The sequence below is a fragment of the Apostichopus japonicus genome, chromosome 12 (genome assembly GCF_037975245.1).
Source record: "Apostichopus japonicus isolate 1M-3 chromosome 12, ASM3797524v1, whole genome shotgun sequence".
In the NCBI taxonomy this organism is placed as follows: Eukaryota; Metazoa; Echinodermata; class Holothuroidea; order Aspidochirotida; family Stichopodidae; genus Apostichopus; species Apostichopus japonicus.
In genome coordinates this window covers 20,984,533-21,047,546 of record NC_092572.1, presented here as the reverse complement: position 1 = coordinate 21,047,546, position 63,014 = coordinate 20,984,533, and the positions used below count along the sequence as shown (strand labels likewise).

Below are 63,014 nucleotides of genomic sequence, written 5' to 3'. Positions count from 1 at the left end.
CCACAGAAGGTTGACACTCGTCTGCAGCTGGTGTACCTGGCAGAGATAGTCTGTTTGGCCTGGCAGAGATAGTCTGTTGAAAATAATACGAATATATTTTGAGGTTGAAATCAGAAAACAACACACGATTCTGATTCACAATACAACTTATGGTTTTAATTGTTTTATAGTGATATTTTCACTAAATTTTCACTAAATATTGTATGAGGATATATCACTTTCTAGTATAATTCTTACCTTGAAACTTAGGCATGCTTGCTTCAATCGTTTTTTGCGAGGCCCACTCGACATCGCGACGATGGGCTGACTTAATAGAAAAGGCAGTGAATGGAACTTGCTGTGATTATGTTTGATGGACTTGTGGTATCACCCAATTTTCCTAACCGGTACCTTTTTGCACCCCCCCCCCCCCCCCTCGCCTCTCTAAATCGAAATGTCGCATCTGATGGCAAATTGGCAATGTACCCTGATTTGATTAGTCACAGGCGGACTGCGGGCCTTACATGCATTTACAATTAAAATCCTCTGTGGCCGAGTGCACACATGCACGGTCTATGTACAGTAGCCTACCTGTGCCTTACCGGAAGCTTTCCGCAGGCACGGCAATTAATCCTCATTGCTGAGCCCCTACCTTGCCAGAGATTTATTCATCTGCCAAGCAAGCCACATTACTCGCCATAGCATAGGCATTCAAGAAGTCTTTCCCACTAATTCAGGTAGTCTGTTACGATCAACTCGATCAAGGCCAGAATACACCTCCCCTTGGGTTCACAACTCAAATGACTAATTATTTAATTGTGTGTTCAAGGTAATTAAAATCAAACAAAGATCATTTATCAATATCTAAGCAGTTTACACTAAAACAGATTTAATAAGTTATACTTTAATTTACTCACGACCTGGTGTGTGCCGCGACGCGAGCGCAGTGACAAAAAGTCCTGGCGAATATTCCAGCGAAACTGGTAGACTGACGAATGTCCAATATTGAAGAAATCCAGCTCCCAACTTGATGACTTCCACTTCGGAGGTCGACTACTAATGAATGTCCAAGTTGTGCTTGCAGCTTGTTTATCCTTGGATTCCTGTCCTTGGGTAACTCAGAGGCCACAATAAGTAGAGCTGACTGGCACAGAACCGAAGACGGCTACACAACGATGGGCGACTTCGAAGCTGGTAAACTTGTAGCAAATCCACTAATAAAAAGACAGCTATAACTTTACTGTCAAACTAAGTGAGTATTTACTCACACTGGAATTGTAGGATTCACTTGAGCGAGAGGTTATTAAACTCCTGGAGCCAAGATGGTTAAAAACTCTTGATCTCAAATTATCAGGTGCTTATATAGCATTTTCACAAGTCCAGAAAGATCTTGAAATGTCCATCCATTCTAGAAGCATCTTACAGTAGCTCCAGCTCAGTTCAACCAACCCAAAAGGTCATTTCACCTTTCCAGGAAATCCTCACCTAGTGTTCTAAAAATAGCACAGGGGATGTCCCCTTAGCGGCACTCCAATGTTCTAGCTTGTTCCAATGTGTACTGTTGAGATGTTCTACATTGTTCTCAAATGTTCTAACTCTTCTAGAAGCTTCTCAACTTTTCTAGAAGATTCTGCACACACCAGATATGCACACACACCAGGCAGTTCTATACTATGATTCTTAGATTAATATATAATATTCTATGATATTGATTTATAATACAACTAATTGTTGCAAAAATCATACAAATTATTGAGATTACTTAGGGGCCTGTAACACCCTCCCCCTTAAAGAAAGAAAGTTTGATTGAAAAGAAAACATTAAAGCCTATTTAAGGCACTCATAACCTTAAAGGTTTACATACAGAATTTATTTACAATGACACCTTTTCTTTTAAAACTCTTTGCTTGTTAATGATAAACTATCCAACTCTGGACAAGGCATCAGCCATCACATTATCTTTGCCTTTGATATGCCTGATGTCCAGGTTGTATTCCTGCAAGGTCAAACTCCACCTTACTAGTCTCTGATTTTTGTTTTTCATCCTGTGGATGAAGGTCAGGGGGTTATGATCTGTGAAGACAAGCACTGGGTGCACAGTGGTACCCAAATATACATCAAAATGCTCCAATGCCAAAATGAGAGCAAGGCACTCCTTTTCAATAGTGGAGTAATTTCTTTGGTGCTTGTCAAACTTTTTGGAGAAGTATGAAATAGGGTGATCTATTCCATCTTCACCAACTTGCATTAGAACTCCACCACACCCTATGTCACTGGCATCTATGGCCAACTTGAATTGTTTTTGAAAGTCTGGTGCTATCAGAACTGGTTCACTAATCAGTATGGCTTTGATTTTGTTGAAATCATTTTCGGTTTCCTCTGACCAAACATATTTGACATTCTTTGCCAACAAATTTGTCAGTGGACTGGCCACATCAGAAAAATTCTGACAGAACTTCCTGTAATATCCAGCCATACCTAGAAATCGCTGAAGCTCTTTCCTAGTCTTTGGTTTGGGGAATTTCTCAATTGCTTCAACCTTAGCCTTGATTGGCCTGACCTTGCCTTGGCCTACTACATGACCTAAATAAACAACATTTGCTTGACAAAATTCACTTTTAGCCAAATTAACTGTTAGTTTGGCTTATGACAATTTCTTAAACAAGTGACGGAGTTGCCCTATGTGTTGTTCCCAAGTTTGGCTGTAGACAATCAAATCATCTACATAGGCTTCACAGCCTTCAATGTCAGCCACAATACAATTGACCATTCTCTGAAACGTTGCCGGTGCATTTTTCATACCAAACGGCATAACCCGATACTGATAAAGGGCATCTGGGGTGCAAAAGGCCGAAATTTCTTTGGCGCGATCAGTGAGGGGGACTTGCCAATACCCCTTCAAAAGGTCAAACTTGCTAACAAATTTTGCATTGCCAATTTTATCAATGCAATCGTCTATACACGGAATCGGATACGAATCCGTTTTCGAGCACCGATTGACTTTTCTAAAGTCTGTCACAAATCTAAAGGAACCATCTGGTTTTGGAACCAGAATACATGGGGAACTCCATTCACTTTTGCTAGGTTCTATTATGTTATTTTTTAACATATACTCAATTTCTTTATTGAGATGTGCTCTCTTCAGTGGTTTTACTCTGTAGGGGTGTTGTTTGATTGGTTCATGGTCACCCACATCAACGTCATGATCAGCAGCATTAGTCCTACTAGGAACATCGGGAAAAATATCTTCCCTCTCGTGAATTAATTGCTTCAATTCACACTGCACATTTTCTGAAAGATGGCCTAATTTTTCGTTCAACTTTGCAAGCACGTCAGAGTTTTGCAACTTCATAGGGTATTCATGCTGCCTATCATCACTATTGTCACTTTGATCAACTTCCATTTCTGGAGTGTCGTCATGACTACTATCATTACTAGGGCCTACAGAGCACACTGCCATCATCATTTCTATCAACATACTCTTTGAGCATGTTTATATGGCACAATTGCCTACTTTTGCGCCTATCTGGCGTCTTGACAATGTAGTCAACTTCACCCACTTTTGACTCTACTGTATAAGGCCCATGGTATCTGGCCCGGAGCGGGTGTCCAGGTATTGGAAACAAGACCAGTACTTTGTCTCCTGGGCTAAATACTCTACTTTTGGCATCCTTATCATACCACCTTTTCATTTTGCTTTGGGCTTCTTTTAGATTATCCCTAGCAATTTCATTTGCTCTATTAAGCCTATACTTGAATTTGGAAACATAATTGAAAAGGTTTGTATCAATTTCATCACTCAGCCATTTTTCTTTCAGAAGCTTTAAGGGACCTCTAACTGTACGTCCAAATACTAACCCAAAGGGACTGAAGCCTAATGTTTCCTGAATAATAGGTGAACACCGTCATCCCAATCCTTTTCAAAATCGAAACAGTAAGTCTTAATCATATTCTTTAGAGTCTGATGGAATCTCTCTAGAGCTCCTTGGGACTCCGGATGGTATGCACTAGAGGTGTATTGTTCTATTCCTAACTCGTACATGACTTCCTGAAATAAGCCTGACGTGAAATTTGACCCTTGATCTGACTGTATCGACTTTGGAAGTCCTACAAGAGTGAAAAACTTGGTTAGAGCCTTCACAATTGTCTTAGCCTTAAAATTCTCAAGGGTATAGCTTCTGGGAACCTGGTAGAGGCACACATGATAGTCAACAGATACTGATTACCTGACTTAGTCTTAGGGAGAGGTCCTACACAATCAACTATAACCCGACTAAATGGTTCATCAAACGCCGGTATAGGCTTTAACGGAGCCGCAGGGACTTTCTGATTAGGCTTGCCCACTACTTGACAAGTGTGACAATATCTACAATACTCAGAAACATCCTTCCTAAGTGTAGGCCACCAAAAATGATTCAAGATCCTATCATATGTCTTCCTAATTCCTAGATGTCCTGCCATGGGACTATCATGGGCAATGCTGATGACCTCCCTGTGATATCTTTTGGGAACTACAATCTGATGAATGACTTGCCATTCATCAGTTGCTGGAGCATCAGGTGGTCTCCATTTCCTCATCAGAACACCATTCTGTTTGTAAAAACAGACAGGAACTTCTTCACCTTCCTGTAAAGTCAATGCCCTTGACCAAGGTCCTTAAGTTGAGGGTCATTTTCCTGTTCTATGACTAACTTATTGTGACTCAAGGGATCAGTATCACTGTCCCCATTAAGCATGGGCTTGAAGTGTTGGCTATGTTTTAAAGAGCTTTTCTCCCCTGAAGAGAGAAGATGACCTGGTTCATCCAACTCTGTCATGAATGTCCCCTCTAAATCTAGATTAGGGACCAAGTCATCCCCTTTATCCTTACTATTTGCTTCAAGCATTGCTTTCTGGGTCATACTTCTTGTTACTGCACAAGCTGGAAAGACGACACTACTTTCGTCATTACCAGCCTCCGTGCAGGGTTCACGGGTAACAATTGGTTGAGGAAGTACTTTTCCACCAGCCAAATCATTACCTAACAACATAGAAAAACCTTTGACTGGGAGTTCAGGCCTCACTCCAACTATGACTGTACCTGAGACCAAATCAGACTCTAAATTCATCTTGTGAAGAGGGACACTAATAATATCCATACCAATGCCCTGAATCAAGACATTTTCACCTGTTGCACTTACTTCACTAAAGGGCAAAATGACCCTTCCAAAATCATTGACTGTGCACAACAAGTGTCACGCATGATCTTTATAGGCTTTGGATCAACTTTCTCACTCTCAAGTGATACAGAACCCTCCAAAACAAATGGTTCAAAGTCTTCCCTAATTTTCTCAACATCTTTCTGTTTAACAGCCTGAAAACTAACTTGAGATCTCATGGCCACAGCACAACCTGTGGGTGCAGATTGCTGTTGTAGAGCCAACTGCTTTCCCATTAACTTCCAACACTTGGACTTAGTGTGGCCTGGTTCTTTGCAGTAGTCACAAGTCACTGACTTCTTAAAACCATCCCATGACTTGGTTGGTTTTTCACTAGAAGGACCTTTACTTCCCTGATTTGAGGGACCTGACTGTTTATTTCCTTCTTTAGTGCTATTTTGATTTTGGGACGATTTATTTTGGTTAGGCTTATTATAATTATTCTTGTGATACTGACTAAACTTATTATGCCCACCTGTATTATTAGTACTCAACTTATGCGTGAGGGCGTAATCATCTGCCATTGTTGCTGCATCTTCTAAATTATTTATGTCACGCTCATCTAAGTGAGTCCTGATGTCAGCATGGATACAACTCATGAATTTCTCAACCAAAACCAATTGCCTAAGTTGTTTGTATTCATTGTTCACATTTTTAGAGCTAAGCCACCTATCTAACATTGTTCTTGTACTCTTGCAAACTCAACATGAGTTTGGTTGGTTTCTTTCTTTGCACTTCGGAACTTTTGCCGGTAAGCTTCGGGCACCAACTCATAGGCCTTAAGAACTGCTTTCTTAACCACATCATAATTATGACATTGTTCAATTGACAGGGAAGAATAAATTTCTCTAGCTTTCCCGATGAACACTGACTGGAGCAACAATGTCCAAGATTCTTTAGGCCATTTCAAACTCTCGGCAATCTTCTCAAAATGTAAGAAATATTTATCCACTTCAGTTTCTTGAAATTTTGGCACTAACCTAATATTCTTTGTGGCATCAAATTTGTCTGAGAAGCTTGATGAGCCTTGTTTTTCTAATTTATCTTTTTCCATTTGTACTTTGGCTTCTATTTCTTTCAATTTAATTCGTTCCTCCATTTCTAATCTATCCTGTCTTTCTTTTTCTTCCATCTGAAGCCTTGCATCTAACTCTTGCTGTAACAAGTCATACGTACATACTACCTTACCGGTACGTACACAATCAAGTGTGCCTATATGTACAAGACTGATCAGACCTTCATCAAGGGGTCCAACAATTATCATGTTTACAAAGCTGTTACTGACTCAACAATCAATTGGTTCATATGTAGCAAACCCCACATTTCACCCACCTGATTGTATCACCTGCATAGGCTATACTGACTAGGCCTATTAGTGCTGACATCGAATCCCCAACATCAAATTTGTATGACCGCAATTACCCCAGGGAGCATGCGAGAGAGATCACACGGTAATTTCATATAGGACCTAGCGTTACGATCGCCTGTGATAAGTACTGTAGTCTTGTGTGACTTGGTACGTTAGGTTACGTCAGACCGGAAAATGCCACATAACCATCTGTTCTTTAACATTAATTTATGGAATATAAAATGGATGAAATAATTATAAAGTAATGAACTTACCGGAATAAAAATACACCTATATTTTGTGCCGCCGCGTTGTCGAACCAACGGAAAATTTGCGTAGACACGGCACCGACAGCGCTGAGGGAACACTCGATGAAAGTTTTTATTCGCAGTGCAGAATAGTATGTAGGTTGAAATATTCATCATTGAAATCCTCAAAAACAAGTTGCTGTCACAGGGGATTTTCGCCTGAGTAATACATGTATGTTAAAATTGAAAATTTTGATTTGATAATGTTCCTTCGTTGTCGCGACACGAATGTTATTATTGGTACAAACATTCTAATTGGATTGGGAAAAAAAACGTTCATACGAAGCCTTGGGAAGAAGTAAGCTTTCTATAAAAAATATCATGAGGCCACTCCAGGGCAATAGCACTGCTACTGCTAGTGTACCACTGCTATTCCTCTCGATTTTTTTAATTTCCAGTCATATGCAGAGAACCGCATAGTAGTACTCCAAACAGGGTGGTGCGTGTCATCTGCTCCGCTCTGATTGAGTTGCCCCCTGTTCTTGACCTGTCACAGCCGGCCCTCGTTCACAGTTCATTGCGGGATAAGGCCTTGAATGCAACGTCATTCTGCCGAAGTATGGCGTTCGTTGCATTCAAGGCTGAATGGTTGCAGGCCTTTGGGTCCGTGTCCTTTTCGCGTCACGTTAAACGCTGCGTTAGTGAGAGATTGATGGGTTTCAGTTGTTGTTTAACAGACTGAGTTTGTTTTCGGTTTTGTTGACCTTTGGTCCGTGTCCGCTTTTCTAAGCACGTAAAAAGCACGAATGGTTGCAGGCTCCGTGATCTCGCATGGAGAGTTGCACACGGTGCCTTGGTGACCAACCTAAAAAGATATCATTGGCGATTGGGTGATGGACTGTGCCCTAGGACCGGCTGTGACAGCTTAGAGAGTACAGAGCTGGTCAAGAGGGCGATATTGTACCAAAAACTGGAGAAGGGGGGACTAGGGGTGGTTCATCTGGGAAGTAAGTTAACTTGTTTGTTATTTAAGCAATTGTTTGTAGCGGTAACTGACCCAGGGTTGCCTTGTTCATATTTTGTACGTTTTTGGGGCGGGTTGCACTTGCGTCGATGGGTTCCGGCGCTGTTTAGCAACAGAGAACCGCATAGTAGCACACCAAGCAGAGTGGTGCATGTCATTTGCTCCGCTCTTATTGAGTTACCCCCTGTTGACCTGTCACGGCCGGCCCTCGTTCTCAGTTCCTTGCCGGATAGGGCCTTGAATGCAATTTTTGTACAGGGACGTCATCCTGTCGAAGTATGGCGTTCGGTGCATTCAAGACTGAATGGTTGCAGGCTCCGTGATCTTGCATGGAGAATTGCACACGGTGCCTTGGTGACCAATCTGAAAAGGTATCACTGGCGATTGGGTGATGGACTGTGCCCGAGGACCGGCTGTGACAGCTTAGAGAGTACTGCCCATGTTTTTTGGCATTGCCCCATTGTTTTGAACTTGTGGGAGTGGTTTCAGTCCTGGACCGACCGTTTAACGGGAGACCGTTCCTGGTCGGTAGGACAGGGTTTTGTTTTATATGGATTAGATCCTCCAGTTTGTTCCGTTGCTGTGTCGCAGCGTATTATTTATGTTTCTTCTGTTGTAAAAAAAACTTATTTGGAGGAATAGATGTGATGTTGTTTTTAGGGGGAAATTTGCCAGTTGGCAGGCAGTCCTGGAGGCGGTGAAGTCTGACTTTCGCCGTTTATCTAGGGCTGCCTTTTTTGGACGGTGGTGTGCTGGGGAAGGGTGTTTTGTTTCGCTGCGTGCTGGTCGTCCTTTTGTAGTTTTTTAATATTTCAGTGGGGGGTTGGGCGTTTTGTCTCTGCAGGTCGGTGAGCATATGTACTTTTTTGGCTCGCTTGACCTGAGGTTCGTTTGTAAGAATGGGATGGTTTGGTAGTGCCGTTTGGCCGTGACGTTTTGTATCCCGTATGACGGGTCACGTAAAAAGCACCGCTCTTTTTTGGCATTGTTGCTTTGCAGTAAACACATGGGAGTGGTTCCAGACCCGGACCGACCGTATGGAAAGCCGTTTTAACATTTAATAAGGAATTTCAGATATCTCGAAATAATTTGAGATATCTCAAATTAAATTATCTCCAATTTATTTATGATATCTACAAATAATTGCAGATATCTTAAAATCAATTTCAGATATCTCGAAATCTATTTAAGATATCTCGAATTCAATTTCAGATATTTGAAATAAACAATTTCAGATATCTAAAATTCCCGATTAAATGTTAAAATGGCTTTCCATACGACCGTGTTACGGGAGACTGGTCGGTAGGGCAGGGCTTTATTTCATATGGGGTAGACCCTCCAGTTTGTTCCGTAGCAGTGTTGCACCGCATCATTTTTGTTTGCTCTATTGTAAAAAAAAAACATGTTTGGCGGAATAGATGTAATGTGGTTTTTAGGGGGAAATTTGCCAGTCCTGGAGGCGGTGAAGTCTGACATTCGCCTTCAAATTGAAGGCGTTTATCTGGGGCTGCCTTTTTTAGACGCTGGTGTGCTGGGGAGGGGTTTTTCGTTTCGCTGCGTGCGGGTCGTCCTTTTGTAGTTTTTTTTAATGTTTGAGTGGGGGGGGGGGGGTTGGGCGTTTTTGTCTTTGCAAGTCGGCGGGCGTATGTTTTTTTGGCTCGCTTGACCTGAGTTTCGTTTGCCAGATTGGGATGGTTCGGTAGTGCCGTTTGGCCGTGACGTTTTGTATCCCGCATGGCGGGTCACGTAAAAAGCAGAAATTGATCGAGCACGAAATTACAGCAAGTTACATTTAGTCTTTAAAACTTAAACTATAGAACGCTTCAACTACTAGTTTCGTTTAAACGTGCAATAAAAACACAAACAATTCTTATCAGTTTTTCCTTGCTCCTGTGTTATTGTTAAGTTTTTTCTCCAAAGAAGTTATCTTCCAGGAACTTCTGTGTAGCATTTAGAAAATAAGTAACTTTTAATAGCACGTTAGAATATAGTTCAAGTGAATCAATCTGCGATCACCAAAGGTTCTCGTGCGTGTCACATGAACAGAACGTTCATAGAGGTATTGGGAACGAGTTCCCAGCAAACAGTTCAGTTCAGTTCTCGTGGAGTGCGGACGTGTTTTCGGCTGCTCTCCACTTTACTTCACCACACCTTTTTGTGTTTTTACGTTGGCCTTTCATTAGTTTGCAGTTAGTGTTTGTTTTCGTTTTGGTTTTTGTATAGGTGCGTGGCTTTGCCACACCCCTAGCTGTCATGGCGGCTCGCCGTGACAGCAAAATCGTATTGTTGAGTTTTTCGGGGGAGGCTAAGGTCGTCCCCGGACAAGTTTTTTTCAGTTTTGCGTTCTGTTGGTTTAAAAGTCCCTGGAGAGGTTGACGCGCTTCAGCGTAAACCTCTCCGGGGTATGAATTGTTTTGATGTTCGTTTTACCTCGGAGGCTGCCCGCGTCCGAGGCGTCCATGTGTTGGAGGGGTTGTTGTGCGGACACTGGGGCGTTTTGGGAAAGTGACCGGCTACGAGGAGCCGGAATTCCTTCAATGTAAAGGTGTCAAGACCGGGACTAGACGAGTTAGAATCGAACTCAAGTCCGATATCCCCTCTACCTTGTGGGCTAATGGGCACAGGGCCCACACTGCATATCCGGGCCAGCCTCGCACTGTTGGAGGTGTGGGCTGGAAGGGCATGAGGCCAGGTTGTGCCCGAACAAGCGGTGTAGCCGCTGTTTACAGGTTGGGCATACCCTGGCCGAGTGTAAAGGGGATATCGTGTGTAACTCGTGTGGGAAAACGGGCCATCTGGCCCGTCTATGCCCAGACCGCTCATACGCCGCGAGAGTGGCTACGGGCGTGTTTGAAGCGGTCCCCGTCCCGGCCTCTGACACCGTACCACCTGATGCTCCTGTCATCGCCCCAGTGTCCGACACTAGCGCCCCGGTGGAGGCTTTGTTCCCCCTTTCGTGTCCGACCTCTCCCCTGATCGAGACTGCCAGCCTGCCCACTGAGGCAGAGCAGGACAAAACGGCGGAGATGGTACTAACGGAGTGGCATGCGGCGTAGGATTCCGCTTGTTCCCGGTTTACCGGTAGCTTCGCCCGCTATCGTTGATACTAGTTGACCCCGAGTCAACCGGCCCAAGAGACATTGAGTGGCCCAAAATCTGACTCGCCAATGGAGGACTGCACTACAGCCTTATTAGTTGTGGCTAAGGAGTCCTCCGATTGGTTTGATGAGACGAAACAGGCCACTGATCTCATTGACTCGAGTGGCCCTTCCACCCTACCCGCAGCCGCTTCCGTTATACCGGACACGATGGTTGCTAGTGGACCTCCTGTTCCTAACAGGGAGGTCCACTCGATCAATGACGAGAAGCTAAGAACTCTGCTCCCTCGTAAGAAAAGGGGGAACACTGCCAGGGGCCTGAAAAGACCCATATTGGGAAAACTTCGCAGGTAATGCGCAGGCCTGTTGTCTACCATCAGGACGGCGTACCCCGGATGAAGTTTTGGAGTGGGTTATTTTTCAGGTGTGTGGGGGGGGGGGGGTTGTGTGGTCGTTACATAATATGGGTTGGAGGGGGGTCTGTTTGGAGTTGGCTTTTTGGGGCTGGTTTGTGTAGCGTTATTGTTTTGGTTCTGTTGGCCTTTGGGTCCGTGTCCATTTCATGTCGCGTTGAACGCTGCATTGAATGCATTTGTGGGTGACTGAGAGATTTCTGTTTGTGGGTTTTCAGTTGGGTTTATGGTGGTTGTTAAACAGACTGGAATTGTTTTTGGTTTTGTTGACCTTTGGTCCGTGTCCGTTTTTTCTTTGCACGTAAAAAGCATGTCTATCCGTTGTTCGCTCTGGATAAGGTCGTGAAGATATTCGGGTGTAATATAGTCAATCCAAGCGTTAACTGGAAGCCAGTGTAGATCGATAAGTGTAGGGTTGATGCTGTTAAATCTAGGTAATCCAGTAACAATTAAAGCAGCTGTATTCTCAATCGTTTGCAATCTTGCTAGTTGTGACAAGGTTGCTCCATATAAAAGAGTTTGAATAATGAAGCCTACTAGAAATGGTAGCATGGACAAGTTTTTCATATGATTCTCTATCTAGATATTTTCTTACTTGACCAACCTGCCGCAGGTGATAAAAAGATAATTTGCAAATGCAGCCAAGTTGATGGACCATAGTAAGATGGGTGTCAAAGTAAGCGCCAAGATTACGTTTATTGGGGAGGTTGGATGTATATCGTTATTACCCAATTCGGAAAGATGTTGTCCACAGATAATATTCGGTCGGAATGGCTCTTGAAAACAATTAGTTCTGTTTATCTTCATTTAGTTTTAAGAAATTGTTATTTTTCCATATTTTCACAGCATCAATACATGCTTAGTTGGGTTTCAATTCGACTAAAAGAACATTTCCAGGGAACTGGAAAGAAGACGCCACACTATTGTCCACTGTTGTGAAGTTGTGTTTGGGAAGCCTGATGAGGTTGGAGAGTGTGGTGGGGCAGGAGATCGAGCAAACTGAGTAACTTGTGTTAAACTTGATGGAAATGATGGTGGTCTCGGTCGCTTTGGTGAGGCAGGAAAGTCCTCATCACTTGAGCTTTCAACAATATAACGTTGTATGGTTACTTCCTCATCTTCAGTCTGTAGGTCTGACTCATCTTCAGCCTGCCTTGTTATATGAATCTGTATGGAATAATAGAAAGTATGCCCATGATTTCAATACATGAATTGTTTTGAAATTAGTGAATTTTCATTTTATTCCTCTTTAAATTGCAAAATATTATCAGGAAACAAGCGAAATGAGAAGGATAAAAAAGCGTGAGAAAGGTTCCTGGTAACCAACTGGACAGAGCAGTTGTGAGTTCATAGCCCATTTTGGTGAAACAGTGCGTTCAAAAGTGGTTACTGCTTAACTTATTTACTGTTCCTCCAACATTTCATCTCAACCTTCTTGGCTGGGCTGTGTAGCATTAGCAACAATTATTACAAACCAGTACATAAAAATGGAGGCCAAAAAAGAGTATGAAGACACTACACTCTTCAGTTTTATTTTACTTGATGCAGATAGTTTCCTTATATTAAAAGCCTTCCAACTCGTCTCGGGCTCTGTGGTAAAAGGTATTTTCCAAGCACGGCTGACGGCATTTGTGTGATTTGTCGCCACACGTGCGATGGCACCAGCATTTCCCGCTGGCTGCGGGGGAATCCACGCGCTTGCGTGAACTAGACAGACTTCGGCTTTGCTGCATTGACAGGTCATCAAGCTGCTTCGACAGACGCTCAACCTGTTGTTCTAAACGTTGTATGTTAGAGACCTCCGGTGTAGTGGTTGCTACAGCTTTGTCAGCCGACTAAGCGAGCTGTTCTAGCTTGACGTCATCGCTGCTAGAAGCGAGGACGAGTTGTATGAGGATAGATTCCTCGAGCTTCCTAACCCCTAATAATTGTTGCATATGTCGCAATAATTGGGACGGTTTTGTTGCACCTAACGTGACCTCGTTCATGAGTTGCTGTAGGCGTTGTTGCTCTGAGACGGCGGTACGCTTTATTAACGTGTCTTTCAGAGCCTCTGCTTGTGCAAACCACAACAGAGGATCCGTTGGCCAATATGATGGGAGTTTAATGTTAACAGTTGCCATTGATTTTCGGCTCTTTCTACGTGACCATTCGTAGACATTTGAAGGGAATAGATAAACTGGCAAAACAAATCCCAACGAAAATACAAGCGATCGCCATGACGTGGTCGGGGTCACCAATTTAAGGGAAGTAAAAATAGATTAATATTTAACTTACCAAGTTTAGATAATTAGCTGGCATAGGTCATGTTAAAAAGCAAAAATTATAAATTCCTTAAACAAATTTAACACCTCGGCGCAGTCCAGCTGTGTAGAGTCTCTTAGCCATTGTGTTCAAATAATCTGCACGAAGAATAAAAGAATCAAAGTTCCGTAAAATGAATTTCAAAAAGTAATCCGAATGAAAGCTATCGAAACCATGCAATTTAAAGCTAAGCTTAACGAGTACCTGCGTAGGTATTGTCTCAGTGAATGTCGTTTGAAAAATGCAGCTACATCTCTTAACCTCAATTAATACATCTTTGTTGCTACTGCATAATATTTTATGTGAAACAGATGAAAAGTCTGTAGGTAAAATGACTAACACAATTTTAACAATGCTTAGCTGCAGGTCCCCCCGTAAATCATGTGCTGGTGTTTGCATCACATGATAAACGACATCCAAACGCTGGAGGGTATCACCGGAGTCGCCCGACTCATTGGTGCCTGCTGGTGAAGCAAGTTGTTATTGCTAGCTTTACTCTATATTTAATTATATTTAAGTATAACATCATACGGCTTCGGAAATTAAGTTCATATCCAATTTACATGAAACCATTAAAAATTACACCGCAATCACATTGCTTGGTTATTAGTGGATAGTTTCAGATTTGCTTTGGACAAGATTTTGCAATTTTCGTAATTTAACCTGTGATGATGTCCTAAGCAATTTAACATTAGAGCAATTATTCATATCCTCAGCACTGACAATCTACATAACACATTTCGATAAAAAGAAGAAAGCAAAACTGCATCGTTATATGAACAGCATACTTCAGTTAAGTAATATAGTCGACAGCTGAGGGCTGAAGCGGAAACTTACCGCCCATCATGCTGAACCACTATAACCATGATCTCTACCAAAGACATTCTAGGTTACATTTACTCAATGTAGCACATACCAAGCTCGAGGTCTGTCCAAACTTTTATTCTTAAGATATCAAGTTAGCAAGGTTCACAAAATGTTGATTCCAGATTGACAATTGACCTCCAACAAGGCTGGTTGTGACCACGAATGAACTTTGATATCAACCAAAACAATGGGCTTCTTGTACTAAATGTGGTACTCATACATGGTCATACATGGTTGTTATTTTACAGACTGGGATTGTTTTTAGTTCTGTTGACCTTTGGACCGTGTCCGTTTTCTTAGCACGTAAAAAGCACACACACTTATACATACCAATATGACAGTTCGAACTTCCTTCCTTTGGATCGGGCGTTTACTAGTCGTCTCACTCATACCCTAACACGAGCAGTGCTACAAAAGTTAGTTATCTTCGAAACTTGGTTTTAGAGACAGTAATTGGAGCTTTCATCTACGAATAAGGCATGCAAGAAATATGCCATTTAAAAACCACTCTTCATGTTTAGTTTTCTCGCAAAGAGGTTTTCATACTAGGACTGCTTTGGACCACTGACCACAAAAACAAGCAAGATAATTTGGCCTCTGTTGTCAAATTTACCTGACTTTGGATTTGGGAAATTATATATATATATATATATATATTTACCACGGTATCCATACCAAATTTGAAGATCCGGCATGGAGCTGGTTCACAGCAATACCATATATTTACAGGCATCATTCCCATGCTTACACCACCCATCGCTCCCAATTACAGATATAAGCATCAATCGCAAAAAGTCACCTTTTAAAGCTTCGTTCGACATTGAACAAGGAATGAAACAGACTGTTAAGTTACTGCAGAGTGAAATTCAAATTGAAACTATCACGTGGAGTGTCCTTTGTCCGTGTCATCAAGAATGTCGAAGTTCAACTTGACGTTAATTACCCTTTTCACTGGTGCTAACAACTTTTCTGTAGTTCATATCATAAGTATTACTATGTTGACCGCCTTTTGTATGAGCCATATCATGTACGAGTGTCGAAGAGAGAAATAAGTCAAATCAAATCCTTTAATGCAATCTTTCTACTACTGCTAACTTCTCAGCTGCTTCGGGAATGTGTGTGTGTGGTATTCTCTTTTACGAACCAATCTTCACACTCTACACAATGTGCCATTTTCTCCCCATCTGGCCTTCTGCAAGTGCAGTATATCCTTTTAGTCACAACCCGGTGCGTGGGTAGATTTTATACCAAAAGGTGTAATTTGCCTATTGAAAAGGTTTTCAAAAACACCCTGCCAGATGACGTCCTCATAATAATGAAGTTTAGTGGGATCTTGTCCTGTGCAAAGTGAAGCAGCAAGGGCAAAATCCTCACAAGGAGAACCACATTTCTGTCATGGTCATCTTTTATCTGCAAGAGACAGACGGCAGCTTTCACGATACCCAGTGGGTACGATAGTCAATTAGGCACCTTACTATGAAAAATACGTACATTTGGGCCTGTCATGCCGATGTTGCTGAGAACTATCCAATGGGATATCAAGTTCAATACCTAGACAAATTCACAGGATTCTGCCACAAACCCAGAACATTGCATTAGGAACGTATTTTGCAACCCTCCAACCCCAGAAGCGTCCTTAAATATGTTCTGCCCTGCCGTGCATTGATGACCAAATCGTTCAACCACTTCCTTTCCAGTAGTATTAACATTCAGCTTCACTCAGCTCAAGGTGTGGCAACCACGTAGTGGGCTTCGCTTTTATTGGTTTTCCTTGGTTTACATTGTTTTCTGTGTCGGGCTCAGCTCTTTCTACTGGATGTATTTGTGTCTGTTTCATTGTGTGTTGGTATTTGTGAGTGTGCATGTCTACCAGTGTTCACTTTTCCATGTTGTTCCTTCTCTCTCGGTGTCATTTTGTAAACTTGTGTTACATGCCAATTGCATTCAAAGATTTCATGAATATGTAGATGATTTTAAATATGCAATATTAGATAAGATTCTCTCTCTCTCTCGTCGTCGTCGTCAAACCAACGTCTTAATTTGACCTTAAACTCATACATTAGGTACGCCCCAGACTTTCGGAGTTGTCGTTGAAAATACCGGCATTGGTTATGCAAATGATACTCCGCCCAGTCGTCCAGTACCTGCAGGGGCATCTCCCTCTTCCTATTCAGTTGATTATTTGCGTAAACACGCCCGTCCGATTACACCAGCATTTTGAAGACACCAGCGTCGTCGGTATCATTCCCGCTGTCGTCCCCCTCCTGACACTATCCCCCGATGTAGAGAGCTTTGATCGTCAGATCCACTCTTTCACTGTGTCGGTGTAAGAAAGTATCCAGAGCTGTTATTCTCGATATCCTGGCTACTTCTGCTGCAAAAGATTCTCTGAAATAATCCATGGTTATGTTCTTTTGGATTTGGTGAGGGCATACGTTCACAGAATCATGAACCCCACACATGACGTGCCTACGCCTTTACTTTTCACCAAGCTTAGTCCCTAAAAGTTACTCAAATTTGTAAGCTTCGTTGTCAAATCAGCGTCATAATTGGACCTCAAACTCATACATTAGGTACGCTCCAGATCTTCGGAGCTCTCGTTGAAAATACCGGCATTGGTTATGCAAATGATACTCCGCCCAGTCCCAAACCGGAACACGACGTCAGCTCCAACTGAGAAAACACTAGTTTCATTATACCATTTAGCAGGTGGCAGGGATAACAGCGTACTGCTCCAGCTGATACAATTTGTATATGTCAACTTTGACACTTGCAAATCGACCATTGTTTTCTGGGTCGACTATTAGTGGCTGAAAATTAAATTGAACACAAGCTTTACAATTTAGATAATACTATGGTAATGAGAATAGAATGGTAATGAAGTCCAAAGTAAGGTGATTGTGATTTTGCTGATATTATTGGTGGTGGTACTGGTTGTGAAGTAGATTGTTCCGTCTGCAAATTTGGTGGCGTCAGTGGGAGTAGGCATTGCAGTGGAGATGTGGGAAGAAGATCTGCATCATTAACACTGGGATGGTAACAATTAACAACAATGTTTGATCTGCTTAGTCTTCCAAATGATGTTTTGCTGGCACCTTGACTCTGAAACTTGCTCATCAATGAAGATATGTGGTACTTCACATCATCTGGTATTTCCTCTGCATCTGATAATTGGGGTTGAAACAGAAAAGAAATACCAGTGATAGGTTCATAAACACATACCCTTCTCAATCAGCTTTAACTGCAGCTCCAAGACTTTTGATATTTCATCTTCAACCTGATCCTCCAACCTTGTTATCTTTTCCGACTTAGTCTCCAGTCCTTCTAGTTCCTCTCTGCTTTCGGCAAGCACCGAGGAAAGGGAATCCAGTTGGCTGGATGGTTGCAATGTGGATGGATGGCATCCATCAACCCTGAGAACCCAGTCATCATAGCCATGTTTCTTATGTCAGGTTCAATGTGTTTGGCTGGTGCAGCTTTTCTGACGTCATCTTTGTTCAGTTTTTTTGCTCCTCTGAGCTGGAAGACTCGTGTTCTCTTTTGGCTGTGGAGCTGAGGCATTTGAAATGGTTTCATTCATTCAATAAAAAGTACAATTTTTAAAAGACGTTATGTTGGTTGTTTTTATTTTAATTCCCGATATAGCTTTCCTTCTTCGTTTAGCTATAATCAATATCATGTAAGCCTAAGTTGTTTGTTTTTCTTTCTTTTTTTTAGGGGGGAGACAGTTTACGATTTGCCTAAAAATTGAAACGATTTTCCCGAAAAGTGAAAGGGAGAAAAATGGGTCATCAACAGTTTTTAGTTGTTTCGAGAAATGAATGTAAGTATGTAAGGATCGAGCCGTTCACACCGACCACGTACCTGCCGGAATTCATCGCAATAGTTGAACCAAGGATAGGGTATCCAGTTGGCTGGATGGCGTCCATCAATCCTGAAAACCGATCCATCATAGCCATGTTCCTAATGTCCGGTTCAATATGCTTGGCGGGTGCAGCTTTTCTGCCGTCATCCTTCTTAAGTTTTTTGCTCCTCTGAGCTGGACGACTGGTGTTCTGTTTTTGCTGTGGACCTGAGGCATTTAAAATGATTTCATTCATTCTATATAAAGTACAATTTTCAAAAAACGTTATGCTGGTTGTTTTTATTTTATGGAGAAAAAAACTGACATGGTCATCATGGCTTGGGTATTATATATGTTTGTCAGGCCTAGTTTTTTAACACAAACTCAAGAAGGATACTTGGATTCATTTGATATATATTTTTTTTTTATAGGGAAGTGATCTTTTTAGTTTAAGAGTCCTATTATTTTCTGGTGGAGGTCAAACGTCATAAGCAGTGGTCCTATAAAGATTTCCGTAACTTGAGTTCACATAGATCGGCTTAACTTTACCTATGTCTAGAAATACTGCCATTATTGCTAACCACCGAAATACCAACTTTTTCATGAGCTTTAATTTAATTCCCCATATAGCTCTCCTACATCGTTTACCTATAATCAATATCGTGTGTGTGTGTTTTTTTTTATCTTGCCGGAGCCTTTACTTTTCACTACCTTCTACAAGTTCGTAAGCCTCGTCCTCGTCTTCAAACCAACGTCTAAATTTGACCTCAAACATTAGGTACGCTCCAGATCTTCGGAGCTGTCGTTGCAAATACCGATGGTGGTAGCCAGTGAACACTGGAAGTCCACGTTCTACTTGCCGAAGGTAGTAGTCTTCAAATAAATTCTTCATATGATACGTTTGGTTTAGGTGAAAGAGAAGATTTACTCTGCTTGAAGTGAAGTTTCCCGATCACACGCCCGAGTTGAATGGAATCAATTGTATGAGATCATCCCTTAAATCTATTTGGATGTTTTCTATCTTTCCGGATCTAACGGGAATGTAATGCGGATTGGTGTACGACACCGTGTTGTGTTCCCTTGGGCGTTATGTACTATTTAAGCAACGCGCAGTAAGGGCACGTGAGCATTTAAAAAATCTTTGAACGTTTTTATTTACAATTTCCCCACCTCTGTCAATATGAATCTGTAATGGCGTCCTGCCCGAGGAAACAATGGTTTTTATAGCGTTCAATACGGTATGACCAGATTTATTTTTGATCGCTACTACCCAGGGTAAGCTGATGCACCCTTCTTTTTTGACTTCTGAGTAAAGTTAACCCCTCCATAGCTCACAGGGTGTCGGGGGTAGTCCTCGTGTAAGGGGGGGGGGGTAGGAAGGACAAGGTTCTTTGTTTTGAGAGGAGCGGACAGTGAATGATAAACTGTCTATGATAATGATACCATTATCTTAAATGGCTAAACAAGGTGTTGGTACTTAAGGGTTGGTATTGTAGGGGGATCGGACGGGAAATGGGGAACATGTGAGGGTAGGGATGGGATGGTATAGCTTAATATTTCTGGCAAAGAAAAATAAAAGAACAGAGACTTGTAAGACAGAAATGACAAACGAACAAAATTGTAACTGTCGTATATAAATTGTAATTAACATTTAAAATTTCAAACACAAATATGCCTTACATAATACTTCTTTAGCTTTTACTTAACACACAATCTTTTACATTAATTTGAACTGACATCTTAATTATTTATTGGTTAAATTACACATTAGTTATTCTTAACATTATTCTTCTTAACCTTAACAAGTCAAAAATTTTGCGTAATGCCTAATGCACATAATGATAAATTTTCCACAATTCCTTTGGTGGCATATTTAACATCCACGCAAGACATTTGATATTTGGTCGTAAAAATGAATTAATTGTCCAAGTTTCTTACAGGAACATATCGAGGCGTTCATCGTCAGTGGCCAAGAGACCCCATTCGTGCTCAATTTGACTCGGATGGTCCACACTACAACTGTCACAAATCATCGCATTTTTGTTTTAGTGTGCCAAAGACTTTCTTTGCTAACCGTTGCAATGTCTTTTCATGTTCGGTTGCCGTTTTCTGGACATCATCTACGACAATGTCTTGATCCAACAGCCTCTTTGTATGACATCTGCGGTTTCGCCTCTTGAAATGCCTAGCAACTTTGGGTGCCTGTATATCCGGTTGTCGTGCATTGACGATCGGGGTCTCCAGTTCTGCCTCCTCATCAGAATCCAGTACCCAGATCACTTCAGTTTCATCGTGAAACATAGTACGAACAACATATGAATACTAAATACAGCTACAATCAGCAGTCATCGCTGCGAGCTTTTCGTCCAACCACATCCACTGCTCCCACGTTATATTTATACCTTTCTTTGTCGGATAACATTTACCAAACTCTCTGCATTGTATGTGCTCACAAGGACTGATGAATGTCTTCCCCGTCCAATTAGATAAGCCTTTCATTTTTAAAGGTTTTTCAAGCGTGATAAGTTTCATTCTCAGGTTGTAAATGATGTTTGTCATGTATTGAACGTGAAGGCAAAGGGTTCTCTTAATATGCGTCATTAATTCACCCCACTGTTTGACGGATAAAATAAGCCCTAATTTTCCTGGTAGTAACGCAACACACCCATCCTTGCTATAAAATCGTCTTATGGTTACTTAGGCCTTGCAACGAAATGTTTGTAACTGTACGTGTGTATTGTCTTTGAGATGAAACAGCAAGTTTACTCACATATGTTGGTTTGCAACCTGCTGCGTCGTAATTCTCAGCCATTGGCGATACCGTTGGTGGAGGTGACTGCGGCGTCCGCTTAATCGGGCTCGGCCAATGGAGACGGGTTGACTGCACAGTCTCTTCAAGCCTTGACGCACAGATTAATGGGTACGCAGTGTCGAAGTTGCGATTGGAGAAGCCATGATGTAAATGGCGTCCAAATCAAAGAATCCGTAAAAGTCCAAACTTTGAGATAGTTGAAGTCCAATGATTTGAGATTGGTTGAGAAACAACGTAGCCTTTCCATCATTATATGTGGTCCTGATCCTCCCTTAATCATTCCTCTCAGAATTAAACCCGTATAGTGAAAATACCCTTATCCCATCGTCAAAGTTATGATTAGTTATTAACAATAATCCCTTCTGCTTCGTCATCATTCTTATCATCTTCCATAAGAGCACATTACTTAAGCTCCTCATTAAGACGCCTTTGAACCATTGACACACACCGCTGTTGATGCCAATCATGTCAGTAAATAAGTCAGAACTTGTTGCCAACGTGTCATGTTTCTATCTCAAAACTTTGGAAAGGGGGCGTTCTGTCATATGACATCGTACCATTTTTTTTAAATAAAAAACGATAAGAATGATAATAAAATAAAGATGTATATCAAAATGTTTTCGTAATAAATAGAAAAATTAATTAAGAAATGATAAAAATGTTAATCCCTTAAAATAATAGCCTCATTTGCATAACAAATTGCTTTTTCTTTTTGCATGCATTTCTTAAACCATTGGTAAGCCATGGTTTATCCTCTTTACAACCATTTTTCATCAATCACTATACAACTTTTTAATAACGTTATTGAAATTATCATAAGCTTCATCTGCATTATCGGCAATATACACAGATTCCCATCTCTCTTCTGCTTAAAAAGAGACATAGCCCTGCTTCATCTTTTTTTCTTGCATAAATGAACTTGGTCATATGCTTTCTATATATAGAAAGTCTCCATAGGTATTTCATTTGAACCAGGTTCAGCCTCCGTCGGGATGTCATTTCGACCAAGATTCATTAAACAAACTTAAATCTGTATTTTTTAATAGACGCTCCTGGGTTTCGCTTCATCCATGTGTTTGTTGCATAGTCATAGTGCAACTTTAACGGCTTGAAGACAGATCTGTATAGGTTGTAGGTACTTTGTGGTGTTTGCTGGAAGGCAAATCAACACGATGTTATGTTCAATGCAATAGTTAATTATTCGCACACTCTTTACATGTGAGGCATGCCGATCAATAATGATCATGAAATTTATGGATTTATGTATTTCTTTTAATTACCAAAAACAACATCAGAGGACTCGTCATCCATAATTCCTGAACATCTCATACACGACATTGATCAATGTTCATTGTCAACTATCAAGATCATCCAGTATGACCTGGTAGGTCGTCTTGCCAGACAGGAATCCCGGATTATCTGCCTTTAAGTTCTTATGTAATAGATCAGGTACTAGTTGCATTCAAACTAACAAAATCATACGTTTCCTAATTTATTAACATAGATAATATTTAGTAAGATCATCCTGTTACTTCCAATTAATAGCAATGCATCTCTCCGATTGTAATTGCTTCAGTTGTAATATATTAATATGTAATGTCTTTACTCAATGCATTCCGCTACTCCGTTTAATATGTTTCATGTTCATTCACGTCTGTGGGACGGTCATGTAACTACACTTCTAGTAGTATCGAAAATCGGCATAATATCTCAGTAACATATCAATTTTAAATTAAAGAATGAAATCTTACCATACAAGATGGCTGACGGTGTCCAGGACACAGGCGTTGAACTGCTTTCCAAGATGCATCATACCAGTTTTAAATACATATATTATATGGTTTACCAAGGTTGCGGTATAACTTAAAAGTTCCTACTGCTTCCCCTATGACAGACGCCACGTGTCTTCTCTGTAGCTTTGGCAGTTAGTCAAACTAATAGTACAATACTTCGCACTAGGCGTTATACCTGGCCTGTACCTAATAACGTTCTACGTACAATTTTGATACCCATTCTGGATCTCAACCTCGAATGCCATTACACAATTCCTCGCAGCAAAGGTGTACACTCTAAAAACAACCGGTTCAAAAATGAACCGAAACGGCTCAAATTTGAACCGGACAAAGGATCAAATGGGCACTGAACCGACTCTGTTCATTTTGAACCGGTTTAGCGGTTCAAAATTTTGAACCATTTGCCGGTTCAAAACTTTGAACCGATAAATCGGTTCAAAATGAACAGTCTCAGTTCATTTTGAACCGATTTATCGGTTCAAAGTTTTGAGTGCACATTTGATCATTTGTTCGGTTCAAATTTGAGCCGTTTCGGTTCATTTTTTAACAGGCTTTTCAATCCGAATGAACAGTGTACGGTTTAAACCATTGGTGGGACGACTATGTGGTTCAGATAACCAGATTACAGTTCAGAGTGATGCATATATCAAGGCAAAAGCCGACATTGAAAATGCAAGCCAAATGACGTTCCAGTCTACATTGATCACTAAATCTCTTCTGATCACATTCAGGTAAGGCATGCCTCCCAAATTTGCATGTTACTCTCAGAACCTAGAAGAGTATAGCCTTACACATTAGCAAATATAACATAGATTCAACCACAATTTACCAGGGGAAACCATATAGATACATGTATAAAAAAAGGGGGTATATGAAGGCGCTTATCACTAGAAAGACTGAACAAGAAGTAATGTGTGTCATGGTTGTCCCATTATCTTATTAACAAATGCATCACTATCAGGGGATCGTGGTAACATAGCCTAGTGGTAATGACTCTAGTCCTGAGATCATAGGATTGCGAGTTCGAGTCCATCCAGGGGCGCTGTGTTGTTTCCTTGAGCAAGGCACTTTATCTCCCCGTTGCTCAGTTAAGTGCAGTACCCTATTAGGAGCAACTTCAGTACCCGTCAGGAGCGTTTAGAAAAAAAAATAGAAAACTATCAGAAAAACAAACAGGAGTTTTGAAAATTTCAGGTATGGCAGAGGGCAGCACTTATGACCTGGCAATGTACACAACCTTGCCCTCGATGGACAAAATTTGTTGACCCCTGGTGCAGGGTTCTCTGCCCAGGACAAATTGACTGCCGACAAGACTTATCCAAGTGGAGTGCCACCATCGGTTGGCCCGGAGGGCATCAGAAGATTTTGGGTTTCATATACTGCGTAGGTTGCAGGAAATGGCTCTTCCCTCGTCTAGTTGGCTGCATTCACACACCCTTGATATTGACAACTGGTTGCAGGGCATCAACGGCAAAACTGATTTTACCATGTGATAAACCACACAGGACTAACACATGGTCAAACTAAAATATCTCTACAGTCATGCCTAAAAAATAAGAAAACAGTTCAAGTAAAAGGGCAACTTCAGAACATTATGTTAAACTATTTATTTCTTATAGGATTACTTCATCTATAGCAAAATAGTGTGAAGTATGTAACTATGGTTTCAAAAGCAAAAGTTGTACTGGTTTTCAAAACTTGCACTTAACATGTAATTTTCATACTGAATAAATTTATTGAAGTTAACAGATGAATTTTGTTCAGTTACGTTAGAAGGGAGCCCTTGGCTATTCAACATTTGGTCTGTAGTGAAAAATGTTAGGCCCTAGCCTAGGCCCACAAATGTTTTTGGGCGGTCGGCTTGATAACATTGGGCAGGCAGTGTACCAATTTTGAGGCTATTATTTACCAACCAAGAATGAATGGGGCAGAATTATCCCTCCAATTAATGTTTCTGAGACTAAGTGATTTTCTCATTTACATTTACGGGATGTGTCACTGCGATTGCACATGTCGTAGTTCTACAGTTTTACCCACATATGTAAGTGTATTTTTTAACAACATTCAACTTGCGCCGTGTTGACATGGAGGATTATTATCAAGAAAGTGAAAAAGATGCACTCCGAATAAGATATTGGATATTTTCTTTTGGCATTAGAGAGTTTGTAGATAAATGTGTATTTGTAGTTTTAAAGCATTGACCAGAATTGGTGCAATTATACTTAACTCCCACCCCCACACCCCCCCATGGAATGTTGCCATGGTAACTCAACTGTGCAATATATTACAATAAATCTGAAGGAAAATCTGTGGTGATCAAGAACAAACCACAGCTACGATGCCATGTCAAAATAACTAGATACTAAACTGTGCAATTAGACACTACAACTAAATAACTACAGCTTTAAAGTCATGAAAATCCAACCCTTCAAACACTTCATACTGAAATTCTGATGATAGCATTTGCATCCATGAAATTTAAATCAAGCATTGTGCCTCCAAGGAACTATTAGGGTAGCAATGTGAGCATCATCTTTCATTTAGTCCATATTAGACATGTTACAGAAATTACAGAAAAACACTGTCCACCAAAACAAGGTCTCCAAGATGTTCGAGGCACTGGTTGCGTTCATCAATTGTTTTGCAATAATTGATGTGCAGTAAGTATTTTAGTTTATGCCAATTCAAAATTTCTTAACAACAAATTCTACCCAGACTCCCTGTATATATACAACGGAAGGTTAAGGCCAAGTAGAAGAAAAAACATGTTTCCCGTCCGAATTTTCTAAGCTGAGGAGGAGATGGGGCGTCACTGCTTGAGACTGTGCAAGGTTATGTATGGCTACGCATTTTAAATTTTGAACCATCACGCATTTCAATCTTACAAATTCATAATAAAATCAAAATGAGCACTATCTGATGATAGCTGCGGCTATGTACTTCAAATCAAAATGTTCAGGGTCTATTAATAGGCTTAGCCTTGCCCCTAATCGCAAATCGCAAAAGGAGAGCCGTCGAGTTGATGCTGGCAGTTTTATCAGAAGAATACTGGTTTGTGACTGATGTATGAGGTACAATTACCGAACCACAGTTTCATGGACTAGCTGAGCCTTGTCTAGGGCCTGGCCAATTGTGATTTTGTGAACCAAACCAACCAAGCTTAAAAACAAGAAATTTGTTTATTTGTCATAAATTACTCGAATGCGAGTTATAAATTTTTAATACAGGGATATAGTTGATGGGGTATTTGAATACTTTTTCTTTTACTAAATAGTGTGAATTTTAAAACTGGTTTTCACCAAATCGAGATTGCTTGTCATGACGATTTTTGTATGTAATTGCCACATACCAGTTTTGTGATTTTTTTTTGTCGCATTCGATTGTGCATTTGGAATTTTCTGACCATTTCGAAAAAACGTTAAGAGCATTTTGTCGTTGAAAATCATGCAAATATGTGGTGTCACTGTCTATACTACGTTTTAATGGTTTTTTTTAAGGGATGACTTAAATCATTTCTGCAATTTTTATTTAATTTTGATATTTTTAGGCTTAAATATGCCTATTTTCCTGGTTTGACCCCAAGTTGTCATGAATAAAAAATAATAGAAAAAACGCGTCCCCAAAAATGGAAGCGGGCGGGGACGAGAAACATGTTTATTTTTTACTTGGCCTAACAACAACTAAATATGAACAATTAAATTGTAGAACCCAATGCAAGGTTCCTGATCGAAGCATTCACTCCTATGTGCCCTATTTTGCCTTCAGATAGTTACAAAGCAGTGTGACTGCCGAGGCACTACGTCCTTTGCCTTTGCCATCTCCTATCCCATATATAAACTTCTGGACAAAATCCCACGTATTGGAGCATTGCCATGGGTAGTGGACGTCTAACAAATAAAAAAGCTTGAAACACACGTCCACTGCATGCAATAAGCTACTGCATGAGACTGTCTGTCCTTCAACCACTACAAACAACTGTTCCGGAGACTTTCTCTCCCCAAGGGCTAGGATGAACGGCTGCGTCTGTTTGTTCCCCTCCAAAAATGTGGGTATGTTGGTACCAATCTGGAAGACAATAGAACAAAATATATTAGTTTAGTTACTAAGGGTTCAGAAAGCCTGAAGGCTCATCGAGGAACCTTGGCTGGTTTTGGGCGTGGATGATAACTCGCCTTCTCTTTTCGAAGAGTGCCCAGACGTCGAGGCAGGGGTGTAACCAATCCAATCCCATCCTGCTCTTGGGACCGCCATTTAACGTCCCCATCCGACGGACGACAGTGCACTCCAGGAGCTGACCACTTTCTCAGAACCCGGAGGAGCGGGAGCTGTCCAGCGTCACTGCTTACAGCTGATGAGCGAGACTTATTTCAAGAGCCCCGTTCACCAACCCCAACCATTTCACAAGTCCACCAGACCTCGGCAGAACCAGGAATTCAAGTCGAAGACCTCGTCCATCACAACTGCAGTTGCAGCCACCTCTGGAAAATTTACCCAGAATTGACAGGCAGGAATCGAACCGGGGACCTCTCGCATGCAAAGCAGGCACTGTACCGCTAAGCCACACTCCCGCCACTGCATATTGATCGACACCTTCCAGTCTTTAGAAAGAGCGATATCCCTAATAAGTAGTGATTGCATCGGGTAGAATAATGGAACGAGGGTACCGGGTTACCCGTCAGGTAGGTTGCAGATGTTTCCTTCACCCACAACATTGCTTTAGGGGTGGGGTGGGGAAAAGCAATTGCCACTAAAATACGAGTTATATTAATGACAGATGCTGATGACATACTAATTGTGGATTTCTTCCCCACATTACTGGCATAGGCTGTTGCACATATCAATTATCCTGAAGGGCACTTTGTGGCAATCTTAGCCTTGAATGAAAAAAATGAATGAATAAAACCCATTTCAAACAATGTCTCCATTCACACTTTGAATGACATTTGGACATTAAGCATTACCGATTCATTCAAGGTGTGGTCTGTCTGTTTCTATGCAATCTCCATGTCAAAATTGTACTGCAGAGTACATTCCATCATCAAAAAACCTTATAGGTCCCAAGCCTTACACTGGCACTCACTCACAATGACCAGCTTCTCTGTCACAAACAGCAGTACCTATCGTACCATCATCATGTCAAGCACGCATCATACATTGCTATAGTACATAAAGCACAAGATGAAAATAAACTACTTTCCAAATACAGAAGAGCGATTCATGTCTCACCTCCTCAATTTGAATGAAAGACTGAAGAGCTTCTTCTACTGTTGCTCTCTTGTCGGGCCCTTTTCTTCCAGCTGTCCGCTGACTTCCAGTAGGGAAGAGGAGGCCCAAAAGTTGAAGTGCAACGTTAGATTCCTCGTCATCTGTAATACAAGGAAACAATTATACAATTGCCATTGCATATGTTATGAAAATAAAACTTCAGAAAAAAATAATGTTTGCAGTGCGAGTTCAAGGCCTACCAACAGGAAATAAACTCCAACCAAACCAACTGGACACTGTCAATTGTTGCAACATGGAGTTGCCGATATTGTGCGACATACCAACATTTCAGGTCTGTAAGTTTGTCCCTGCATAGTAATATTCATTCAGCTAGAAATAATCTGTTGTCAGTCGTTCACACAAAGGCTGCTAATAAATATGAAGACTACAAAGAAACAAGAAGGCTAGCAATTTGAGAAATTAGGCTATTGGAGAGCATCTGATCGACAAAAAGTGCTGAGAATTGGTTCGAAAGTTATACACCAAATATACAAACCGCTCTCCATTAGCAAGTGATTACAATTTAGTGGTTCCATGGAACAAAGGAACGGGTGCATTGTACAGCTCTAGGAATAATCTTAATAACATTACACAATTATAGGGGGTTGGGTGGGAAGGAATGTAACCACCACCAACAAGTTAGTTAGAACACATGCCCCTTAACGCTCTCAGGTTGTTTGATGAACACAACCTGATAGAAGAGCTCACCATACAAGTGTGGTAGAAATATATCACATGCTAAGAGGTCTCCTGCCAGGGAAAACGTTATAGTTGAGATAATGCTTTACTCACCCCCATCTGTCATCCCACGTAAGTTCAACAGGGGTCTCCACTTCAGTTGCCGGTCGGCATACTGTATGACTTTTGTACAGAATCCCGGCCACTTCATATAGAGGGAATCGCACAGCTCCGGGAACAGAATCCTGAAATCCTGCTCTACCTGTAACAGATAGCACAACGGGAAAACATGTTGTAATTCTAAACAGATCACATACATTTTGCGCCAATATTTAACCCTTCGTGCCCCAGGGTGACATGAATTGTCACAGATCATTCATAGTTCACGTAGACCTTTTAACTGGCGTAGCTGTCTGATTCTTTGAACACCCCCGATGCGGTTTGGCATTTTATGCAGTTTATGGCATGCCAACTGGCAGACAACCAAGTGCACTTTATAATGTCTGGCATGTCAGCAGTCCACCCTCAGAATTTTGGAAGCCAAGATTTAACCACTATATTAGCCGCTCAATGAAGTTTGATTGACTCTACGAACTAGCCAAACGCTGTGCAGAAGCCTACTAAGAGGCCTCCTCATAGTATGCGTATTCTTTGTCGGGCAAGTGAAGGGGCACAGAATTGTTTATTCGTGACAACAAAATGGTCATAAAATAGGGCAACCAGGCTGAACAAAGTCACAAAGAAGTAAAAACCACCCAGTGTAATAAATTTATTTTCTCCGACTAGTTAATGTCTAACTCGAGAAACTACTTGTAACATTTTGAAAAGTATGGGGATGTTGCAGTGAAAAAACATGGGAGTAGACCGCCAAGATAGTTTCATAGCTCATAGTTGATGCAGGTAGGTAGATACCCTTGTGGTTGATCACCAAGAGTAGACCAGTGTTTATAGGCAAAAGTTTGGTGCAGTTAGGGGTCTTTCTGGCCAATGCTCCTATGATTTACTGAAATTTGTCACACTTACCATTCCATCCGTATCGATGAGCCGTGGATATTCCTTCAATAGCTCACGCAGCGGCCTTTCTTTTTCAGTCCGTATCTTGTTAGCACGGTACCGGCAAGTCTGCTTCATCATTTCAGTGACCTGTTGTGCAGGTGCATTGTGGTGCTTTAGCCAGTTAATCATAGCAGTCATGTCAGCATCCTCAGGCATATCTTAGGAAAGATAAAGAATAATTCCCATTAAACAGACTAGCGGCCTTCAAAGAAGCTCCAAATTGTGGTCCGGAATTGAAGGGTTCATGAATTAAAATGAAAGGTTTGGTTCTTAAGTTGAGCTCACTTTTAACTCGTCATGGTTTTATCTGCGCCATCTTTTTCCATCACTGGTTCGTCTTTCATACTCTGTACTTAATGCTGAGCACCATGAACGCTGGCAGTATGTTCCATTTTTAAAGTCTTCAGCAAGACTTGTTCTGGGTTTGAATTTCAGGCGAAAGCGGGTGCTCTACCATTTGAGCTAACCGCTTGATAAAATGAGGAGATGATATTCTCTAGCTTGCACCAACTGACAGCGGCCAGGAGGGGGGGGGGTGGGGGGTGTCGCAATTTGCTGAAGCAGAGATAAAATTTTACAGGGTACTGAACTAACTCAACTGAGCGACGATGAGACACACCGAAAAGCCCCAAGGAGGACCCGAACCAGCTATCCTAAGATCCAGAGTTCAGATCCGTACTACACGGCCATCCGCTCTCCCCTGCCAGTCGGCAATGGGTGTCAGTACCCACTACCCAGCAGTGCACTCGTGTTTTTCTCCCGAGGTACTTGTGTGGGTATATCCATTTTCCCACGCACTTGGTAACTTTTTACTGTAAAATTACTATAAAAACCTATCCAGGTTGTTTTATATGGTGCATGTTCCAATACTGCATTGCACTTTTTCGGGCACATTCCTGACTGAAGGGATTCTCTTGTGACTTGGCTGAAAATCAATTCAGACTCACCTTCAGAGAGTGCTAGATCAACTGTACTGACTAGGTTCGGCTTTGGAATTTCCTTGAGTGAAGTCACAGCCTTCTCGCACAGGTTCCTCTTCCGGAGATTCCTTAATCTGTTCTCAAGGAGTCCAGATGCATCATGGCCACAGATTCCAGGGGTGTACCAAGCTAGCTGTATAAGTTAACATAAAATGATTACTGCATATGATGAACATATTTTTGCAATCTGAAGATCGTTGGAAAATGGTATTGCAATTAACAAAACTTTGAAAATACTACTACATTTAGGCCACCATATTGTAAGAACGGAATGCTTAATAATATTCATCATAAATAACTAGACATCAGCTGGCGGGTAAACCGCCAACGTGTATATGCCCACATCTGAGCAATCCGGGTGGGGTCACATGGGTGCGAAACTGGGTGCGACTGCCATGTCCCAAAACGCGCAAATAAGCAACAAACTAGTTTCGTAAAAAAATCCAAAAAAATAATAATAATAATATCTCGCTAGCGCTTTATACCGACGAAGCCAGTCTCAAAGCGCTTCACAGATATTACCCTGGTCATAGTCAACTAGTCAACCCCACACTTCCGTGTACTTTTCGAGCTGTTCGATCCCGATACACCATACCGCACTAAAATGGCCGCCGGGTGGTGGTGATATGGTGCGAAACTGCAAGTGGGCCCCAAAACGATCGCCATGTTCCGAAACGTGCAAATCAGCGACACACCTGTTTCGCAAAGAAATCAAAATGGCCACCAATTTGACCTCCGATGACCTAGCAATGACCACCCCATTTTTTGTACATAAAGCTTTTCCCGTACACCAAGCTTCGTTCAGATCGGACCAACTTGGAAAATTGGCGTGAATTATGCAAATTAACAGCCCAATTTGACCTTGAAATATTGCCATCTTTTTCAGCACGCAAAGTCCCCCCCCCCATATACCAAATTCACTCAAATCGGACAAACTTAAAAATTTGGCGCAAATTATGCATATTAGCAGTGCCCGGTGCGCCACGACACCCACAATCGAACTCATCCGAGATTTTAGTAGAACAAACACATCTGCAAAGTTGCAAGTTAATCGGTCAATGTGCTTGAGCGTGAGAGCGCTAACATTTCCAATACTCGGCCGAACGATCATAGGCCGACGCTGTAGATTGAATTGAATGTCAGGAAATTCTTTTCTCAAAATGTGATTATATCCCTGGGACAAAGTCCGGGAATATTATGTTTTTGGCCTCACCGCCGTCGCCGTCGGAAACTTTAGGCGTTAGCACTCTCACGCTTCAGCGCATACCCCCATTGACTTCAATCCTGGTATACATGTTCACCATAATGAAAGCTCGGACAAGTTCGAAATTGGGCAGTGTCGGCCCCCAGGGAACCGCTAATTTGCATAATTTATGCGAAGTTTGAAGTTTGTCCGATTTGAATGAAACTTGGTGGATGTGATCTACATTGGGTCCCGAATGAAGTTCATGTAGTTTGGAGGTCATCGAAGTTCATAGCAGCGACCATTTTGGATTTTGGCAAATTTTTTCAAGTTGGTAGGATTGGAAGGAAACTTGGTGGATGTCATCTCCATTCTCCAATGGGTCCAAACAAACTTTCTTTTGAGAGGTTTGTACCTTTGTTAAGGTCATTGGTGGCTGATTGGAACTCCCTGGTCCCGGGGATATACTGTAGTGTTTGCGTAGCAAATGCATTTCTAGTTATATAATAATATTCATATACAACATTGGTTCTGTATATCACTTCAATACTAAGGCTTTACTGTGTCACACCAAAAAGTAGCTTGTCATTAGGACAGTCTTTTTTAAAGTATCCATTGCAGGCATCAGATGACTGAATATGGTCACTGACATATTTTACTACTTGTGTTATCTCTTCCGTTCCCTGCATGGGCTACAGGCATTTGCCACTGAGTACCTCACATGACCATCCATGCAATTTTTTTTTTATAGTACACACGTATGCTGTGTTTGCTAACATATGCTTTCCATTTCATCTCCTTTCCTTGTGTGTGATTCGTGTGTATGTGAATCAATCCCCAAGCCTATACTGTAGCCTAAAATCACAATGACTACTCACATGTCCATCACCATCTTCGTTATCAAGTGATGGAAATTCTGCCATGATCGCTTTTGTCATCAACATCTTGACATCCTTTGGAGGGCTATGAATGAAAATACAAGTTTATAGTGACATTAGCAACCAGTGAGAATTGTACATTACGTAAAAGCAACTGCCATATAAGAGAAACAAATGCCTCGCCATATCCGAGGTGTAGGAAACCCTACACAGGCTTTTGCAGATACAAAGAATTAACAATGCAGCTATCCGCTTAGAGGATGACACGCCACTGCCTACAAGGTAAGAATGACTGCAAGAATGCTTCACCCAGCACTAAGAAATAACCATAATCTTAACCTTTATAGATGAATCATTTAAATTTGCCAGAAACCAAAGCACTCCTCACAATAAAGGTTGGCAGTCTGGAAGATGAGTGACCACTGTGCATTTGAATGATCAGTCCAACTAGGTTAATGGCTGTTAACCAAAGTGAAAAGCCCCGTCTGAACCAATTTAACGACTTGTATGTCAATGAAGAATCCAGTGTAATAGACCAAGGGTTTTCTGAAAACTGGGGGGGGGGGGGGCTCACGAGCTAACTCTTGTATTGGTTGAGGTCCAAGCAGCCTTCTCATCTTCATGTTGTACCATGCACACAAGTTGACACTGCAAACTTGCAGAATGTGCTTATTGTGATCAATCACCACCATCAGGGTTTGAGAAACAGGAGTGATAAGGATTAACTATTAAAAATTGGTTTTGTCTTTTGTGATTGGACAAGTGTATATACTCACTGCTTTCCATGCTTCTCAATCAAACATGAAACCAGTGTGTTGACAACACGTTTTCTTGTCTTAGGAGAGAGTAGGCCTGAAGACATTTCCTCCACCAGCTCGTCACCTCCATGCACCGCTTTCAGGATTTCTGTTATGTTCTGTGAAAGCATTTCAGAAAAAGCAATGCACTGAGAAGGAACAGGCAATGATATTGACATGTACACAAGGTTTCATAAATGGGGCCCCAGGGGCTTTTGCCCAAAATTAAGGATGAATCTGACGGAATCTGTATGAACCAGGGCATCCCCTTGAAATTAATCCTTTCTACTGTGTGACCAAAATAGTAAACAAAATAAGTTCTCAAATTGTCCTCTGCACATATAGGCCTACTGTACATATAAGCCCGGGTCAAGTTTGGTAATTTTGCATTAAGCTGGATAATTCCTGACTTGAAATGAAATAAATCAATGGAAATTATGATTTTAATCAGTTTGGTTCAGGAATCACATAGCCCTGCCAGGGCAAAGGGTTGGAGAACTTTGGACATTCCTAAACTATACAGTATTATCTACAGAACAATTCAACTTGCTAGACTACAAGTTGTGCATCACATATGTTTGAGACTGAATAAAATTTGCAGATAAACATAAAAAAGTCATGGAGCATGCTTGACACCGTGCATTGTCTGGTACCAGGAAGAGTAAGCAGCAGATAACTGAATCTGACTGGGTTAGGAATTTACGAACTGATACCCAAAAGACGCACACGATGGGGGATCTTGTGCCGGATTTCAGTAGTGTGAAACGGTAAAAACAATGATGTAAATCTCAAATTGTAAACATTTTGACTAGCCGTAAATATTCCACTGCCATATTAAACCCTGATGTCACCCAAGTGAAACATGATGAAAATATAACACTTACGAAATCCATTCTCATTCGCTTTGAGGGTTGTCCATTAGATTTTATATGGCCTCTGCCTGCGCTTGCCGTCGGGGTTGATGATGAACCTGGTCTCACCGGTGTATGTATCGATGGGTCTGGTTCTGCTTCTGACAGGTTATCAGATACCAATGATCCATCATCGGTAAAGCCTCCGCTGTCAGAGTCACATGAGCTGCTTGATAGTAGTTTGGAACCACTTGCTTGTCTGGCATCATCACTAGCCTGTCAAATCAACATGGATAATTTTAGAGCTATTATACTCTTAGGTAGGCATCGAACAACTGCATGATCGCGCTTTTCTGGTGTTTCACTGCGGTTTTTTATAATCTCCGTCAGCTACGCAAAATTTCAATGTCTGAATAAAAAATGAAGCATTTTCTGTCGAAATTAAATGTATGATGTTTAGGATTTTTTAAATTACGAAACTTGATCTATTTATGCCTTTATAAACCAGGTACAAAATCATTTCTGTGCGTCCAAAACATTGTGATCGCCAGGTAGAGCAGTCAGCTTTATTTTTTATTTCTCACACGAAAACCTCCACAGTGTTCTGTCTTCGCGTATACACGGCCCAGCTTCGCTTCCATACAAATTTACGGCATGTGTCATAATGTTGTGATTACGATAGTACAAACAAGCGCAGTGCAGTCCAGCCGGCCAGTGCAGGTAAGATGACATGGGGCCTACGGGAGGGTTTATTGCAATTGCTCAATTGGAATACACCCAACAGTGCTAGTTCGCTACTTTATTGGGTAATATCTTACGATATTTGGAGTGATTTTAATGGGAATTTTTAACATAAAAAGGGAGCCAATCTATGTGTATTTTCAAGTGCGTTTTACAGTGCGTTTTTTGCATAAAATTCGGCCGCGATTTTGCGTTTTTGAAAAATTGTGGTGCTTTTTTTTGGCTCCTGAAATCGTGCATTTGTCCGATGCCTACTATTTATTATGTTACAGAATAAGATGATATAGCCATGGCTGTGTTTAATTGCTCTGGCTTCCTTTGCCTTTGTATCAACAGTCCTTCAAGCCATTAATGTCTGATTCTCAAGAATATTAATGTGCACTCTTTTGCTTTTTAACTGTTAGTTTTCATACATAGTGTACTTTGCAGGCACTTTCTAGCAATTCCACTATCAGTCAGGACCAATTGGCAGTCAAGATTACCTGGGCATGTCACTATAACTCATGTACATGTACTATACACTTGATTGTTGTACACAAATTAGACCATTTGCCGCATGTAAAAGAAAACAACATGAATTACTAGTCCATATATATTCTTATTGAAACTCCTGTGCAACTTGATTGTTGTTATCAACACCATGGGTCAGTAACATGAAGCCAGTGAGCCAGGTCCGGCCTGTGATCATGAGGAATCAGGCCAGTGGGCTTATTTGATCCGGTTTGCAATTGGTCGCCTGGTCGGGGGTGTGCCATGTCAGACTAAAAACCCATATCCATTTCTGGGGGTCATTTCTAAGGAAAAGGGTACCCATGTACAGTATAATGATGTTCCCTCAAATGTGGATCTGTTTCATAAAATACAGACACATAACTAGACTCTAGCGGACTGCTAGGTTGCATATTCTTATTATATTATTATGGCCGTTGTTTTGAATTTTGACTTCAAAATTCAAGCAAGTGAGAGAGTGAGAGACCCATGTGTATCTTGGGGCCAAACTGCTTACTTCCAAATTGTATACTCATATTATGCGAGTACCCCCCCCCCCCTTTAATATGCGACCTCCCATGATTTCATTTGTAAAATATCCAAGATAACAAGGCCTATGGCCACCAAAAGTCTGTTGACCCCTGGTCAGACGGTCTACACATTGAATATGGTTCTCATCAACATTCCTTCTGTACTAAATAATGACAACTTACTATATGAGGAATGATGAAACACTGCAGTCATTCGAGTTGGTAAAGCCCTGGTTGACACAAGTAGCCACGATTTTTACTCTGGAAAGTGTTGCTGGTGGCAGCTTGTACCCACATTATAACTGCACTGTACATGAAATTGGGAATGCACTTTGACTAGGGATCGGACAAATGCGCGATTTTCAAGACCAAAAAACGCACCTTAAATTAACAAAAAACGCAAAAAACGCAATCGAAATGGCAAAAAAACGCATTAAAAAAACGCACTTACGTAACGTTACTTATGACCTGTCTATGCACGTGTAACAGCGCTGTTTTTTTAGCATTTCAATCCCAGTTAAAAAGTCACGAAAAGAACGAAGAAAATGGGAATAATTATGACGTAAACTAGCTATCAGTTTACATTTTTTTGCGTATTCCGCCGGTAGGTCAGTGCGCTGCCGAAAGTCTGAATTGCGACAGGCATGTTCGTCTCTACAATAATTTTTATTGCTATTATTATTTTAAGCTGAATGGTCTCCAAACTTTAAAGAAGAAAAACTGGAAAAAATAATCATATTTCTTCTAAAACACGAACTTAAGTCTTAAAAGCTGTTTTTAAGTTGTAAGTTTTGTTGTTTTTATTTTATATCACTCTTATTGTTGCTGTGTAGTTTTTTACTTAATCGGAAATTTAATGAGGCAGCGAGATCGTGGGTCAGGAGCCATGTTGTTACGATACAGAGTTACAAATGACCAGTGAAAGCACATGGAAATTGAAAAATATGGGCAGCGGTGCCACTTCAAATTTACAACTTTTTGTGTAATTTTCAGTGAGAAGAAAATCCCTCAAAATATTAATAATTAACCAAAATAATAGTTAGAAATAATACATCTATTAAAATGCTAAATTTATAAAAACTCTGAAATTTATCGCCTGAAACAACAACAACAACAACAACCATGCAATTTCAGAAACTTTGGTCTACGACTCTAGGTGGCAACATCCTTGGGTGTTTACTGATTAAGCAATAGCGAGACACCCTCCCGGCGAATTGCGCAATTCCATATTTCTTTGCTGTGTAGGTATGAGAAACATACAGTGTTAGCCAATGAACGTACAATAAAGTTTACTGTGTGAAGAGACAATGACATTATGACTATGCATACATGTATCCAGCTGATGTACACTTGACTTATTCACTGTATTCCCACCATTGCTGTAATATTTTATTCACGAAACTTTTTGGATTTATAATCATCCGATTTTGTCGGGAGTACAGCCACTGGGATAATACGGTTAGAATGCCCGATGAGTTCTCTTCCAGGATATATCATTTAGTGCTTGCATTGGATAAGAGAAGTTTTCTTATGAAATGAATAAAAAAAACTGTTGTTTCTAATTACCGTGTGCATAATTTGTTGCTCGCTCGCTGTGGTCGCTAGTTACAGTAGGAGTGTGGGACTGTATGTAGCTCGATCTAATTCTAACGTTAGGCCGTGCCATTTTACGATGTTGGATTATTTACGGGACCTAGTTTCACAGAAAATATTTGTGGGGTGATTTGTAAAACAACGCTCAGAACAAAATTAAATAATGCATTACTCAGAATGAATTCTCAATGACTTAATCTGGGCATAAAAAAATACATTTTTTGGTGAATTTAAACAAAAAACGCAATAAATCTTAAAAAAACGCAATAAACCTCAAAAAACGCAATAAACCTCAAAAAACGCAAATTGCGCCGCAAAAAACGCAATCGCGCATTTGTCCGATCCCTAACTTTGACATCTACTGTATAACAAAGTCCATCTATCCGATAATGTGACGTGGAGAAATTAGGAACTTCGAGCAATTCCTCCCCTTCACTGCATGCAGAGGGTGAAAGTCGAGTAGGTCTTTGACACCAACGAATACGATGTCCTTGGCACCCAGTGGCTCTACAACATAAGCATGGTAGTGCCTAGAGAACTGCACAGTGTGCCATAGTTCACACATGAAAGTTGCAATAGACTCATAAGCAAATATCTGTATTATCTTTGCAAAAACTGGAAGACCATCTTCTTTCCCCACGACTACCATCAGATATTTACGATACTCCACGCCATGGAACCGGCACCACTTACAGACAAAAATTTCATCGTACAGTGCCATGTGCATATTTCGGGCAATCACAGCACCATTGTCAAGAGAGGCGATGATAACAGTTTCTCCAGGTCCGACCTCTAGTGGTTCACTTCCAAAAGCTTTCTTGGACAGGATATTGAAACATAGCAACATCTGATTCCGATAGGCAAGAGTTTTTGCTATGTTTTGGAAGTTGCACACTATGTGTGATAGTCGCCGTGAGAAATTGTGGAATGCCTCAAACCTCATCACCCATAAGTGAATTAGTGGCCCATTCAGGCGGATTGCAGAGGGGTAATGCGTCATGAAGTGATGCTTGGGTTTCAGGTGTCTTTCGGGAAATAATTCCAGGAAAAGTTGGTGGTGGTCACTGATGAGTTCAGAAAGATACTTAGTATCCCCATTGCTAATAATTGGTGAGAAGATTATGTCAAGGCAATCCAGTAGTGCCAAAAGCAATTCCCAATGCTCATCTCCTTCGGGTACAAGATCTCCAAGCATTACTGCAACATGACGGATTAGGCACCACATCTGGGCTGCGTTCTGTCCTGGGGCCCCATCTGGAGAGCGAAGAGCATTCGCAGTGAATGGTACTGGCTTGTTGCGCTTATCAGGAATGCCATAATTAAAGCTAGTGACCCTTGCATTCAGTTCATTCAAGGTTAAGAGTTCTTTGTGGATCAGTTGTTGTAAAACTAACTTCAACTCTAGTGGACAAACTCCTTCAAGGATATCATGCATGATGTCTGGCGAACGACTGTTTATAACATGGAAATGTGAGATGTCATTTAGAGCACATGGCGACTTGACTCCTGTCTGCTGTAAGTCATCTTGGGCGACATCAGCTTGATAGTTCTCCAAGGTCCTGAGAAGACCCTGTTGCTCTTTTACAGATGTCCTGATAGCATCCCGATGCAGCTTGCACACCCTACAGAGATAGTTAGCTGTGAAACCACCTGCAAATCCAAATAGTGAATGGATTCCCAAATTGTCACCAACAATTTGTCCTATTGCTATCTTCACGTTACCATTAAAGAAGTTTGTCACAATGTGCAATCCATCAGCAATGAGTTCATTGATATCTTGGATGAATTGAGCAAACACAGCACCATATCCATACAAACTGGCATCACCGGAGTTGAAAAGCATGAGCAACAACATGTTGGACAATGTTGATCTATACTTTGGTGGCAGATTAGCAATTGTGAAGTACACTGCCCCCAGTTTATGGATACCAGCCTTTGGACTAAGAGGGTTGGACACCTCAAAGTCATCCACATACAGAATCAGTTTGATGGTGGCAGAAGATGACAACAGGGGACTCTCACGGCAGAACGATCCATCCTGGAAGTCCCTTAAGAGACCATCTTCACTCATCATGTGGGTAGATGATATTTTGAGGACATCGGTCTCTTCCAGGATCATCTTCATGAGCGGCTTTATTGGGATGTACTGAAAGGTGACTGTTTTCATATGTTGCTGTACATTACCAGTTGAAGGATTGTTCACTGGATAATATGCCACGCCCATGGGCAGTTCTTCTGCAGCAACAAAAGCTTTGCAGTTTTGGAAAAATTTACGTTGCTTGTACTGGCTCCCAACATTCCTGAAGGGATGTGAAACTCCATCAATATCTGTCAACAAGGCTTGCAAGTGCTGGTCATCATGGGGAATGCCTACAGTGGTGGCAAATTGTTTCACTCTCTGCATCATGAAAGAGGACATGTCATTAATCAAGTCTGATGCTTGTTCCACAACCTGTGTAACAGTGGAGTGTACTGTACTACTAGATGCTAGTAAACCTGCAACAAGCATTGCTGCACGGTTTTCAACTTCCTCTGTAGTCAATTCATCCCATAGCTCGCCTTCTGGCTCATCTGGTTCAACCTCATCGTGGTCAGCATCCAAATTGTCTGCGGGAACATCTGCAAAATCAGCATCAGGTGGTGCTGGCACCGGCACGTGTACAGGAACATCATCGTTGTCATAGTTGTGAGTGCCCAAATGTTTGCGAAAGGCAGCAGTCCGTCCTGAAAACGATCTTTCACATCCATTTTGACCACAAGCGATGCTTTTGGTGAAAACATGCCCATTAATTAGGTGATGGGCAATTCGCAGATGCCACAACAATGCTTTTGGCGACCCATTTATGACAATTCCACATTGTGAGCAAACGAAACCCATATTGAACAAGATACAAGTCAGTACAAGTCACAAATCAAGTTCACATACAGTACAGTATAAATGGGATAAAAGCATTCTACAGGAACAATGTTTCCAGGGTAGCTGACATGATCTATAACAAGAAAACAAAACAGAACACTGTTAAGTTCATGTTTTGTGACTCATGTCAGCTGTATTCTTGGCCTGTTTGCAAGTTTCAAATTGTGGGTGATGACAACATCATTTTTTCTGTCATACGTTTGCAGTCTGTTAAAGTATACCTGTAGCCTTAAAAATATTGAAGGTTCGGGTGGAATATCACATTAGGGTTGGATGGTACTGTGAATTTTGAGCACCGGTATTACCGACAATACAATACCGGTATCGGGTACAATACCGGTATTTCACAGTGTTTTTTTGGGGGGGGGGGGGTGTAGGTTTCACACAGCCCCTAACGTAACTAGGCCAAATATGTAATATTTTTAATGTTTCAAATCGGTCACAAGGAAATTCTATGGTTTGAAGAAAAATTCCATGTATTGTCAAGCTTGCAGCATAACATAATCTGATGTTAGGCATAATTTACTGTGCAGTGAACCATGATCAGCACTCCATAACAAATGATCATGGTGAGGGGGCTAAAGACTAACCTTCAGTAACTTCAGTTCCTTTTTTAACTTTAATCGAGGTCCAACAGCAGGAATTAGTTCCTTCAAGCATTCAATCTCATCTTCAAGGAGATATATTTTAGCAGAATGGTCATAACAAACAAAATTGGGACCATATAATTTTTGTTATACTTATAGCCTAGGCCCTAGGCCTAGGCCTAAAACTTTTTTTTTACTTAGGCCCCTAGGCCTACTTCAGTAATTTGAAAAATTGTCAGAGATAAGAAAGAATGAAAATTCATGATTGAAAATGAAGTCAATTCTCTGGATGGGCCTGATGTGTACATTCATGCGTATTAAAACCAAAGGATTGTGTACGCCTACGCACATTTGTTAACCCTTTCCAGGCCAACTACGTAATAATATGGGCTACTCATATTACCGCTGCTAGCCAAATACGTAATAATACGTGTTTCCACTTGCTCCTCTTCTACCTCCCATAGCTCTGTGATAGTTTATCCGATTTGCACAGAATCACCATAGCGCGATAGTAGACAATTTCAGCATTAGTGGATACATTGACACCTAGTCTCTCTAGTGCACCAGTCAGGCTGTAAATGCTTGCTGACTTCAACCAGAACCTGCTTCAACTCGGAAGTGAAATCTTTGGTCGCATGTTACGTTCTTTGGCCATGTGTTTCGGCAATCTTACGGTATTGAATGATGGAAAATAGTAGTAGTGAGCGAGATTCAAGTGGAAGTAGCGAGCCTAGCGGTGATGAATCAGAGAACTTTGACGAAAATAACTTTGATTTGGACACCCTTATCAGATGATTCCGGCGACAATTCATCAGATTCTGATGTAGTTTTTAGTGTAGGTTTTGTGCATACCAGTTCCGCGAAAAAACGGAAAGTTGGGGATGATAGCTTCGATGTGGAGGGTGGAGAGGAAAACGCGACACAGGGAGGACCAGGTGAGTCTGAAAGCAGTGATGACGAACGATCTGAGCAAATTAGGGCTGGGCCTAGGAGATCCAATGTTGACCAACAGGCAACAGGGCCCCGGGGCCCGTGGTAATCAAACACTTACAGTTAGGCCTATAAATGTGCTAAGCAAGGCTTTAGGCAGCCGGACGCGCGGCCGTGTTTGGCACGGCCTAACTAACAAAAAACACGGCCTATAATCCCTAACACGGCCTTACTATATTGTACCAAGCCGTGCTAAATTGAGTTGTTCAAAAATAAATATATAAATATATAATAACGAAAAAACACAGCTGCCGTTACTACTTGCACAAAATTATGGAATTCACAGAAAAACTATGTACATTCTTCATACACCGAGCGTCGAGCGATGTGACATTTCTCAAAAATGTTACCACGTGCGTAATAAAAATACAAAGAGTCCCGGATACAACAACATACGGCAAGGCCTAACTGTACCATGAAAAACAAAATCGCGAGTGGCGATGTAAATTTTTTGCTCGACGACCAACACGAAGTTAACCCCCGTTGATATAGTGTGTAGTTTCCCTCGATCAAGAAACAGACACTGTTGCATATGATAGATCACAGTCCAAATCTGTATATATCACCCATCACCAGTTGGAGTGGCTCGTTTTTTTTCCCCGGTTAGGATGGGTTTTTTTGTACGGAGATAAACCAACTTCAGCAACCAATTAAAAGTTGTGTATATAAATCATCTGGCCTCGCGGATTGGAATGTTAAGAGATCCGCTGGGAGATTCCAGGACGGAACACATAAAATTCGCAAGGTATGGTACTATTATTTACTAAGCCAAGCTATAGGCCGAATTTTTATCGAGTCGAACAGTGTCAGTCGGAGACATTTTTTTCGTAACGAGAAGTCCAGAACGCAGGCTTGCAAAATGAAACGGACTATGCTTCACTTTTTTACTAAGGTATGGTATAATTTATGTCTAAAAGATGGGGTCACTGAGCGGTTAGAACAACTCATTCTAACCGAAGTATGTAGGCTGAAAGTACCGGTTAGGTGATGCTATTTTCATGGCGCAATGCATAACTTTACGTCCTTTTGTAGGTCTAGGGCCCAGGCTAGGCCAAGCAAGCCACCTGTCGATTTAACGATAGATAGTTTATTAGAGGTTGGTGGACGAAATTTTATTGTTGCTTGTCAACCGACGTAAGTTTGCGCACTTTACCGCCCCAAAGATAGCAATAGGGTACTAAATGCTTAGCCTAAACTGGGAGCCTAACTTCGAAAAACGGTTAACCTTCACTCATTCAGGCTGTTTTGCTGACTGAATTTAATTTTTGTAGTACAGTTTGAATACCTTTATGTACCTGTGTTGTAATTATGTGAAATAATTAAAGATTTTCTGTGGTAGGTTTAAACTACTTTCGCGCAGTTTATGGTGTGCAAACTGACAACGGGCGCGATAAAAATTGATTTTGTTGCTGGTTTTATAATTTCAACCGGACATGGCTCAATGATATTTTAAAGAATGTGAATTGGTGCATTGGAAATAGTGGAGTTTCTTCTCGACGTTTTATTTTCTTTTAATAAATTAATAAGTTATGAGACAAGTAAAATGCAAAGAGCAAAATAAAAAAATTGCAGTTTACATAAAAATATGTTACGATTCATTATTATTTAAAGTTGTTTTTTAACATCTTAAGCCATGACAAAGCCTTTACCTGTACTAGTGTACTATAATTTACTATACATACATTTTTGACAGAGGTCAACATTTAAGACAAGGTAATTTCTTTTAAAACCTTTTATTCATTTTATGTACAGTATGTCTTATTTCTTGCTAAAACTAATATTGCTCCCCAAAAAATTGCACTTTCAGAGCACATTTTAACGCCATCTCAGGCCTGTAAAGTGCACCAAATCGCTTCATTTCCAGGGTGCTTCGCCCCTGGACCCCACAAGGGGCCCTAAGCGGGCCCCTTGACCCCACGCTATTGCGCAAAGCGTTCAACAAGTGCAACACCCTGCTTTCCATAAACCACACCCTACCACTGCCAGTACCAGCACAATCCTACCTAAAGCCCTGGTGCTAAGTGCAACATCAGTATAATTTTGTCCACCATTTTTAATTTCGGCGGCCATCTTGGATTGGTGTGACATCATTTACTAGGCCTAGCTCATTTTCACCTCCAGAAATGGAAAGACAAGGTCTTTATCTTCAAAAATGATGTAGGCCTAGGCCTAGACCTCGAATGAATCCAAGCAACCAATTTTTTTCTATAAATAATTTCCTGAAACTGTTTGACAGTATTAAAATATTTGAAAAGTGCTCTGGCTAGCCAATGCACACTGTACATGTTAGGGCTGGCCTGGAAAGGGTTAATGGAGGCCCTAACGTAACGTTAGGCTAGGCCTACAACTCAAGTGCTTTACTGTGTGTAGCCTACACTTGTTGCAGCAACAAGTAAGTACGGCAACAACGTTAGGCTAGGCGTTCGGCCTAGCGCCGCTCTAATGTTTATAAAAAATTACCTTGAAAGGCTGGCAGGAATCTCTCTAGGCCCCACTCACGAAGTTTTTCTTCAACGAAATCCATGAACTTCAAAATTTCGGAGAAACACAAGCTACAACAACACCGAACGAACACGAAAAAACAGGATAACGGCGGGTGATACAGTCGTCTAAAGTTAGGGCTGATATACAGTTGCCGCGTAAATGCAGTTAAATTCTACCGACGCGACACATACATATGCTGCAGGCCAACATCTGCATACACGTGATATAAACAAGCCAATCATACCTCTAAACGAGTTATTGAACCGTAAACGTTTGAACTGGTTTGAAAATGATCCTTGAGGGATGAACAGAACCGGGGTCAATATGAACCGAATCGGTTCGAAATATTCTGAACCGGGAAAAGGTTCAAAAAATTGAACCGGCCTTTATTAGAGTGTATAAACAATACCCTACCAAGTTGGACCTACTTTATTCCTATTGTAGAACTAACCAGCTGGCTCATTATAACTTGTGACGTTTAGAAGTTTGGAATTTATTTCATTGGCAACGTGCCAATAGGGACTACCTTTAATCGAAATGACCTAGCATTAACCTTCGGCTGCATTTAGCCTATGAACTAATGGAATATAAGGAAAACAAAATGGACCATTAAGGCTGCTGCTTTTTCTAAAAATTAAATGTTCCCTGTGACATTCATCATTTGTAAAACGCAATTCAAGCAGTAGCAAATTTTATCTAAACTATATATGATGCACACTCTGTATTAAAGCGTGCTGGTCGTCCTGTTATGGTTTTTTAAAGGTTTGAGTGGGTGGGTGGTACGGCGTTTTGTCTCTGCAGGTCGGTAGGCGTATGTATTTTTTGGGCTCGCTTGACCTGAGTATCGTTTGTCAGAATGGGATGGTTGGGTAGTGCCGTTTGGCCGTGACGTTTTGTATCCCGCATGGCGGGTCTCGTAAAAAGCACTTGCTGGGCGACCAGTAGCTCCCTTCGTGTAAAAAGCTTCCTGTAAAGTGTAACAAAAGCATCAACAGGACAATACATTATATTGTTTTGTGATAATTTATTTTCACTAACCGAAAGAGAGAAATTTACCATTCATGTGTGTTGGTTGTAAAGTAAGTGTTGTCGGCGGAGAATCGGCGGGTTCAGTCATGATGGGGGGAAATATATAATAAGCTTACAAATGAACAGGACACGAAGTTATAACTTGGTCGCCATCTTCTTTGAACTGTATTGGACGCCGGACATGACACAACATTGAGATCACATTGTAACACCCCCACTTGATCTCAAAACAGAAAATGTTTTCACACCTGACCATAAACAAAACTTTAATATTTAACACTAATCACTTAAAATAACTTGCTTAATGTCAAGATGCGAATAATCATCAAAGCAACTTTGAATACTTCTTGGTAATGATCTTTAAAACGTTCACTTATGAATTATGCTTATGATTAGGAATGTTTACACACCGAAAAAGAACTTTGCAAACTTCTCTAATTTGAGCTTTGTTGCGGGTTTTGTCATCACATCTGCAATCATGTCCTCGGTTGGACAATAGTGAATAATAGTCTTTCCTCTATTAACTTCAGTACGAATGAAATAATAACGAATATCGATGTGTTTAGATCTTTGGTGATTGATTGGATCTTTTGATAAGGCAATTGTGCCTTGATTGTCCTCAAAAATTAGAGTGGGTTTTACATGGCTCTCTTCTCTAAAATCACTTAACAACTGTGTGAGATACAAACTCTCCTGTACTGTTGCTGCCAGTGCAATGTACTCTGCTTCACACGATGACAAGGCCACAGTGGGCTGCCTTTTGGACTTCCAGGATATCAGAGGACCAGATTTGGTCAAACTGAAGCAATACCCACTAATGCTACGCCTATCATCAGTGGAGGAGGCCCAGTCAGCATCACTGTAACCTATCAATGACAAGCCATCCTCACACTTTCTATAGCACAACCTATAATCTAGGGTACGTTTCAAATATCTCAAAACATCTTTGACTGCCGTCCAGTGCTCTTCGAGTGGTTTTGACATATCCCCTCTACAAATATTTCTCATGTCTGCACGCGTGCGATTTTAGAAGAGTGCGCGAAGTGCAAACGGATCGAGGGGTATTTGAAACTTTATGTACGCTAGCAAAAGTTGCGCGCTACAGCGTGCCGCGCGGTCCAGCTTTAAGCGTGTGAAACGCAAACGGATCGCGTGCGATTTGAAACAATTTACGCTAGCAAACACAAAAGTAGCGTGCCGCACGCAAGCTGTGCACTGTAGCGCCAGAAGCATAGAAACAATGCACGCTTCTTGAGCGCTCTGCTAGCTACTTGAGCGCGCTGCGGTTTGTTGTTGTTGAAGCACACAAGAAGCTAAAGGGTGCATGCAGCTATATAAGCACATTTAGTGCCAAAGCAGAAAAGAGAAAACTAATTTTTCAATTTAAATGTCTAAAATAAAATGTATTGTGAAGTAAAATGAGACAACATGTCTCATGTGCACAGATTAATATTAAAAGGTATTTTAATGAAAAGAAAAGATTTTGGTGAGAATACTGCTGATAAGTAGAAATGTTTAGGGTGTAAGCATTGGCAGTTGACGTATAGAATATTAATACAATTGAGTGATTTAATATTTTTATTACAGGTTGGACAAACTAACAAGGCTTAAAGCTGTTAACATAGACTTTGTTCATTAAGTGAACAGTGCTATGCAACTTTACAGTATGAGTAATGAACTAATGTTGTTTTAGTTAACAGTTTAATTAATATGAATATAAAAAACTAGCAAGATATCATAGTTAGTATAAAAAAGGTTGATGCAATATCAAAAAATATCTAATTGTGCAGCAGAAAAATGGCAGGTGAAAGAAATCATTGATTTTTAACTAAAATAACTCGATTCGGATTGCTTGGTGTAACCTAAACTACCAAAAGTTTTCAAGGTATAAAAATGGCAAAGGGGAAAATGGAATACTGAGAGATGTTTAGGTAATGTGCAGTTGCAGCTTAAGAATATAATTGAAATAATTCAAGATTTAAAGGCATTTTAAAAATGGCAAGGCTAAATAGAGTTGCAAAGGTTGTTGAGTACCTATCATACAAGGAAGTTTTAAGTGACCTATAAAGTTTAGCATACATAATATACCCAACCCCAGGGAAGTTTTGAATTGTTACTGCCGCTTGTCTGTGAAACTGGAAAACTTCTGCTTGAAGCTACGACGAACAGCGACGCACTTGCTGTTTACTATGGCATTGATGTCAGTCTCTGTCGGTGCTGGCAGACCCTTCTTTTGACAAAAGCACAAGACATTGATGTCAATAATATTTAACACATGAAAAAGTGTCAGTTGTGCACTGAAAAAAAATTTCTGTAGGTACAAAATTTCTGGTTTATAAATTTGTCTTTTCTGTAAATGCACATTGCATGCCACCAAAATATCCCTTTAATAAATTGTCAATCACCAAAATGCAAAGTAGAATGCAAACAGCAAACAATTTGAAACACTCAACTCCTTTTTTTGATGCACACACCTACCTTAAAATATATGCTCTCTTTTGCAAGCTTTTTTTTTCTTGATAAATAGAAAAAGTACACCTTTTAACAGTAACTCACCTTTGGCTGCACTCAAGCGTTTGGGATCAAGCGGAACACTCACGTCAACAGACTGCTTGTTGCAAACCTTTGGTCTTCCTCCAACAGCACAGCCACGACGAAGCTCATCAAAGGAAAAGAGGACTTCTAGAATTTTCCTCAACATTACACCTAAACCTTTTCTCCCTTTTGGTGCAATACTGGTTTGTTCTGGCACAGTGACATAAACACCAGTGCCTTTCACTAATTCAACTTTCTGCAAAGAGACAATGAAATGTAGAAAATGACTAAATATTTATCACTGTCAATTTGTTTTCATTAGTAAGGGGAATGGAAAAGTGGGGGGGGGGGGGGGGCGAATGGGTTGCTGTCAGGAAGACTTCCAAAAAATGTGAAGTTGAAACAAAGTTTGTACCCATTCCAACAGCAAAAATTTCTATGACTTTTCATGACTTTCAAGGACCTCAAATGAAATATTCTTCAATGTGTCTTTGTTTTCCCACTTCTGTTTTTTTTTACATTATAAACAAATTTTAGATTGAGAATATCAGGGTAAAAAATACATGGTTTCTTAAGATTCCATGACTTTCCATGACCTTTGGAAAAATTATACATATTCCCTGACTTTCCAGACCTTCAAATTCCTATTTTAGTTTCCCTGACTTTCCAGAACCTGCAGTGTGCAAACTTTGTGATATTATTACAGGCTGGGACGAGTTGTGCAATCTCTACCTGAAGTTTTTTACAAACATTTTTCTTTTTTTGATTAAGACACAAGCTTTTGTTGCTTATTCATATGTACCTGTACTTACAAGGTAGGATTTGCCTTTCCAAGGTGATTCATACACTTACAGTTGAATTTCAAGTATTTTCATAGATCACTTTTATTTTGATATGCTAGGACTGTAAGCAGGACAAATTTGTTACTGCACAGCTCAAAATAGAAACAAAGCTACAAAAGAACACACCTCATCCTGATCACCAGCATAGGCGTAGGAGCCTCATTTGATTTGGGGGGGCTGTAACCACTTGCCCGAAAAATATAACCAAAATTTTTCGCGCGCTCCGCGCGCGTTCCACATGTTAATGTGCATATCATATATAGGCATTCATCGCTTATTACATCACATGTCAATAATATAAATCATTTTTCGTGTTATTACCGGCCTTCCATATTGGTTATAATTATTGTGGAATTCGTTACAACAATAAGGATAATAATATAAGTTTAACTATTGAAAAACACATTGCAAATTCTTCTTCTTTCAGTAGGTGCCAGTAGCGGAGCTAGGGTATTGACCAGGGGGGAGAGAATGGTCTGTAGGGGCGCTTTCGACACTATCTAAGCGGAGCGCCACCACCGGTTGGCGCGGAGCGTAGAAAAAATTTTTGAGTAAAGGTACTCCCTAGATCGCCGGAAATGACCCTTTCCAGGCCTAGCTTATTTGCAGATAAACGAAGAATAAATAGGTGTCATCGCCATTTGTCAGAAAATTGCACCAACAAAATGTGACAAATGTCAATAGGTATTTGAGAGCGCAATAAAAAAAGTCAATCGCGAATAAGTAGAAAGTGGTAAAAAGCTGAAAAGGGCGCCAGTAGTCCATTTGAGTCCGTCAGGGGGGCATCCGCCCCTCTGACTGTATGGACGCTCCGCCACTGGTAGGTGCCCGAAAAATTCGCAGCATATTGCCCAAATTTTTCACCCAAAAAATTGAAAACACATTCAAATTATTATTGTTTCAGTAGATGCCCGAAAAATTCTCAGCATATTGCCGAATTTTCACCAAAAAAAAAGTGAAAAACACACTGCAAATTATTATTCTTCCAGTAGGTGCCCGAAAAATTCTCAGCATATTGCCGAATTTTCACCAAAAAAAAAGTGAAAAACACACTGCAAATTATTATTCTTCCAGTAGGTGCCCGAAAAATTCTCAGCATATTGCCCGAATTTTCACAAAAATAATTGGTTGGGCGGGCTGCAGCCCCCCCCAGCCCCCCCGCCTCCTACGCCTATGATCACCAGATCGTGATGATGACATTGATGTGTCCCCTACTTCTGTGACGAAGCTACTAGTTGTTGCCCCCAGTGTACTCGTTTCAGGTATGGTTGAAAATGATGGCGTAGTCAACGATGCTGGCGTAGTTAACGATGGTGGCGTAGTCATCAATGGTGGTGCAGTCTCTGTGACCATACAGGACAAAGTCTTTGTCAGGTCACTGAGGAATTTAATCTTCCTTGGAGTCACATATAATGAACAGGAGATTATAAAAGAACTCATTTATCTATCATATCCATTCATGAGGGTAAATGAGACAATTAGCAATCATTACCTATAGTATGTACCAATTGAAACCTGAAATGTTGGTTAAAATTTACATTTTTCTAGGCGAAGTCCAATAGATTAAACAAGGTTTTCTCACAAAAAGGAAAAGAGGGAAACCGGTCCTTGTCCTGGAAATAATAATATGGTGTAACAATATAGCCAGAAAAAAAATAATATTCTGGTCCAAAAACAGCTAAAATAAACTTACTGATTTCATTCATTACTGTCTTCTCTGGTGCTGGTGAGTTGTAGCAGTCACAACCTTCACTGAGCCTTTGTCTCAAATCTTGAATTTCCTGGTCATTTGTTTCAATTACCCATAGAAGTCTGTCTACTTCCTATCTCAAGAAATGAATTTCATCCAGGTTTGTAGAGTCATTAAACAGATTAGAATCATCGTGAAGAACTTCTACAGCACGTGAGGCTCCTTCAAGACAGTTTCCTTCATCTCCTGAATCATTCAGTAGGGCTGTGAATGAAGTAAACTGGGCAGGCATTGCATTGTCAGTGTTGTTAATAATTGGTTCTGGAATAGGAATATATGTTGCAGGCTCAGGTTCTCCTGTGGAAGTTGATGTATAAGTGGGGCTTTCCTTAAAATATTGTTCAAAGACAGCCCTCTGGGCATCAACCTTGGCGGAAAGTTTTGACATCTTTGCCTTGGTCTCCTTTGCTTTTTTCGTGGGCGGTGGCAGTGAAGCTTTGTCAGCCGTTTCCTCTTCCTCCACATCTGTTGCCTCAAGTAGTTTCCTGGGCTTTGTCCTCTTTCTCCCTTTCGTAGAAGCTATACCCTCATCCTGACGTGGAGATGATTGGCCTTTTTGGGGATCCGTTACTTTAAAGAGGGCCTCTTCAAGTTTAAACTGCTCTTCACGTAATACTTTAGAGTCAGCTGTGAATGATTGTACAGAAAACAATGATGATCACAGTTGCTTACCTCTATAGTATAATAACTCTAGTTACTAAATTTTTTTAAACAATAGGATTACAGAAACATGGTACATGTATGGTTATATGCAGCTTCAGACATAAGGGGGGAGGGGGGGGGGGAATGATTGGGGTTTTAAAAGAGCAGGGCAGGATGATTTATTGTATTGAAAAAGTACAGAGAAGACTGATGTCATACAGTAGGTGTTACTGTATAGACTGTATGACATGCATTAAAGGGACGAAGTACAGTTAAACTACTGTAGACTCGAAAAGTACCAAGAAATAAATTAATGGACATTAATGATGCGTGACATATTTAAAGTGTACAGTCGACATATTTGTCGTATTAACACTATTCACAGAAATGTTTTAATTTTTACACACCACAAAGTTCCTAGGGAAACCTAGGCTAATCAATTTACATTCGTACAGGATTTTTCAAGACAATGAGCAACTTTCTGAAAAATTACTTTGCTTTGTATATTTATGCATACAATACCAACATTTGTCTTGTTTGGACCTGGTAAAGAAGGACCATGCTTTCGAAATGATGACTCCATAACTAAGTATACATTCTTTTTAATTTATTTCTTGACGCCAATAAGCATGTGGCCTAGGCTTCCTTAAGTTCCTTGTACTTGTAACGTCAGAGGAAACCAACATAAATATAAAGTAGCCTATTTACTGATTCCATTGCTCTGCAATTTTGCAGCCTTCCAATCATCTGCGTTGAGGGCTATAGGCTATCAAATGTGTTATGTGTAGCCTAGGCCTACATCAGAACAAGTTTATGTTTTTGTGGATTTTGGATTACATGCAAAGTTTGTTGAAACAGCATTAACTGCACTGGTTATGGGGCCTACATTGGGCTAGCTCTTTTTGGACACTGGGCAGTTTATATTAATACTATAGACGCCAAAGAAAACCATTGCGCCTTTTAAAGGTTTATATCGGTAAAGTCTAAAAGATTCGCAGAGTAACAAATTGATTCATTAGCTGCACCAATATAGGTACTTTCCTGGAAGTTCTTACTAGGGAAGATGACTGAATGTCCCAGTGAGGTAAATAAAGAACAAAGTGGCTATAATTCTTACGACTTCGTAATAATAATTTCCGATTACGCATCCGCAGTTGCTATTTTTTATGACAGGAGTACTATTTTTACGACCAGGAGTAACAATAATATCCGGTTAGTGTTAGGATTAGGATTGGGGTTTAGGGTTAAAGTAAGGGTTACCCCTACTACATGCGCAGTTGCTTTATTTACTTTAATGCGCTTGAATTCGCCTTTGTCGTAAGAATAGTTTATAAATAATTGTTACGACTAGTCGTAAGAATAGCCACGGCCAATAAAGAATTTTGATCACAGGTAGGCCTAGGCTAACCATTTTTGAATATCTGGCATATTTTGAGCCAGTACAGCATAGGCTAGGCTTTAAGTTTAAATAGTTACTACTGTAGTACTTGTAGTATTAGTAAGGTAGCCTAAGCTACAATTGCTTAGCCTAAGCTGTAAATTTAGTGTTACTTTTAAGTTAATGTTACTTGTAAGCCTATCGCAATAGTACTCACCACTGATTTTGATAAGCTTTCCGAGATATGGTCCCTTTCCTTTCCACTTGATTTTACAAACAGCTCCTTCTTTCACTTGATTTTTTTCAACCACTGAAGATATAGGTTCGATGCTGACTAAACGATCGTCAACCCAGTAAATAAGGCATCTTTGCCGAACAGTTTGGAGTTTCGTTGAAACGACTTTAGGATTGTTTGCATCTGAGACAAAAGCATCGAGGCAGTCGCATCCATTATCAAGGCCCTAACTTGCAAATATAAATGTCTTGATATTGTTAAAATTCCCTGGATAATTCGCAAAGCTGCAATCTCCAACAGGTTGACAAAGAATGTATATTGACGATAATGCAACGAAATATCCTGCTGCCGATACAAAGAAAGCGAACAACTGGTTTACAAAGTCGAGGATGTAGAACTGAAGGACGTTAGGCTAGTAGGTTAGGCTACGGAAGAGCTAGAAACCTAATTAAAGTTGAGCGGAATCAATACCAAGGCATAAAAAAAGAAATTTAAACACTTTCGCAATGGCTGATTGAAATAAGTTACAGTGGATGTCAAGGGAAAGATATAGACTTTTCGGCAAGAACTTGCTTGACAGCGTACTGTAACGTCGGTACTTCTAACTTGGGTTCAAAATTAAAGCGCGATGATCGTTTGTTCTACGCTGATTGGCTAGTATCTACCAGTCCATAATATTTGCATATATATCGACTTACGCAACATGTATAGTTTGGCAAAGTGCTTCCACGGAGGAGAAAGAATCACGTAAGCTGTCAAAACAGGTAATAGCACGGTTAAGGTGGGTCAAAATGTTTATAGAGCAGTAATTCGGTTCAAAAGTAGTCGCATGAGCTTATCTTTGAAAACTTGTATTGGTAACAGGATCTAACGATGCGTATTTAAGAAAATTCTTTTTCACGATGTGGAAGCATTTTAGTTGTATCGTACATTGTTCCGTACAATTGACCATTATCGGGATATGTTTAGTGCTATTCTCAAGCACTGATCTACACTAACGAGCAGTGTTCTCAAGTAGTAACTAAGTATACAGTTCCAAGTTGCCAACGTTAATCTAACATACTTAGTAAACTATTACAGCGCGGCGACCATCCGGTGAAAGTATTTTTAAACGTCAGCACTACCGAGCCCGCCTGTTGTTTTATCAGGGGGGAAATGGTGATCATTCGTAGGTTTTGCACAGATGAACTCACTGTCGCAGTTGTGTTATGGTGACTTCGAAACCACCTCATATTTATGTCTCACTTACTGGAAGTTGATCCAACAAGTCCTTACTTGCCTACGCAGGACCACAGAGCTTATAAGCGGTGGTGTACACGTCAGCCTAACGTTCAGTCACGCTGTCGAACAAGGCCTAAGCCTAGTGATATTAATAGTGCATCAAAACAAACTGTCTCGAAAACCACACGGTGGCGTATGACAAGCAAGTGGAGATTAAAGCGAGTTTAGGTGTTAGGACAGTTGAATTAGAAGATGATGAATTCACAGTAAGTGAAATTCAGCCAGGGCAAGTTGACTTCGTTTCAACAAGGGAGGTTGAAGTTGAACATGATGCCCATGGTAGTACTACTACTGCTACTAGTACTAGCCTCCAAATTACGCAATACATAGGCCAAGCAACAAACAAACAATTTTAACCTAGCCAACCTTCCCTTACAACCCATTAAAAACCTGAATTCAATGAGAATAAAATGGGTACTCAGAATTTGTCATCTGAACTTGAATGCATCCATACTGTGGAACAAGGATCTAATAATCTGAATTTCTCCGAATCTGACCACTTCTTGGGCCTACCTCTGTCTGATGGCTCCTCAACGGATGGAATAAAAAGGTAATAAGACCTAGGCTTGTAGTATACCTAGGCTTCTCAAATTAGTGATACTTTTTAGGTAGACTCACATACAGTAGTCGTAAGGGAAATAGGTAAGGACCAACTGGCCAGCTGTCTTATTCCCAAAATACAATTTGCCCAAACAGCCTGGATTTTTTTATTAACCAACCTGGGCTTATGTGGTTTCTTTAACAATAATGAAGATACTGTATATGGTACTGATCAGAGCTTGTGTGGGTTTTAATATGTCCAGGCAGGTTGGGTGAAATATATCAAGTGTTGTTAATTTGACATGTATGATGCTAGTTAGTGTTGCAGTTTAATCCTTGATCAAATGAAATAGAATAGAAAATAGAGTTGAAGTTGGTGCGATGCTTTGTCAAATTGGTCAAGGGTTTGGGGATTTCCTCTATATGTACTTTTCTAGTCATCTTTACTTTTAGAAGTACACTTAAATCATGGAAAAATGTTTCATCGTAGAAACATGCAAGAAGCTCATGTTTCCTTGCCGTTCACTAAAAAAAATGCAAGGTTCTTGGCTGTACTCTAACATAGTTGTTCACACATAAACAGGTTATATTTGAACCATAACTTTTTTTCCTGTACTCATCACAGGGATCTGGATGATGATAACCTCCACCTGGCAAATATTAAAGAGGTAGGAGGCATTTATGAAAGTGATGACTGGTGTGACCCACTCAGTGTAGAGGAGTTCGACCTTGAAGATGACTGGTTTGACTGCAAGGAATCCCCACCTATCCATGATGAAGCAGAAGATGAACCACTTTATGAAGGTGCTCCACTAACTTTGGCAGAAAGTATGTTGATGATTCTGATGTTTTCAAGCAGCCATAGCATTACTGGTGTTGCACTGGTTGATTTGCTTGTGCTAATTTCAATGCACTGCCAAAAGCCAAATATCTGCAAGACAACACTTCATATATTTAACAAATTTTATGGAACTGTAAAAAATCCTTTGAAGTTCTGCAATTTTTGTAATTATTTACTTAGCTCCTCTGATAATGATAGGTACCCAGTATGCAGCAGTGATGTCTCGGAGAACAGTGGAATATCCTACTTTATAGAAATACCGATTGTTAATCAAATTTGCACCTTAATGAAAAGGCAGGGATTTTATAATGACATGCAGCATAGATTCAACAGAAAGAAGAAAAACAGTGACAATATTCAGGATATTTATGATGGAGAGCAGTACAAACGTCTTTTTGCTCCCGGAAAACTTTTACATGAACCAAGAAACATATCTCTTATGTGGTATACAGATGGATGTCCCATCTTCAAATCATCAAAGGTCAGCCTTTGGCCTTTTTTTTTCAATCAATGAGTTGCCGCATAAACGACGGTTCCTAAAAGAGAATTTGATTTACGCTGGATTGTGGCTTGGTTCAAAACCGGCTGTGGGCACTTTTCTGAAGCCATTCCTTGCTTCCATTAAAGAACTTCAAGATGGTGTAGAAGTTTATGCTCAGGACAAAAAGGAAATTATCATAGTTAAAGCTGTGGTTCTCTGCGGTACATGTGACCTTCCTGCAAGAGCTGTAATGTTAAATATGGTGCAGTTTAATGGTGCTTTTGGGTGTTCTCATTGCTTACAAAAAGGCTGTTCAACATCAACAGGAAAAGGCTCGGTGTGGACATATCCTTTTTGCATGACTAATCCTCCTGTCCTAAACGGTCTCATGAAAAAATGTTGCGTGATGCTATGAAAGTGCATACCATGCAAATGAAAAAGCCCATTAATGGCATCAAAGGGCCTACTTTTCTAAGTTCATTTGGTATGAATCTTGCTGATGGAATGGCTATTGATTATATGCACACAGTTCTGCTTGAAAATATTGATATGCGACTTACCAAGATAAAGCCTCCACATTTCATTTCCCGAATTCCAAGGAGTATTAAAGATTAATGAATGACATATTTTTGAGCATTATGCATTACTAGTAGAGGCAGTTGTCATTTTGAATAGTGACAGTATTTCTGTCAATGATATTAAATACTGTGAAAGTTTACTTATCCACTTTTGTTACTTGTTTGGGACATTATATGGAGTCCGGTACTGCCTTTCTGTGGTTCATGGGCTTCTCCATCTTCCAGGTGTAGTGAGAAATCTTGGTCCACTGTGGGTGTATTCATGCTTTGCATATGAAGATATCAATGGGAAATTATTGCACATGGTGCAGGGCACAAAAAAGCCACATTTGAAAATAGCAAATAATTTGTGTTCTTTGCTGAAGGTTCCAGAGTTATTGCAAAATGTGTCTGTTGGGGCAGATACATTGAAGTATGTTAAAAAACTATCTGTTAAGAAAAAACCTGCCTCAAGGACAGAGGTGATAGATGGCTTCATTTCAGTGGTTGGTCGTCTTTTGCAATGTAACCCTGAGTCAGATCTGTTGCCATTGATAGTTGAATGTATTGGTTATAAACCACAGCTTTTTTACAAATTTTTTCGTCTTCAGCTGAATGACATGTTACTTTACAGCAGTGATTACAAACTTGTGACCAAAAGAAATTCATATACTGTAAGATATCTTAAAGAGGGAGTTACATTTTTTGGGCAGATAAAGTACTTTTTAAAATGTACGAAATGCTGCAGTTGCTCTGCGAAATGTATTTTTCTTCAGATTATCTTGCTGTGATAAAGCACATGAACTCTGTGGCTGACAGCATTGCTGCAAATTGCAGAACAACATTAAAATTAGACCATCTTTTGATGGTTAAAAATCAAGGTGATGATTTTTTTTCATATCATACCTGTAAAGTATATTGCTGAGCTATGTATTTTCATGCAGTTTGAAAATCCAGAAGAGTCTTTCATTGCACAAGCTCCAAATTTACTAGAGAGTGACTAAAGGGTGGAATAATATCTTTTGCTGGTAGACTAATACTCAGGGTTGTACCTCAAATTAAAATGAGTGCCTTCAGGTTACCAATTTTAATGTTTAGTTTTCTTTAGGAAATCATTGTGAGACATGAATAAATGCTGTGTATATATTCAGCTTTCTGCTCATATTAGGGCAAAAGGAATTGGTATACATTTTGAGGCTGGGGGATTGAGTGGAGAAAGAGGTGTGGTAGTACTTGATATACGTAATTACAGTAAATTCCAAATTGTAGTTCTTTATCAACAATGGAGCATAAGCCTCAAGTTAGTGGTGTAGTGCAAGGAAAACCCTTACTGGTTTTAACCATGAATTCACAATTGACATTACATGTGTCATACTTATTTTGGCTTATGAACAAAAGATGGGTTTCTCCCTCAATTTTGATATTCTTTCTATTTGTTAGCATGTGATACATTACTTACATGTACTGTATGATGAGTGTAAATAAATTTCATTTCACAACATGTTCTTTGTCATGAGGTGTCTTATTTCTAAAGGTGTTGTTAACTTATATTAGAAATTGTTTGTCAGGCTCTGAAAAATATTGCCCTGTTTTCCTCCTATTCCCCAAGGTGCACAAGCATCTTGATTTCATTGAAGATCATTTGAAGTAACATTTCACTGAAAGCCTGCGTTCCTAATTGTACTGTAACATTTCTCATGCTTTTAAATACTGTTCAATATACCCTACACAATTGTTTCAAGAACCCTTAAGGGCCTTCGGGTTCCCATGAAACTGACCCAGAAGTTTGTATGCGCACCGCACCACCTTACACAAGTCTACCACATGGTTCAAGTCCAAGAACTACTCGCGCACAAAGACATATAAGCAATTTTTTCAAAGTCCAAATTGTTTGCTTCAGAAGTCAGCAAAAGTATTTAAGTCCTCTTTGCACGCTTAACCAAGAACTGGCGCGCTAAGATCAAGCGCGCACGCGCAAAGACGAAGCACGTGCACGCTAATACGAAGCGTGCGCCTGCTAAGATGGCATGCGCGCGCTCCGTCTTAGTGTGCGCGCGCTAAGACGAAACGCACGCTTCCCTTGGAGCGCGTGGGTTGTGCGCAGGTTGCTTACTTTTGTGCGCCAGTTACGAACGTTGTTGTATGTTCGCTCTCGGCGCATAAGCTGCGTGCAACTAGCACACTTAAATTTGTAGAGGGGATACTGTGACAATTTGGTAATGGTCCAGCAAATATCTGGTCTGGTACACACCATAGCATATATGAGGCTTCCCACAACTTCACGATATCTTCTGGGATCAGCTAGATCTTTACCATTACCCTCAATCTTTTGCTCAGAAGGAGTGGACCTTGGCTTACAATCAGACATTTGATACCTTTCGAGCACTTTGCACAAATATTTGTTCTGACTCATTGTGACAACTCCATTATTTTGTTCAAAATCAATACCCAAGAAATAGGACAGTTTACCTAGATCTTTCACTTTAAATCTAGCTTTCAACATCTGTTTGACATGACATACTCATTCATTGCTTGCTTACTTGTTCATTGCTTGCTGCAATAATCAAGTCATCTACCCAGATAAGTATTACAGTCATTTAACTCTCATCTTGTTTTATGTACACACAATGATCAACTGAACTCTGCACAAAGTCGTTTTCAAGTAGGAAAGTGTGTAATACACTATTCCAGTTTTCTACCGGATTGCTTTAATCCATATAGGGATTTGTTCATTTTACACACCAACTTCTCTTCACATTGGGAGGGAATTTCAAAACCTTCAACTTGTTCCATATGTATTTCGCAATCAATTGGTGCATTAAGGTACGCAGTCTTCACATCCATTTGGTGCAAAATCATATTATACTGTGCTGCTATTTGCATCAAAACACGCACAGACGTATGATTTGCAGTTGGGGAAAAAGTTTCCTGATAATCATTACCTTTTACTTGACTATAACCTTTAACCACATACCTAGCTTTGTAAGTTTTGGAATTGTCATAACCCTCTTTAATCGTGTACACCCAACGACCCCGCACTGCATTTCGACCTTCAGGTAAAGTGGTTAGGGTAAAAGTATCATTCTCTTTCAGAGAACTCATTTCTTCTTTCATGGCTGTTTTCCATGACTCAGAATCTGGTGATTCAATTGCCTCTTTGTAGGTTTCAGGAAAGGCATTTACTCTATAACAATAATCAATGTTAGTCAATACCTGATCATCTCCCCCCACATCAGTAACATAGTCAGTTAGGTAGGCTGGGGATTTTCTTTCCCTCTTAGAATACCTTACATTTGGACTATCATCAGTACTAGTTTCTTCCCTTGTACTGGTACCCCCCAATTTGGAATTATCTTTTGATCTACCATCATCGGGTGGACTATTAAGACCTTCATTACGACGCATGAACATGTAATCGTCATCATTGAACACAGCATCTGTTTGGGTCTGTTGTTCAGTAGCACTCTTCGTGGGAAATTTAACAACTCTGTATTTACCGACTTTCCCTGTTGCTGGGAAGTATACCAAGTATGCTGGACTACCCCTATCATATCCAACAAAAATACCCTTGGAACATCTGGGGTCTAACTTCCCTTTATTCTGCCTGTATGCACAGCATTCAGATCCGAATACTCTCATATTAGACAAATTTGGCATTCGGCCTGTCAGGGCAAAATATGGTGTCTGTTTTAGACGCCTGTTGTGATTCTTTCTTAGGAGTTTCTTAAACCCCTCTGAAGTAAATTCAGTACCATTCTCTGACCTCATACGTTTCACATTTCCAAATGGAGCAGAATCAGCAAGAAACTTCTCTGTTGCAGCCATCCCTCTTACTCTCAATAAAATAAACAAACACAGCCCCTGAATAGTCATCAGTGAACGCAATAGCATATCTAAAGCCCTGCTTAGAGATTAGATCTATCGGTCCAGCCAGATCAGTATGAGCTAGGCCCAATGGGACACCTGAGCGAGCATTAGGTTTTCTACTCCTTCCTTGTGTTGTTTTGCCCATTACACAAGTATTACAATCACTCGGTTTATCAGTGATGTTTGTTACCTTCATACCATTCACTACATTCTCTAGATTCAATATGTCATCATAATTACAGTGGCCTAATATCTCATGCCAACCTTTCAGATCACGTGCATAATTAACTGAGTCTGAATTAGAGTTACCATATGTATTAAGATAGTATAGTCTACCATGCTTCTCAATATCAAACCGGACACCAGTCTTATAAATTATCTCTGCATGGTCTGGCTGGAATGTAACAGTAGCACCCCTTTTGGTCGCAGCCTGTACCGAGAAAATGTTCTGCGGATACGATGGTATGTATAAGGCATCCTTCAATGAAGCGGTAATACGCCTCCCATTAACATCGACGATTGACACATTGGCGTCTCCTCTCTTTAAGGCTGCTTTATTAGACCTTGTTCCATCAGCCAACTCGACAAAGTGGTTTTCAGGTCGAAAGGACTCATCAAACGAGACCAACTGGGATTCATCAGTAATGATATACGAAGTCGCACCACAATCAACCAACAACATATCAGTTCTTTCATGACCTGCATCCGTGTCACATGATACACTAACCTTGAATGAAAATGTGTGGTCGTCCTCAGTAGTATCAGAAATCTGACTCACTTTATCTTTACCGGCTTTGTCTTTACGACGACAGGCATTGTCACTGAGTGTGGAGCTACGACAATTGCTACACCACAACTGATTGTTATTGTTGTAACTGTTAAACTTAGACTTGTTTCTCCTCTCCTCTCCTCTCCTCTCCCGTTATCCAGAGCGTCTCTCATAACAAGAGAAAGACTCTTATCGTCCAGGAATTGTATTAATTCCGCAAAGGCTTCTTCATTTTTGATCGTTTCCACGTTGTTAACATCCGTAGTCACGAGGGTTTGCTTTAGTCCCTGCAACCGCATATATCCGAGAAATTTAACTTCCCATTGCTCATATTTACGTTCATTGCTCATATTTACGTTCATCCCCATCGAAAATAAGTCTTCCGTAACTTCCATGGAATCCCCTCCTGGGCCCATAACCTGTTGTCGACGGAGGATCGGCGGGTTCGGTCATGATGGGTATGGCGCGAGAAAGCGGAATATATTATGTACAACAATATATATGCTTTACTTGCAAAATACATACATGGTTTACTTCAAAAATACATTTTACACATACTTATATATATTCTCCGAAAAAATATATTCTCTAACACAAAAACATTGATAATATAAATATATATTCTCTAAGAGAAAGTATATATTTTGTTTCAATATATATGTATATATAGATATATGTATATATGTGTATATATGTGTATATGTATATGTGTATATGTATATATATATATACGACAAAATTCTATTCTGTGCGAAGAAAATATATTCTGGTCGAAAAATATATATATGCTGTACAAAGTACCAAAACATATATATTCTCTGACAGAAAAATATTTTTCTCTAACAAAATATATAAATTCTGAGACAGAAAAATATATATATATATATATATTGTACAGGAAAAATTATATTCTGTGCAAAAAATTTTTTTTTTGCTGTGTGTACGGAAAATATATATATTCTCTAACAACAAAATTCTATTCTGTGCGAAAAAATATATTCTGGTCGAAAAATATATATATGCTGTACAAAGTACCAAAACATATATTCTCTGACAGAAAAATATTTTTCTCTAACAAAATATATAAATTCTGAGACAGAAAATATATATATTCTACAGCAAAAATTATATTCTGTGCAAAAATATATTTTTATTGTGTGTAAAGAAAATATATATATTCTCTAACATTCAAGACCTATTCTGTGCGAAAAATATATTCTGTACGAAAAATATATTCTGTGCGAAAAAATATATATGCTGTACAAAGTACAGAGCTCTGTAAGTGCTGACTAAGATGTTTGTTAAGTTGTTCAGTAACTT

General features: G+C 40.3%; 2 protein-coding genes across 2 annotated transcripts; both read right to left on the bottom strand.

Annotated features, from left to right (window-relative positions):
- Nucleotides 1-23,388: 23,388 nt before the first annotated feature.
- LOC139977830 (uncharacterized) lies at nt 23,389-41,565 on the bottom strand. Its single transcript, XM_071987511.1, has 9 exons — nt 41,477-41,565; nt 34,650-34,892; nt 33,745-33,884; nt 32,969-33,053; nt 30,875-31,040; nt 29,895-30,085; nt 28,986-29,133; nt 28,155-28,294; nt 23,389-26,993 (listed from the first exon to the last, which is right to left on the bottom strand). The coding sequence occupies exons 2-9, from the start codon at nt 34,662-34,664 to the stop codon at nt 26,679-26,681; spliced, it is 1,200 nt and encodes a 399-aa protein (XP_071843612.1). The 5' UTR covers nt 34,665-34,892; nt 41,477-41,565; the 3' UTR covers nt 23,389-26,678.
- A 9,611-nt stretch (nt 41,566-51,176) lies between these two features.
- LOC139977387 (uncharacterized) lies at nt 51,177-54,590 on the bottom strand. Its single transcript, XM_071986687.1, has 3 exons — nt 54,552-54,590; nt 53,341-53,584; nt 51,177-51,730 (listed from the first exon to the last, which is right to left on the bottom strand). Exons 1-3 carry the CDS (start codon nt 54,588-54,590, stop codon nt 51,177-51,179), a joined length of 837 nt encoding a protein of 278 aa, XP_071842788.1.
- Between the last annotated feature and the right edge of the window lie 8,424 nt (nt 54,591-63,014).

Excerpts from the sequence above, each read along its gene's own strand:
- LOC139977830 (XM_071987511.1), bottom strand. Across the intron at positions 31,041-32,968 it reads ACGAAGATGGTGATGGACAT|CTAGCTTGGTACACCCCTGG; the intron begins GTGAGTAGTCAT and ends TAACTTATACAG. Across the intron at positions 29,134-29,894 it reads TCATCGATACGGATGGAATG|GTAGAGCAGGATTTCAGGAT; the intron begins GTAAGTGTGACA and ends TATCTGTTACAG.
- LOC139977387 (XM_071986687.1), bottom strand. The coding sequence starts at position 54,590 with ATGAGGTGGTTTCGAAGTCACCATAACACAACTGCGACA. Across the intron at positions 53,585-54,551 it reads ACCATAACACAACTGCGACA|GGCCTTGATAATGGATGCGA; the intron begins GTGAGTTCATCT and ends TTTGCAAGTTAG. Across the intron at positions 51,731-53,340 it reads AAAGCTTATCAAAATCAGTG|CTGACTCTAAAGTATTACGT; the intron begins GTGAGTACTATT and ends AATCATTCACAG.